This window comes from Bombina bombina, chromosome 8, assembly GCF_027579735.1.
Source record: "Bombina bombina isolate aBomBom1 chromosome 8, aBomBom1.pri, whole genome shotgun sequence".
Classification (NCBI taxonomy): Eukaryota; Metazoa; Chordata; class Amphibia; order Anura; family Bombinatoridae; genus Bombina; species Bombina bombina.
This window is the reverse complement of record NC_069506.1, coordinates 65,641,826-65,713,914: the sequence shown is the minus strand read 5'-3', so window position 1 is coordinate 65,713,914 and position 72,089 is coordinate 65,641,826. Positions and strand designations below refer to the sequence as shown.

The 72,089-nt window shown below is 37.2% G+C and overlaps 1 pseudogene; it reads right to left on the bottom strand.

Moving 5' to 3' along the window:
• Window positions 1–25,947: 25,947 nt before the first annotated feature.
• LOC128638814 (inositol hexakisphosphate kinase 1-like) lies at window positions 25,948–52,776 on the bottom strand (annotated as a pseudogene).
• Window positions 52,777–72,089: the final 19,313 nt, after the last annotated feature.

Genomic DNA, 72,089 nt, shown 5'->3' with positions numbered 1-72,089 from the left:
ACGCAATTGACGTAAAGGATCTGCGGTATAGAAAAGTTGGCTGGAAAGTGAGCGTTAGACCCTTTCCTGACTGGCTCCAAATACCAGAGGGCGGTAAAAACCAGCGTTAGGAGCCTTTAACACTGGTTTTGACGGCTACCGCCAAACTCTAAATCTAGGCCATTGTTAATTCCTAGATCTTTGAATACACAAACTTCTGGAGTATCAAATGATATATGCATTATTTTTGTTGATCATTATCTCTTTCTTGTTGTTTTTTCTTTTTGTACGTACTTTACCAAGTGTACTTTAAAAGTTCATATGTTTTGCTCAATACCTTAATAATAAACTTTGAAACAAAAAAATAATAATTATATACTGTATATATATATATATATTTAATAATAAAAATTAAAAACAAATCTGTGTGAAAAACATTGGAATGTAAAATATGAGTAGTGCGCATTGGGGATCACGCTACAGGTTTATGGCAGTGTCAGGTTAGCGCACATGAAGAATTATTAATTTAACATTGCGTTATTGAAATATTAAATATAAAGGGCCAGATTGCAAGTGGAGAGCTATTTAACGCTAACGCTCAAGCGTTAACTGCACTTGAAGTAAGCTTTTTGTTTCGCTTTGGGTTGCGCTCGTATTTACAAGTCAAAAATAAACTGTTTTTGCTTTCACGTTAACCCGGTGCGTGTAAAAAGCTAAACTTAGAATAACGCTTGTGCGATAACCTATTCCCCCATAGAAGTAAATGGAGCAAAAACCTAACACCCTACTCGAGCGCAAACACGATCTCATATTCTCAAGTGTGCTAACCCGACATGAAAATATGAATATTTTACTTTCCAATGTTCTTCACTTCGAAGAATAAGTTGTATTTATTCATAAACACATATTTCTACATATATATATATATGATGGTTTTTGCACAGATATATATATTTATACCTATATATAGATTATATATAGGAATATATATATATACAGATATATATATATATATATACTGTATATACATACTATATATATATATATGTATGCAGAACATTGGAATGTGAAATATGTACAGTAAATACATAGTTAAAACATTTATTAAATATGAATATTTCATAAATATGTTTTTTTTTATCTACTTAACTGCAAAGGGCTCCAATGCAATTATATATATATATATATATATATATATATATATATATATATTTATATATGTGTATATATGTGTGTGTAAATACATATATACACATATAAATACATAATTTCATCTGTGTACATATATTCCTTATATATAAGGAAAAAAGACAGTGTACGAATGTGATAATATTTAACAACCATTCATCTCTGGTGTAATGTAATAATAACACAGTATCCCACTTCCACTGCATCCGATAATAAAATTACAAGTCTAAGTCTATATCAGTTATGAGTGTAGAAAGTGCGCTTCCAGAAGTGAAATATAATTCCGACATAAATTGCAGTGTGAAGAAAAAGTGCCGAAGTAACCAAGTCCCCGTCAGGGTTCCTGCTTACACTCCTTGCCCCCAATCATACGAGGTGTCATTCAGTAAAGAGGAAAACCTGCGTCGGCCCCTGGCAATTCCAAGATGACTTGGAAATGGTAGAGCTCTCTCCCAATCACGTATAGGATATCTGGAATGAAAGCAGAAAACAGAGAAACCAATAGTTCAACGCTGTAACCTTTATTTACATATAAACAATGTAACACTCTTCTCCTATTCTGCTTACTATAAGAAACCTCAATCACATATGAGGTAATGGCAAAGTTCCACATAGCTCGTAATAAGACCTTGTAGTTACAAGGCTTAAACTGTCTTTTTTCCTTAACTATTTTGAATTGCTCATTGTACTTTTAATAGTTCATTTCACGCTTACTGATTTTTTTTATGAGAGATTGACTCTATCTTAGATCCATAGTATTTAACCCCTAGCGCTTTCCTTAACCTTTCTTCCTATTTTTTACTAAGTACTAGACTTTATTGTTTAGGGACACTAAGCACTTTGCTATTTAGGTATTGGCTGCAGGTTGTTTTTTTACTATCTGTATTAATTTTGAAGTGTGTAATTCTCGCTTTCCAGCGCTTTCTGCACCTCTCACTGATTGATCTTTTCATTTCCCATGGAAAGCTTGCAGGATTAGAGAATACTTTGATTACACACTGTTTATATTTTGATTATGTCTACATTAGAGTATGGGGACTACTTTAACCCCACTAATAAACAAAAGAATTTATCTATTAGCCAGAATTATTATACAACATTGGAGAAAGTGAATCTCACAAATCCAAAACAGTTATTAGAGAAATTAAGGCCTAGATTTGGAGTTTGGCGGTAGATGGGCTGTTAACGCTCCGCGGGCTTTTTTCTGGCCGCACCATAAAATTAACTCTGGTATCGAGAGTTCAAAAAAAGGCTGCGTTAGGCTCCAAAAAAGGAGCGTAGAGCATTTTTACCGCAAATGCAACTCTCGATACCAGAGTTGCTTACGGACGCGGCCAGCCTCAAAAACGTGCTCGTGCACGATTCTCCCATAGGAAACAATGGGGCTGTTTGAGCTGAAAAAAAACCTAACACCTGCAAAAAAGCAGCGTTCAGCTCCTAACGCAGCCCCATTGTTTTCTATGGGGAAACACTTCCTACGTCTGCACCTAACACTCTAACATGTACCCCGAGTCTAAACACCCCTAACCTTACACTTATTAACCCCTAATCTGCCGCCCCCGCTATCGCTGACCCCTGCATTATATTATTAACCCCTAATCTTCCGCTCCGTAAACCGCCGCTACCTACGTTATCCCTATGTACCCCTAATCTGCTGCCCCTAACACCGCCGACCCCTATATTATATTTATTAACCCCTAACCTGCCCCCCACAACGTCGCCGCCAGCTACCTACAATAATTAACCCCTAATCTTCCGACCGCAAAGCGCCGCCACCTACGTTATCCTTATGTACCCCTAATCTGCTGCCCCTAACACCGCCGACCCCTATATTATATTTATTAACCCCTAATCTGCCCCCCACAACGTCGCCGACACCTGCCTACACTTATTAACCCCTAATCTGCCGAGCGGACCTGAGCGCTACTATAATAAAGTTATTAACCCCTAATCCGCCTCACTAACCCTATAATAAATAGTATTAACCCCTAATCTGCCCTCCCTAACATCGCCGACACCTAACTTAAATTATTAACCCCTAATCTGACGACCGGAGCTCACCGCTATTCTAATAAATGTATTAACCCCTAAAGCTAATTCTAACCCTAACACTAACACCCCCGTAACTTAAATATAATTTTAATCTAACGAAATTAATTAACTCTTATTAAATAAATTATTCCTATTTAAAGCTAAATACTTACCTGTAAAATACATCCTAATATAGCTACAATATAAATTATAATTACATTGTAGCTATTTTAGGATTAATATTTATTTTACAGGCAACTTGGTAATTATTTTAACCAGGTACAATAGCTATTAAATAGTTAAGAACTATTTAATAGTTACCTAGTTCAAATAATAACAAAATTACCTGTAAAATAAATCCTAACCTAAGTTATAATTAAACCTAACACTACCCTATCAATAAATTAATTAAATAAAATACCTACAATTACCTACAATTAACCTAACACTACACTATCAATAAATTAATTAAATAAAATACCTACAATTACCTACAATTAACCTAACACTACACTATCAATAAATAAATTAAATACAATTCCTACAAATAACTACAATGAAATAAACTAACTAAAGTACAAAAAATAAAAAAGAACTAAGTTACAAAAAATAAAAAAATATTTACAAACATAAGAAAAATATTACAACAATTTTAAACTAATTACACCTACTCTAAGCCCCCTAATAAAATAACAAAGACCCCCAAAATAAAAAAATGCCCTACCCAATTCTAAATTAATACATTTAAAAGCTCTTTTACCTTACCAGCCCTGAACAGGGCCCTTTGCGGGGCATGCCCCAAGAAAATCAGCTCTTTTGCCTGTAAAAAAAACCATACAATACCCCCCCCCCAACATTACAACCCACCACCCACATACCCCTAATCTAACCCAAACCCCCCTTAAATAAACCTAACACTAAGCCCCTGAAGATCTTCCTACCTTGTCTTCACCATACCAGGTTCACCGATCAGTCCAGAAGAGCTCCTCCGATGTCCTGATCCAAGCCCAAGCGGGGGGCTGAAGAGGTCCATGATCCAGCTGAAGTCTTCATCCAAGCGGGGCAGAAGAGTTCTTCCATCCGATTGAAGTCTTCATCCAAGCGGCATCCATCCGGAGCGAAGCGGCAGCATCCTGAAGACCTCCACCGCGGAACATCCATCCTGGCCGACGACTGAACGACGAATGACGGTTCCTTTAAATGACGTCATCCAAGATGGCGTCCCTCGAATTCCGATTGGCTGATAGGAATCTATCAGCCAATCGGAATTAAGGTAGGAATATTCTGATTGGCTGATGGAATCAGCCAATCAGAATCAAGTTCAATCCGATTGGCTGATCCAATCAGCCAATCAGATTGAGCTCGCATTCTATTGGCTGATCGGAACAGCCAATAGAATGCGAGCTCAATCTGATTGGCTGATTGGATCAGCCAATAGGATTGAACTTGATTCTGATTGGCTGATTCCATCAGCCAATCAGAATATTCCTACCTTAATTCCGATTGGCTGATAGAATCCTATCAGCCAATCGGAATTCGAGGGACGCCATCTTGGATGACGTCCCTTAAAGGAACCGTCATTCGTCGGGAGACAACGGAAGAAGAGGATGGATCCGCGTCGGCTGCTTCAAGATGGACCCGCTCCGCACCGGATGGAAGAAGATCGAAGATGCCGCTTGGAGAAGATGTTTGCCGGTCCGGATGTCCTCTTCTTGCCGGATAGGAGGAAGACTTTGGAGCCTCTTCTGGACCTCTTCAGCACCGGATGCCAGGACGGATCGGTGATACCTGGATGGTGAAGACAAGGTAGGAAGATCTTCAGGGGCTTAGTGTTAGGTTTATTTAAGGGGGGTTTGGGTTAGATTAGGGGTATGTGGGTGGAGGGTTGTAATGTTGGAGGGGGTATTGTATGTTTTTTTTTACAGGCAAAAGAGCTGATTTTCTTGGGGCATGCCCCGCAAAGGGCCCTGTTCAGGGCTGGTAAGGTAAAAGAGCTTTTACATTTATTAATTTAGAATAGGGTAGGGAATTTTTTATTTTGGGGGTCTTTGTAATTTTATTAGGGGGCTTAGAGTAGGTGTAATTAGTTTAAAATTGTTGTAATATTTTTCTTATGTTGGTAAATATTTTTTTATTTTTTGTAACTTAGTTCTTTTTTATTTTTTGTACTTTAGTTAGTTTATGTAATTGTATTTATTTGTAGGAATTGTATTTAATTTATTTATTGATAGTGTAGTGTTAGGTTTAATTGTAGGTAATTGTAGGTAGTTTATTTAATTAATTTATTGATAGGGTAGTGTTAGGTTTAATTATAACTTGGGTTAGGACTTATTTTACAGGTAATTTTGTAATTATTTTAACTAGGTAACTATTAAATAGTTATTAACTATTTAATAGCTATTGTACCTGGTTAAAATAATTACCAAGTTGCCTGTAAAATAAATATTAATCCTAAAATAGCTACAATGTAATTATAATTTATATTGTAGCTATATTAGGGTTTATTTTACAGGTAAGTATTTAGCTTTAAATAGGAATAATTTATTTAATAAGAGTTAATTAATTTCGTTAGATGTAAATTATATTTAAGTTAGGGGGGTGTTAGTGTTAGACTTAGCTTTAGGGGTTAATCCATTTATTATAGTAGCGGTGAGCTCCGGTCGTCAGATTAGGGGTTAATAATTGAAGTTAGGTGTCGGCGATGTTAGGGAGGGCAGATTAGGGGTTAATACTATTTATGATAGGGTTAGTGAGGCGGGTTAGGGGTTAATAACTTTATTATAGTAGCGCTCAGGTCCGCTCGGCAGATTAGGGGTTAATAAGTGTAGGCAGGTGTCGGCGACGTTGAGGGGGGCAGATTAGGGGTTAATAAATATAATATAGGGGTCGGCGGTGTTAGGGGCAGCAGATTAGGGGTACATAAGGATAACGTAGGTGACGGCGCTTTGCGGTCGGCAGATTAGGGGTTAATTATTGTAAGTAGCTGGCGGCGACGTTGTGGGGGGCAGGTTAGGGGTTAATAAATGTAATACAGGGGTCGGCGGGGTTAGGGGCAGCAGATTAGGGGTACATAAGTATAACGTAGGTGGCGGTCGGAAGATTAGGGGTTAAAAAATTTTAATCGAGTGGCGGCGATGTGGGGGGACCTCGGTTTAGGGGTACATAGGTAGTTTATGGGTGTTAGTGTACTTTAGGGTACAGTAGTTAAGAGCTTTATGAACCGGCGTTAGCCCAGAAAGCTCTTAACTCCTGCTATTTTCCGGCGGCTGGAGTTTTGTCGTTAGAGCTTTAACGCTCACTTCAGCCACGACTCTAAATACCGGCGTTAGGAAGATCCCATTGAAAAGATAGGATACGCAATTGACGTAAGGGGATCTGCGGTATGGAAAAGTTGCGGCTGAAAAGTGAGCGTTAGACCCTTTAATCACTGACTGCAAATACCGGCGGTAGCCTAAAACCAGCGTTAGGAGCCTCTAACGCTGGTTTTCACGGCTACCGCCGAACTCTAAATCTAGCCGTAAGAAAGTTGAATCGAAAACAAATATTAAACTGGCACAATAGTAATATTCTGCAACGATATTGGAAATATAATATCATACCTAAAGGTTTATGTTTGGAAAAAAAAAACACATTATGGACTTCTAACAGAATGGGATTCAGCCTTGGAGGAGTGTTCTACTAAGTTCATTAATATACTGATTAAATATAGAAATAAGAAAGCTAAGAACTTGGGTGACCAATTTAAAGACATTAGGGAGAAACTTAATGATTTCAGGGGGGACGTTTATTACCAAGAACTTGATAGGGAGAACAAAAATAAACTAGACAGATTTGATAAAATGATAGAAAGTAAGAAATTGAACAAATTCCTGAGGGATTTCCACAAATAAAGGGAAGAAGCTCAGACTAACGAACCCGAGAATAAGTGGGAAGATATTCCAGATACACCGATACAGGATGCTAGTAATATTAATTAGTTACAAGTTAACTCACCAGAACACTCAGTAAATGCCACATATAGAGAATTGTATACATCTAATAGAGAAGATTCCACAAATTTCATGTGAGGAATTAAGGTGATTCAAACCAGAGGGTGTACAAAAACAATAAAGAAAAAAAAGATGAAAAGTTTAATGTCTGGAATAACAAAAAGGGGGGGGGGATAACAGATACGACCCCAACCAAAGGAGATAATATGGGGGTAGTAACCATAGAAGATTTTTCTCCAATCAAAACTATGAAAGGGGGAATGGCAATGGAGATACTAATTTGAGAAAACCTTATAATATGACCTATAATCATGTTAGAAATACAAGAGACAATAGAACAATGCCAACAAAAAAACATTCCTCTAATACCAATCATTTTTTAGGAGAGTGTTCAGACGTTGGAACCACAATGGCGAATGAGGGGTCAGAAAAGACCACATGAAAATGGAGAGATGGTAGAGGAGGAAAGAAATGTAGAAATAAAAAGGATAAAATAAGCTCAGACTTGGGAAACAAAGATGTGAATGTAAAAATAAAAATATTTAACCTCTCCAGTAGAAAATTGTCCCCTAAGGAAGAGAAGGTTTTAGAAAAGGGTTTATCCTTTGCACCAACAAAATGACCTAATTATTTCCAACTATTTGTAGATTTAAGTAAGTTCATATGCAAATTAACATTGAGTAGACATTTTGAAAAGAACAAAAGGAATAATTCAAATGGGTTGGAGATGAGAGTGGATTCCACAACTGGAAATAATAGTCTAGGAGAGGAAGATCTCGACACCCTTAACAGCTTAGAGGATTTAGAGAAACAAAGCACAGAGTATAGTGAATCAGAGGGGGGCGAGCTTTCAACCCACTATTTTTCCTTCACATACCATACTGAAACTGCCATCAACTTACTTCCCCATTCACTCTAAAGGTAACTGGATTCCAGTGTTTGGAAGTTTGGTACAAGATGATTTTAATAAATTGTGCAGCCGTTATAAAATTAAAAAAGATAACATGAGCAAGAAAAAGTTTAGAAGAAGACTGTAATATAGTGATTAGAGAGGCAGATAAAAGTGGAAGTATTGTGTTCCAGGACAGGATGGACTATTTATTAGAAGCTTCTAATCTTCTACAGGATACTAAAACTTATAAAAAGCTTAAAGATGATCCCACTCCCCTTTTTTGTCCAACAATATAAACACCTAATAGATGATGCCAAAGAAGCAGGGATTATTAATGAGTATGAAGAAGCTTTCCTAACTAATAATAATTCTCCCACGATTGCTATATTCTATCACCTCCCCAAGGTACATAAAAACTTAAGGATACCTCTGGGAGCCCGATTGTGGCTGGGATTAATTCCCTGATATCTAAATTGTCAGAATTCATAGTTACATATCTTCAGCCATTGGTTCCAAGATTAGAATCATATCTCAGGGATACTCCAGACACTATTGAGAAATTCACCAAGCTGAACTGGAAAAAATAATTTTTCTGGGTGACCGTGGATGTGAGTGCTCTTTATACTAATATCCCCCATGACAAGGGGATCTTAGCGATTGAATATTGGCTTATAATAGAGGCTATTAAATTCACTCTAGAAAAAAATGATTTTTTATTTAAAGATAAATTTTATTTGCAGCTCAATGGCACTGCTATCGGGACCCGTTTGCTCCTAGCTTTGCTAATTTATACATGGGCTGGTGGGAAGAATTGTGCATCTGGAACAACAACCAATATAGAGGGAATATAAAGAAATGGGGTTGGTATATAGATAATATTATCTTCATTTGGGAGGGCACTGAACCGGATTTGGACAAGTTCATCAAATTCTTGAACTTTAATGACTTCAATTTGTCAATTACAGGTAAAAGAAGTCAAGAAGAAATAGAATTTCTTGATGTAGTGCTCTTCTATGAAGATAATATTATACAGATAAAATTATATAAGAAGGATACGGATTGTAATATGTATCTACATGCCAAAAGTAATCACCATCAACAGTGGATATCCAACATTCCATTTGGACAATTCCAACGTCTAAGAAGAAACTGTTCCAAATTAGTGGACTATGATAAAGAATCATTGGAACTGAAAAAGAAATTTGTGGTGAGAGGATACAATCCAAATAAAGTGAACGCAGCCTTGGACAAAGCAAGAGCTTTGGATAGGAAGGATCTGTTAAAAACAGGTGGAAAATATAAAACCAATAAATGGAAATCAAGTAACAATAGACAGCATATAAATTTTATCACAACCTTTAATGAAGGTGCCAAAGAAATAAAGAATATTATAAAGAAACACTGGCACCTTCTGAAAAAGGATGATCTTCTGAAAGAGGTTACTATGAATGAACCAAAAATCATCTTCAGGAAGAATAAGAATTTGAAAAACATTTTAGCTCCTAGTCAGCTTAGATTAGTGATGTCCCGAACTGTTCGCCGCGAACGGTTCACAGCGAACATAGCTTGTTCGCATTTGTGGGCGAACACATGGCGATGTTCGATCCGCCCCTATGTGTCATCATTGTGGAAACTTTGACCCTTTATGTCACAGCCACCTGACACATTAGAGCCAATCAACAACAGACACTCCCTCACAAACCCTCCCAGCTACTCGGAATCCGCCATTTTAGACTCATAACGACCTTGCTTTCTTAATGAGAGGACGTGTTGTGTTTTTGCTCCTGACATTAATAGGAAAAACATAGCTAGGCTAGTGTATTTACAGTCCAGAAGGACTCCACTCATCTCTGCTGCAAGCACAGCACCCCAAAAAGCCCTTTTTAGGGCTATATTTCGTGCCGTTTTTTTTTTTTTTTTCCGTTTTTTTTTTATTAGCATTTGTCTGGCTTTCAGGCTGTGTGTTTAAGGCTCACAGCATATGCTGTGACTACTTCCACCACTTATATATCCCTAACAACATTAGTTTAAATTTAACTAACCAAAAAATGTAATTATTTTTCTAGTGTAATTTTTTTTCATTTTCTATCAGGCCAGTGTCACACAGCATATACTCTGGTTCATTGCTCTGTGCCAGCCACCAGTGTTAATATCCGTTTATAACATTATTTTAAATTTTAAAAAAAATAAAAAAATATTTTGCTAGTGTAATCTAATTACATTTACTATCAGGCCTGTGTCGGTCAGGCTCACTCAGCATTAATATACCTCATTTTTTTTCAGTCATTTGGTTAATTGGTCTGTGCCAGGCAGCCACCCAGCACTCATATCTATTCTTCTTCACCTTAATTTTAATATATAAAAAAAAAAAAGTTTAAATTTGTTTGCTAGTGTAATCTAATATAATTTTCTATCCGGCCTGTGTGTTTTGCTGACATACAGAGCCTACTGTGTTTACTTGCTGCCCTCCCTATTCTATGAGCCATGACTCATATGTGTTTAACCTTATTTTAATTCCCCCCCCCAAAAAAAATAATTTAAATCATTTTTCTAGTGTAATCTAATAGTATTTTCTATCAGGCGTGTGTGTATCTGACTTACAGAGCCTACTGTTTTTAATAGCTGCCCTTCCAAGGCTATCAGCCACGACTCATATGTATGTGCTTAACCTTTTTCTTTAAATTCCCCCAAAAAAGTCTTTAAATCATTATGCTAGTGTAATCTAATTTTATTTTCTATCAGGCCTGTGTCTAACTGTCTATCTGACTTACACAGCATACTGTTGTTAATTGCTGCCCTACGTAGCAGCCAGCCAGTGCGACCACTCATAGAGTCATATGTGCATTGCACTTCTTAACATAATTTTAATATTAAAATCTAAAATTTTAAAACATTTTGCTAGTGTAATCTAACTTAATTTTCTATCAGGCCTGTGTTTTTGTCACTTACACAGCATAATGTGTTAAATTGCTGCCCTACCTACCATCCACGACTCATATCTGCCAGCCTGTGTGCCAGGCCCAACTAGCCAATTAGTGGCACCAATCACAATTCTTGTAACAGTATATAAAAAAATAAAAATCATAATTTTTTGGACTGCAAATATTCAGTCTCCTAGTGCCATTGAATTGCATTTACCTCCTGCCTGCCACTGCCAGCCTTTTGTGCCAGGCCGTCTAGCCAACTATTTACACCAATCATAATTGTTGTCACAGACAGTATAGTTACTAATTAAAATTAAAAAAAAATTGACTGTTGATCTTAATCCTCAGTTTGCTCGTGCCCTAGAATTGCACTTTTCTACTGCCTTCCAAGCCTGTGTGCCAGGCCTACTTGAAAAATATTTACACCAATCATATTTGTTGTGACAGTATTCTTAATAATTAAAAATTAAAATTTTAAAAGGAAGTAAGCTTACTATGGTTCCCTGCACGCACGTATTGTTGTTATATTTTGGTAAGGGTAATCGTGATGGCCATGAAGACCACCACCACTGAGAGTCCTGGAAGTAACAGGGATGAGATGAAAGAGCTAAGAATAGTAGAACTTGAAACAACAGAGTTAGCCATGGGTGTTAGTGCAAGACCGCTTGGCTTTTTTTTGGCTTTGGGTGCGGCTATTCATGCAGGCCATATAGAGCTGCCACCATTCGGTGTCGTATCAGCTATTAAACTAATAAGAACAGTACTACCAAAATACAGCCAATGAAGGGCCTTATGAAGACTGAGCCAAGGTTGGATTGTAGTATTTGGTTAGGCTAATCATGATGGTCATGTATACCACCACCGAGAGTCCTGGAAGTAACAGGGATGATGAGATGAAAGTGCTAAGAATAGTACTACTTGAAACAACAGAGTTAGCCATGGGTGTTAATCCAAGACCACTTGGATTTATTTTTGTATTGGGTGCGGCTAATCATGCAGGCCATATAGAGCTGCCACCATTCGGTGTTGTATCAGCTATAAAAATAATAAGAACTGTACTATCAAAATACAGCCAATGAAGGGCCTATGAAGACGGAGCAAAGGTTGGATTGTAGTATTTTGTTCAGCTAATCATGATGGCCATGTAGACCACCCATAACAGGGATGAAAGTGCTAAGAATAGTACTAATTGAAACAACCGAGTTAGCCATGGGTGTTAGTCTAAGACCACTCTGCTTTTTTTGGGTTTGGGTGCAGCTAATCATGAAGGCCAGATAGACCTGCCACCATTTGGTGTTGTAACAGGTATTAAACTGCAAAGAACAGTACTACTTAACTCAACCTACTTACCATGGGTCCCAGAGCATATGTTTGGTTATTATATTTTGTAAGGGTAATCATGCAGGCCATATAGACCTCCACCGATAGGGTGAGTATGAGTAACAGCTATTAAAATGCGAAGGACATTACTAATTAACACAACATAGTTACCATGGGTCGCAGACCAAGAGCAGATGTCTTATTATTATATTTTGTATGGGTAATCATCCAGGCCGTATAGACCTCACCAAATAGGGGGAGTTACAGAGATTAAAGTGCTAAGAATGGTAGTACTTAAAACACAACCTAGTTAAAATGGGTACCAGACCGCATTTCTTATTATTATATTTTTTCAGGGTAATCAGGCAGGCCATATAGAACACCCCCGATAAGGGGGGGGGGGACAGGGATTAAAGTGCTAAGAAAAGTACTAATTAACACAAGCTAGTTGGGTCCAAGAACGCATGTTTAATTATTAGACTTTATTAGGGTAATTATATATCTAACAAATCTATCTATTTCTCTTCTATCGATTCTATCTAACTATCAATCTATGTATATCTATCTATCCTATCTATCAATCTATCTTCTGTCCGGGATGTTTTGAGACAGCTACTTTGGGAATGTTAGTTGATTTAGTCCCATTATGGCTTAAAAGCAGACTCTGCATAAACTATGTAATTTTCCATGGGAGTTTTGCCAGGGATCCCCCTCCAGCATGCGACAGTCCAGGTGTTAGTACCCTTGAAACAACTTTTCCATCACTATTGTGGCCAGAAAGAGTCCTTGTAGGTTTTAAAGTTTGCCTGCCTATTGAATACAATATCGGAAGTTCGAGTCTGCCGTTCGCGAACCGAAAATGTTAGGTTCGCGACATCACTACTTAAGATAAGTCTAGTCTAAATTGGCTAGGTAGAATGACAACTGGGTTCTATTGCTCGGCATGCTTACATCACTACAATAGAAACAAACCGACTAGGGAGATCATCTCCAGTTCTACCTTTAAGAAATTTGAAATTAAGACCTCTTGCAATTGCAAAACAGACCACGTGGTGTACCTCCTCCAATGTGGCTGCGGTCTACAATATATTGGTCGTACAACCAGGCCTTATAAAAAGAGGTTGGCTGAACATATTACCAATATTGAAGGTGGGGAAAAATCCCATTATCTGTCAGTCCATTATAAGGAGTTCCATAATAAAGGTCCCTCCTGTCTAAAAGGCACGATTTTAGAGTATATACCACGAAATAAGAGGGGTAGCAACAAAGAATTGTCTCTCCACAAAAGGGAGATTTTTTGGATTCATACTTAACAAAAATATAGATTTAGCTGTGTTCCTAATTTAATTGGGTCTCTTTCTTTTCAAATGGGGATTTTTTTTCTTGTACCAGTAATAGTCAGGACGAGTATAACTTCCCTGTATTTTATCTATTTATTTTTTCTGGTGCCCTGATTCTCTATACATTTTAAATTATTAACACAGAGTAGGGAAAGATACTATTCTATATAGATTTTTGTATATATCTTTTAGATATCAAGTTTATGGACGTTATCTAAATGTGCAATTTTGAATACTTGTTGAGACCTGTATTTATTAGTGTTATCATAGAATTTTTTTTTTTTTATTCAATATCCTAAACTCATGGATTATGCTCACTATGTGTGACTATTATTATTATTTCATTATATGATATATATCGCTGTCTTTTAGAGTCTTTACTTAATATCATGAATGAATAGATAGGATTGGTTTGTGCCAATTTAAGATTATCCATAATTAAAGGTCGCAATCTGGCAATATGTTCAATGAAAGTAAAGTCACACTCGTGTTTTTTTATCTTTTTTTTAAAAAAATTTTTATGTAGTATATATATAATAATTTTTTTAACTTACTATCCTGGGTATCTTAGGGGGTAGTGGTCTGTATCATCATGTGCCATAGGGCACATTATGGTTACTTTTATTCCTTGAGTGAGATTTTGCTTCCATATTCTTAATATGAATTGGATTCAGCTTTAATTTTAGGTGTTTTAGAAAATACGTACCTGTTTAGTATAGGATTGTTTTGATACATTCTGTACAACTATGAACTTTCTGTTATGATGAATGAAATTTCTCTTTCGGTATACCTCACTGAGTCATGTGACGGGTTTTGACATCCAATTAGATTAGTGGATTGTCGGGGCGTGCCTCCGCATCTTTTTAAATACCGTAGCATTCAAGTTCTGTTTATATTCCTCTGATGAAGAAGGCACCTTAGTTTCTGAGCCTTTGAAACGCTTAAGGAGTTATTACAGAATGCTGTTTTTCATAGACTTCTTGGGAGACGCCTTGTAACTTAGACTGGTTTGAATTGGAACATTCGGTTTTATTATGAGCTGTGTGGAGCTTTGCCATTACCTCATATGTAATTGAGGTTTCTTATAGTAAGCAGAATAGGAGAAGAGTGTTACATTGTTTATATGTAAAGGTTACAGTATTTCACTATTGGTTTCTCTGTTTTCTGCTTTCATTCCATGTTATATCCTATACGTGATTGGGAGAGAGCTCTAACATTTCCAAGACGCCTTGGAGTGAGAATTGCCTGGGGCCGATGCGGGTTTTCCTCTTTACTGAGTGGCACATACCTCATATGATTGGAGGTAAGGAGTGTAAGTAGGAACCCTGACAGGGATTTGGATACTTCGGCCCTTTTTCTTCGCACTGCAATTTATGTCTGAATTATATTTCACTTCTGTAAGCACACTTTCTACACCCATAACTGATATAGACTTATAAGACTTTTATTTTTATTATCGATGCAGCGGAAGTGGATACTGTTATGATTACATTACACCAGAGATGAATGGTTGTTGCTCATTGTACTTTGAATAGTTTATCCATAGTTAGATCCATAGTATTTAACCCCTAGCGTTTTCCTTAACCTTGTTTTCCTATTTTTTACTAGTACTAGAGCTTATTGTTTAGGGACACTAAGCACTTTACTATTTAGGAATTGGCTGCAGGTTGTTTTTTATTGTCTGTATTATTTTTGAAGTGTGTATTTCTCGTTATCCAGCGCTTTCTGCATCTTTCACAGATTGATATATATATATATATATATATATATATACACTGAGGATTAATTTAATTATTGAACAACTACAGTGCTCTTGGTCAATCCAAAATGTTAATAAACCTCAAACCTGAATATTTATAAATGTAAAAGTGAGGTTTTGGCTTTCTTAGGAGAATATCTATGTGTGCACAATTATTGGGCAACTATTAGTGTGCACAATTATTATGCAATTAAAAGAAAAATGAAAATTTGCCCATCTCACTTGTTTATTTCCATCTGTTAAAGTGAGAATAATAAACAAACAACTTAAAATTTACAAATAAATATTTCAGACATTTCCAAAAAAAAATTAAAAAAAATCAGTGACCAATATAGCCACCCTTCTTTTCAATAACAGTCATAAGCCTTCCATCCATGGAGTCTGTCAGTTTCTTGAACTGATGAGGTTCAACTTTTTGTGCAGCAGCAACCACAGTTGTTCAGAGAGCTGTACTGTTTTCCTTCACCGCAAATCTCCCGTTTAAGAAGGGCCCACAAGTTCTCAATAGGGTTTAGGTCAGGTGAGGAAGGGGGCCATGTCATTATTCGTTCATCTTTAAGGTCTTTACTGTCTAGCCACGCAGTGGAGTACTTCAATGCATGTGATGAAGCATTGTCTTGCATAAATATCATGGTCTTCTTGAAAGATGCAGACTTTTTCCTGTACCACTGCTTGAAGAAAGTGTCTTCTAAAAACTGGCAGTAGGTTTGGGAATTGATTTTAAATCCATCTTCAACCCGAAAATGTCCAACTAGCTCATCTGTAATAATACCAGTCCATACCAGTACCCCACCTCCACATAGCTGGCGTCTGAGTCGAAGTGGATCTCTGTGCCTGTTACTGATCCAGCCACGGGCCCATCTATCTCGTCCATCAAGAGTCACTCTCATCTCATCAGTCCATAAAACCTTTGAAAAAATCTGTCTTCAGATATTCTTGGCCCAGTCTTGACGTGTCAACTTATGTGTCTTGTTCAGTGGTAGTCGGGTTTCAGCCTCTCTTACTTAGGCCATGTCACTGAGCACTGAACACCTTGTACTTCTGGGCACTCCAGGTAGGTTGCAGTTCTGGAATATGACAGCACTGGAGGATAATGGGTTCCTGGTAGCTTCACGTTTGATTCTTCTCAAATCTTTGGCAGTTAATTGGCGTCTTTTTTCTCAACACATTTCTTGCGACCCTGTTGACTATTTGCAACAAATACTTGATGGTTCTGTGATCACGCTCCAATATTTTAGCAATTTCAACAGTCTACATCCCTTTGAAAGACTTTTTCAAATTTTTTACTTTTCTGAGTCTGTTAAATCTCTTTTTTTGTCCCATTTGCCTGAGGAATAAAAGCTGCCTAATAATTATGCAAACCTAAATATAAGGTGTTAATCTCCTAAGGCCACACCCTCCCTCATTACACAAATACACATCACCTGATATGCTTAAATACAATAAGCATTCAAATTTATACAGCTTGGAGTTGGACAATATGCATAAAATGATGATTTGGTCAAAATATGTACTTGCCTTATAATAGTGCACACAGTGTATATATATACACACATCTTTAGAGATGTATATGTTTGTATCTCTATGTTAAAACCCTTTGCCTGCCTTTCTTTTTTCTTAACACCTGAGACCTCAATATAAACCCTTACAACTTTTGTGTGTAATATTTAATATATATATATATATATATATATATATATATATATATATATATATATATATATATATATATATATATATATATATATACATATATATATTAATTAGATGGTGTTATTATCAATGCAATTATATTTATTTTGTAATGCGTTTTTGATATGTTTTGTGAACCAGAACTCTGAGGCCACACTAACCCAAAACGTGTTAACTTAAATTGCGATCAAGCGATCGCGTTTACTTTCAACTTGTCATAAGAGCGAAAATCCTGACACACGTAAACAGCCTCGATAAACTCCTTTTGCCTTGCTCGCAACTGTAAGTGCGCCACTCATAATCTAGCCCAAAATGTTTTAAAAAATTAATAATTATTAACAATTATATAAAAAAAAATATTATTAATAAATATATGTATATATATATATATATATATATAATGTTAATGTAAAATAGATATCTATACTATAGAAATATATATACAGGTTTAGGTATATACAGATATATATAGAAATATGTATTTACAATAAAAATATTATCCTGTATGTGAAGAACATTGGAATGTGAAATATGTAAATATACATAAATAAATACAAACACATAAATACATTATATATTTATATATATATTATACGTATATATATATATATATATATATATATATATATATATATATATATATATATATATACACACATACACACATATATACACCAGTGCTAAGTTTTCTGTGTGGTATACATACACATATATAGACATGTATATGCATGTATATATATATATACATTATAGCCTTTTGCAGTCAAGCACCTTGTCATTTATCATATACCATTTAATCCTTATAACTTTTCTAATATTTATATGAATAATTTGTATCATATAGATTTTATATGAGTGTAAATGTATTTATGTTGTGTTTAGTGCACCTTTTTTAATGCACTACCGTTTATGTAAAGGTTTCAGTATTGATAACTTGATAAGCATAAAATGCTATAAGGTTTACTTTGGACTTGTAATATAGAATGCAAGTTCAATCTGATTGACTGATTGGATCAGCCAATCGAATTGAACTTCAATCAGATTGACTGATTCAATCAGCCAATCAGATTTTTCCTACCTTAATTCCGATTGGCTGATAGAATCCTATCAGCCAATCAGAATTGAAGGGACGCCATCTTGGATGACGTCCCTTAAAGGAATATCCATTCGTTGTTAGTCGTCGGGAAGAAGAGGATGGTTCCACATCGGCTCGTCTGAAAATGGCTCTGCTCCGCTCCGGATGGATGAAGATTGAAGACGCCGCTTGGAAGATGACATCGCCCGGATGGAAGACTTCTTCAGCGCCGCCTGGATGATGACTTCATCGGATGGAAGATTTCTTCAGCGCGCCTTGGATGATGACTTCTTTCTTTTACAGGCAAAAGAGCTGAATTCTTTGGGGCATGCCCCGCAAAAGGCCCTTTTAAGGGCTGGTAAGGTAAAAGAGCTTTGAACTTTTTAATTTAGAATAGGGTAGGGAATTTCTTTATTTTGGGGGGGTTTGTTATTTTATTAGGGGGCTTAGATTAGGTGTAAGTAGCTTAAAATTGTTGTAATATTTTTTAAATGTTTGTAACTTATTTTTTTTATTTTTTGTAACTTAGCTTTTTTTATTTTTTGTAATTTAGTTATTTTATTTAATTGTATTTAATTGCAGTTATTAATTTATTTAATTAATTTAATGATAGTGTAGTGTTAGGTTTAATTGTAACTTAGGTTAGGATTTATTTTACAGGTAATATGGTATTTCTTTTAGCTAGGTAGTTATTAAATAGTTAATAACTATTTAATAACTATTCTAACTAGCTAAAATAAATACCAAGTTACCTGTAAAATAAATATAAATCCTAAAATAGCTACAATGTAATTATTAATTATATTGTAGCTATATTAGGGTTTATTTTACAGGTAAGTATTTAGTTTTAAATAGGAATAATTTATTAAAGTATAGTATAGTGTTAGGTGTAATTGTAACTTAGGTTAGTTTTTATTTTACAGGTTAATTTCTCTTTATTTTAGCTAGGTAGCTATTAAATAGCTAATAACTATTTAGTAGCTATTGTACCTAGTTAAAATAAATTGAAAGTTGCTTGTAAAATAAAAATAAATCCTAAGATAGCTACAATACAATTATTATTTATATTGTAGCTATATTAGGGTTTATTTTAAAGGTAAGTATTTAGTTTTAAATAGGATTAATTTATTTAATAAGATAAATATTATTTAGATTTATTTAATTAATAATTAAGTTAGTGGGGTGTTAGGGTTAGACTTAGGTTTAGGGGTTAATAATTTTATTACAGTGGCGGCGGTGTAGTGGGGGGCAGGATAGGGGTTAATAAATTTATTATAGGTGGCGACGGTATAGGGGGGTCAGGATAGGGGTTAATATGTATCATGTAGGTGGCGGCGGGTCTGGGAGCGGCGGTTTAGGGGTTAAACTATTTATTTAGTTGCGGCGAGGTCCGGGATCGGCAGGATAGGGGTTAATAACTTTATTATAGAGGGCAACGGTATAGGGGGGGCAGGATAGGGGTTAATAGGTATCATGTAGGTGGCGGTGGGGTCTGGGAGCGGTGGTTTACGGGTTAATACATATATTATAGTTACGGCGGGGACCGGGAGCGCCGGTTTAGGGGTTAACATATTTATTATAGTTGCGGCGGTTTAGGGGTTAATACATATATTATAGATGCGGCAGGGACTGGGAGCGGCGGTTTAAGGGTTAACATATTTATTATAGTTGCGGCGGGGACCGGGAGCGGCGGTTTAGGGGTTAATCAGTTTATTATAGTTGCGGTGGGCTCCGGGAGCGGCGGTTTAGGGGGTAACACATTTATTTAGTTGCGGCGGTGTAGGGGGGGGCAGATTAGAGGTGTTTAGACTCGGGGTACATGTTAGGGTGTTAGGTGTAGACATCTCCCATAGGAATCAATGGGATGTCGGGCAGCAGCGAACATGAACTTTCACTATGGTCAGACTCCCATTGATTCCTATGGGATCCGCCGCCTCCAGGGCGGCGGATTGAAAGCCAGGTACGCTTGGCCGGAAAAGTGCCGAGCGTACCTGCTAGTTTTTTGATAACTAGCAAAAGTAGTCAGATTGTGCCGCACTTGTGTGCGGAACATCTGGAGTGACGTAAGAATCGATCTGTGTCGGACTTTGCCCGGCGGATCGAAGCTTACGTCACTAAATTCTACTTGTGCCGGTATCTAGGGCTTGATAACTAAGGCGAATCAGCCTCGCCACAAATACGCTGCGCAATTCCAGCGTATTTAGGTTGACGGCTTGATAACTAGGCCCCAATGTATTCTGTTTAGTAGGGAGACTTATTTTACCAATAAAAACATATATATATATATATATATATATATATATATATATATATATATATATATATATATATATATATATATATATATATATACACACATTTCTACAAAACAACATTTTCTGCAGGTAGTTGATATCATGGTGGAGGATGGAGACCGGCAGAGCTTCAGACCTGTAAAGCTCCTGACTGGCAAAGCTTTATTTGCACACATGCGAGCACTCACACTCACACTACACATTTGCATTTATATCCCAGGGTTTTATGGCACTTTACGTCCTAGAATACATCCAGTACTTAGTTCAGGAAAAGTGACTGTAGGATAAATGTCTAATTACCACAAGAAGCCTACAGCATGTCACAGATCAATACTTTTTCCAGGCTACTCTTATTGCAAATACATAACATATGTAGTTGAATATCTGGTTTAAAATTAAACAGTTTATCATAAAACTAGCTTTCAGTATGAAGATACATATTACCAGACAAGGGGGGCATTTTTACAGAGGAAAGAGAGAGCGAGGGGCAATAAATATTATTATTGTAGGAGTTTTAATACTTTGGGGTGATATGAATTTTTTGCTACCAGAGCCGTCACAAGGAAACATTTGCACACCGCTACATACCTCTCTCTAGAATTAAATCCCTTGCAGAAACAAGATCAAAGGCATAGGAGGCAAAATAATGATGATGCATTAGAAAAAAACAACACTGCTGATGGAAAAATTAAGAAACCGTGCAGAGAATAACTGTGTGGATCTAAAAATAATCAAATAATACCAGAATACCCTTTTATCCCTTGTGAAGACAGAATACAGCAATACAAAGTATACAGTTTGCTTTTACAGGAAAACCTAGACATTGCATTTCTACAACTAATCCCTAAGAACATTACTGTACACCTATGCAGCTTATTCCTATATAAAAATGTGTATGTATGTATATATATATATATATATATATATATATATAATGATCTCTGATGAAGCGCATGTGAGCATGCGGGAAACGCGTCAGATCCAACCCTGCACACTGTGACTGTGTATTCTACTTGACTGTTCATTAAAATAACCACTTTGGAAACAGAGTCTGCAGTGCCTCGTTTTTCTCTTCAGTGGAGTTGTAAAATATAAAAATTAAAATTATTGATGATTTCCAAAAAGAGTTAAAAGAAAGAAGAGGCAGAAATTCAGTTGCGATGAGGATGACTACCAGCACAATCGAGTCTACCGATGTCCACATGAGGATAGACCGCGTGACGTCACACGCAGGCGACCTGAGAGAGTCCACACATGGAGGGGAGCATGGAACGCTCTGAAAAAATATCAAGCAAGGTAGTTCTGAATCCTCCTCATCTGAAGATTTTTTAAACTCAGGTTCAGATATTGATACCGAAGGGGCGGCAGGAAGCAAAAACAAAGGTGAAGAGCCTTTACAACAAAGTTGTACGCAAAGCAAACAAGTGTACCACAGCCAGGGGAATCAGAACACGGCAAGTTAAAATATTCTGCACTTATTACAGATTTATACAGTAAACCAACTGACCAGTAAAAAGTTTTGCACTACGAAAGTTTTCATACAGAAAGAGTTTTCAATTCGATCCCAAAAAGTCAATTTATCAGGACAATTCACAATATTAAAGATAAGGGTCTGCAGGACATCAGTAAATTTATTGAAAGAGGTTATCCTTCTAGATTTATTGCAGACTGTTGGGAGGAAGTTCTAGGCAATAGAGACAAGGGGCGCCATGTACTATGAGGTGGGCGGACAGCTTCTTAACTCGCGAAGCTGTCCGCCCGCCTCCACTACACACGGGCAGCGGATCTATTGATCCGCTTGCCCGTATGTACCATTACACACTCATCGGAGTGTGTAATGCCCGCTCCTTCAATCGCGCGACCAATCACGCGACTGAAGGGGCTGTCAATCACCGAGAGCGAGCGTGCTCTCTGTGATTTTGCTTCGCCACCTAAGAGGTGGCGTAGGGTGTAGGAAGCAGCGGTCTAATGACCGCTGCTTCTTACATTGCGGGAAGCAGGCTCGCATATGCGAACCTGGCCCGCAAAGGCTCCGGAGCAGCTTTCGCTGCTTCGTACATGGAACCCAAGGTCATTTTGAGACAGAAAAATAAAGGTGAGAATAAATTATTTTTTTCAACTGAATATAATAATTACAGTGATGAGATTTCTGCTATTTTGAGAAAACATTGGTATATTCTAAGCAAATTGAATCCTAATATTAGTGAATGTTTGAAACCACCTTTCTTTTCCTTTAAGAGGGTAAAAACATATTAAAGACATGTTAGTCAGGGCAGATGTAGGCAGTAATAAAGAAGATAAAATTAATTATTTGACTACACTAATGAAAGGCACATACCCATGCCTTCATTGTGCCCAATGTAACTCCATGATTACACATTTCACAAATACAGGATAGCAAAAAAAAGAGAAATTAATGGGGTTTTTACATGTGAAACTGAATATGTTGTATATCTTCTCAAATACCCATGTAGGCGTGGTTATGTTGGAGAGACCATACGCCCCATCAAGGATAGGATAAGTGCTCACAAAGCAAGTATAAAGAATAAGGATATGTCATTGCTAGTGTCTGCCCATTTCATCACGGCAGGACATGCAATTAGGCAATTGCGATATCAAGTTAAAGACCATATCCACAAATTGAGGAGAGGAGGGGATAGGAAGTTATTGTTACATAAAAGGAAAGTGTGATGGATCAAGCATCTAGGGACTTTACATCCAATGGGTCTAAACAAAGATTATGATTTGAATTTGCTTTTATGTAGAAGCCATTTCTGTATTTTTTGGTTCTTTGATGTATTCTGTTGTATTTTTATCTTAGTTAATGGTTTATCTTTAAGAAAAATACTTATTATAATCTGACTGGAATCCCAGTGATTATATTGACATTTCTATTTGTGTCCACTAGATGGAGATGTTCTGTAAAGAATGTGAATTTCATGTCAACTGTTATGAAAGAGTTATGAAAGAGTTAATATCTGAATTCAATAGCATGACTAAGGGCCTGAAACGTAGCTGTTTGTCTCTTTTGTCACTCCAATAAAAAGATTATTTCCATGAAGAAAAAGTGCTGGGACTACTCTGTTATTTTGGATTTATATATATAATATATATAACACACAACTTTGGTGAACTACGATACATGTAAAGTACGGAGTCCGCTCAGTGCTTTGTACAGTCAGACAGTTGTAAAGTAACAGAGTTTTAAAACACAGTCTGTGTGTTTCTTAGGAGATACAAAACCTTATTTTTATCATACACAGTTTGACCTTTGCTATTTTTTTCATCTTTTAGTACATAATTTGTCATTGAAATATTTATGTTTTGCTATTTGGCCCTAAAACAAAATTTTTAAGAAGTAGACTATCCCCAAACTTGAAAATCAGATTTCGGCGTTCAGCAGAATACATGACAAAACTCCCTTTTTAAGATAATCAATATATATTTATATGCCCAGTGTGACACATAAAATGTATCTACACAATTGTATAATGTTTTATGCAGTTTTCATGTTTCATGTTGGCATTGAAAGATGTTTGTTTAATTTCATTTGATTTATATGGTGCTTGTAATAATTTACTATGAAAATGCAGCTCTCTGTTGTGGGAATATGGAACTCTTATTTTGTAAAAATTTACTATGATAATGCAACTCTCTGTTGTTGGAGCATGGGACTCTTATTTTGTAAAATTTACTATAAAAATGCAACTCCCTGTTGTCGGAGCATTGGACTCTTATTTTGTAAAATTTACTATAAAAATGCAACTCTCTGTTGTCGGAGCGTTGGACTCTTATTTTGTAAAATTTACTATAAAAATACAACTCTCTGTTGTTGGAGCATGGTTCTTTTATTTTGTTATCATTTACTATGAAAATGCAACTCTGTTGTGGGAACATGGGACTCTCATTTTGTAAAATTTACTATAAAAATGCAACTCTCGGTTGTCGGAGCATGGTACTCTTATTTTGTAAAATTTACTATAAAAATGCAACTCTGTTGTGGGAGCATGGTACTCTTATTTTATAAAATTTACTATAAAAATGCAACTTTGACATAGACTTATGATCCTGAAGGATTGCGGGAGATCATGGGTGGAGCAATGAGACTGTTCCTGCCTTCCCTCATAACCACTTAGGAGTCTGTGGAGTGCACACCCATTCTTCATATTCTTTCCTAAAAAGAATATTATATATAAATATTTATATATATATATATATATATATATATATATATATATATATATATATATTTATATATATATATACCAAATAAATAAGAAAGGCACTCTCCGTATAGTAGTAATTCAATTTTACTTAGATATCTAAGTAAAATTGAATTGCTACTATACGGAGAGTGCCTTTCTTATTTATTTGGCATGTTACTGTTTTAAGTGCACCCCGGAGGCTGAGTTGAAGCAGTGAGTGTGGGATCCCTTTGGAAGTTTGTATATATATATATATATATATATATATATATATATATATATATATATATATATATATACGTATTTATATACAGTATGTATATTGGAAAATAAACATGTCAATTTAAGAGGAAGCTTATTTGGAGCCACAAATTCAGTCTGTCAATAAAAATTACAGATATATAATTCCTCTCTAAATGCAAAAAAAAGTATTTTCTCCCTGCAGCCACTGCAGGTTCAGGATAATTGGAAAAGGTACTTAAAAAAAGTTTGTATTGCCATGCCGTAATAGTGGCGGTAAAAACAAAATGGTTAGTGATTTTTTCATGTCAAAAGTCTTAAATGCCAATTTATTTGCAGTTATTTTGGCTTCAACATGCTTAATTCCACTATGAAGTTTTGTTTATTCTTTCCCCCTACATCTAACTGTAAGAGAAGGCAGCTACAAAAGTCTCATACAGATCATAAATGGTTGCACAAATAAATTACAGTGGACCCCATGTATTAAAAGGCGTGCGGACAGCTTCTTAACTTTAGAAGCTGTTTGTATGGCTTCGCTGCATACGGGCAGCGGATCTGTTTGGCATGTATGCAGCATTGCACACTCCACTGAGTGTGTAATGCCTGCCCCAACACTCGGGCAAGAGAAGGGACTGTCAATCTCAGAGAGCGAGCAACCTCTCAGTGATTTATCTTCACCACCTCGCTGCTTCGTACATGGAGTTTATTGTGTCTCTCTTTTGCAGACATGAGTGTAGGAGGGGGGAAATCCACCTCAAAGACTTTTATACGTTGACAACAATTCACGGGAAAATATAGTAAAGGAACAAGAAAAGACAAAAAGATAAAGGAAAAATAATTTTGTTTATATAGTGCCAACATGAGTAAATAGAACTTGTTCCATGTAGAGCCTGTTTTTTATGTCTTCATGCAGTCCTAGCATGTCTTCTAGATCACTGACCACAAAACAGGTTAAAAAGGGAAGAAGTTGGAATAGAGCACTGGAAAGTGCGTTGTACCACAATTTATTAATTCTCATCTCAAATAAGCTCCAAGATCCTGATCAGGTTGCGTAGGCCTAGTACATAGCCTTTATCAGGACAATTATGTACTATGGGTTCATCATGGAATCCTTTGTAAGTACTGTGGGCATGTCAGTCATGTGTACATCCACTTTTGGAGGCTGCTCCATGGCTTTTGGGTCCACAGGACTCAATATTGGATGGTCACAATGATCATAAATTATGAGAAGGGAGCTGGAGTAGAATTGGTAGGATGCCTGGCTCTCCAACACAGAAGACAAACATCTTGGTTTTGACGAGAATGGGCTCAGATGCTGATTCAAAGCCTGGTGAAAACTCTCTGTACTCATTCATCACCCGTGGTACTTGATCAGACACAGGTAGTGTCCAGTGGCCACTTGAAAACCCTGCATGGTTCACATACACACTGAGTGTGGCTGTTGTGCTCTGTTCACATTTCTTTATTTGTCTTGCCTTTTCCTTAAATGTATTGTTGCCGTGCTGCCTAGTGCCCATTGTAGCTGATCCTCTTAGAACTCACACTGCTATTACTGTCCAACATCTGGAATGGTACCTCTGACCACATCTGCAGCTCTAGTTTTGTGCGCTAGCAGTATTTTCCTCAGTCATTAGTGTTCTATCTTCCTTCTGTTCTGAGTTTGTTGCTGTGCTGTTTGTATGCTGTAGATCAAGACAGAAGTACTTGAGTTGCATGTGTTCCCTTTCAGGAATTTCTTCTTGGTCCATGGACTTATTTTCTTTGTAAGGGTATGCCACACGACTGATATAACTGTCACTGTCTCCTTCAAAGCAGACAGATGCAACACCTTTAAGAGTTTTGCAAAATAATAACTTATTGGTTATTAAACAGGTGGATAAGGGTAGTGTAGTAGTCTGATGAACACCAAAGACTACTTAGGGGAGGGAAACAAAATATTAAATGAGAAAAAAACTTATAAAAGACAACTATCAAATCCCACTGAAAAACACAAGAAGGAATTGGGTTTATTAATGATAACGAATATCAATAATTAATAATAAAAGTTACAAGAACATCTATCTTTTATTTTCTTCCTAACATACATAAATTGCTTAAGAATCCACCTGGTAGACCAGTTACTGTACCTCTGTTATAGATTCCCTATCTTCTAAACTTTCTGAATATATAGATAATTTTCTCCAAAAAAAAATCTTACCAACATATTTAAAAGATTCTACCCAATTTCAGAAACTCTTAGAAAATATAAAATAGCAGACAAACTATATATTGATCACCTATAATGTACTTGTGTACATGATTTTGTGAAGAAAGTTATGGAATTTTATCTTAAGAAGGATGAAAATATGACTGATGAACAAATGGTGTTTATTTTGGAGTGTATTAATTTTATTCTTAATAATAATTATTTCAGTTTTAATGGTCAGTTCTATTTACAAATACAATGGATGGTGATGGGCACTAAAATATGCCAACTTATTCATGGGTTATTTTGAACAGGAGTTCTTATGAGATACCCCATGGAGTGCGAATTTGGTACTGAATCACACTTATATAAATTATATATTCTCATGTGGAAGGGAGATTTAGATTTATTTTGGCATTTTATAAAGGACTTTAATATAAACTGAGACTACTAAGGAAATAATATATTAGTGAGCTAAAGGGCCCATTTATCAATGCCTGGACAATTCTCGGACAGAATGCCGAAGCACATTTGTCCATCAGACATATATCTCAGAGACTATATTCCAAATAGAGAAAGGACCGACAGTCACAATTGGCTGATATTTATTATTCTTAACTCGCAGGCCCACATACGCTACTCACTATCAGATAGTAAAACCTCATTATACAAGAATATTCGGCCGAGGGCAGATATGCTCCAGAGTTTTATGTTATAATCAGTGCCTTGGGTGCCGCACCCTATGCATCTTCTCTCCAGTCACTGAGAATGAATTTTGTTCTTTGCTATCTTCCTCACACCTCACTACCTGCTATTATTATTATCAGTTATTTCTAGAACACCAACAAATTCTACAGCCCTATTCATTCCCATATAATACCCTCTCTATCTTCTTCCATCCTCACATCTTTAACCTATCCCCTTCTACTAGTTCATTCCCATGTTCTTTCATACATGCAAAGGTCACTCCCATACTCCCCCAAAAAACTCCCTTGAACCTAATTCCCCTGCAAACTACTGCCCCATATCACTTCTTCCACTAACATCAAAACTCCTGGAAAAACTAGTTTACGACCACATAACGCACTTCCTGTTCTCCAACTCCTTGTTTGACCCCCTGCAACTTGGCTTCTGCCCCAAGCACTCAATTTAGACTGCCCTCACCAAGCTTACTAAAGATCTTCTTTCTGATAAAAGTAATGGCCACTACTTTATACGTATCTTACTTGACCTCCTACAGACCCTCAGCTCTCTTGATGTTTGTGGCAATGCTCTCTTTTGGATCCACTCTTCACAGGTCCTTTTCTGTGTAATTTGCTGGCGACTCCAACAGACAGAGGCATTGAAGAGAAGGAGTTATTCAAGGCCCTGTCCTGGGTCCTCTACTCTTCTTCATTTATTCTTCTTCACTGGGTAAACTTATCAACAGCTATGGCTTCAAATATAACCTCTATGCTGATGACACCCAGATCTACCTCTGCACCCCTGCTCTATCTCCCTCTGTTCTTTCTCACGTTAGCGGCTGCTTATCTGGCATTTCTTCCTGGATGGCCTCTCACCATCTAAATATTATCAAGACTGAGCTCCTTTTAATCTCCCCTCTAGCTCTACCCCAATTCCTGACTTTTCTATCCCCATCAACGGCATCACTATCTCCCTATCCCCATAATTCCGCTTCCTTGGAGTTAGACTTGATTCACATTTTTCCTTCATCCCCTAATCCAATTACTTCCTTCATCCTGCCACAACCACCTACGCAATATTTTCAAAATTAGCCTATTTCTGGGTGCTGACACCACAAAGCAAATAATCCACTCTACTTTAATTTATCAACTTGACTACTGCGATAACCTACTCAATGGCCTTCCTCTCTCCCACCACTTCCCACTTCAATACATCCTAAATGCCTCTGCCAGGCTAATCTACTTTTCATACTGCTGTGCATCTGCTGCACTACTCTGTAAGTCTTTTCATTGGTTTTTGATTCACAGAATTAAATTCAAAATTTTCACCATGACCTACAAAACCTTTACAAATGCCACTGCCCACTACCTACCTTCACTAATCAACAAGTATACTCCCCCCTACTAAAATCCAGCAATGACCTGCTCCTCGCCACTCAATTATCACCTCTTCCCAAGCTAGACTGCAGGACTTCTGTCATGCAGCACCTACCCTCTGGAATGCTCTCCCTCTCGCTGTCAGACTTGTCCCTAATATGCCTTATTTTAAACACTTCCTGAAGACATTTGTGTTCAGGGAAGCCTACCACCCAACTCAGTAACAAATTAATTCCACTTACCTAATAATTGCCCTCATCTAACTCTGTATTAACATCATTATTACTCTTGCAGTCCTTACCTCCTGTTTCTCACCCTCCTACTCTTCTAGATTGTTAGTTCCCTCAGGAAAAGGGCGCTCAATTCCTCCTGTATATGTTTATTAAATGTCTTGTCTCTTACAAGTTGTTTTTAACAAACTTTTTTTTAACAAACTTTTGCATTTTGTCAAAAAGCATCACATAAATACACCTATAAATATATTTCAGAAAAGCTAGCCATTAACGTTTGTTTATTCTGGGAGTCATTCCGGAAACATGAAGAACAGACTTGTGTAAGTTATAAATGTCAGTTTTGTCATACTGGGTAAGATTGTGATCAGTTTCTAAAAAAAACAAAAAACTAACTAAAATCAGAAGAATTTGAACCGATCCCATTATGATCTCATCACTTTGATTATTTTCACTTACTGATGTGACTGTGAATGATGGATCATCAGAAGGGGTCTGTTTTGTCTCTCCTCTAAAAAAGATGGTTTTATATTTAAAGCCCTAATGCCCATAGATATACCTTGTGGCTTTGGAAATAGCACAGGTCGGCAAGAACATGCTATATCTGCTTGCCTCCGGAAGTGAAGTTTGCAGTACTAATGCTGTTTTGCTGCAAAGCTAAGTTAGTAAACCCCTTAATGACCGCACGTCGTACAGGGTATGTCAGTCATTAGGGGGTTAAAAGAAAAAGCTAATACTTGCATAATTATGCTGACTAAAATAGTTTGGCATCTAGTGAGTAATTAACCCCTTGTGATATGTGTACCCTTTTCTGTGGCATTCACTTTTGCTTTTTTAAATGTACAGGAGTTCTATAATCATTTTTTATAGCCTTTAAAATTCAGAAACACACTCAGGTATAAAAAGATATAAGCAGGATTGATAGCTAATATGAAAAGGTCTACATTGAAATGACCTTTGTAGTTTTCAGGCTTATCATACTTTGCCAAATGGATTTACTAGAATCATGGTTTTTATAAAGAATATTATAATTGCATACAAGTGCTGCACAAAATATATCTAGATCTATCTATTGTCTATATTTCGAGTGGCGTGCTGACTGTAGTGTGCAAGCGATATGGGGAATTACCCAGCGTTTTGCGTGCATGAAAAATAGCGCCCGTATTACGAGTTGAAATTAAATGCATTCGCTTGAGCGCAATCTAATTTAACGGGCATCGGGTTAGAGCACTATTTAACTGTTACATTTGACAAAACAAAATGCACAAAACACATCAAAAATACATTTATCAGTAGCTACACTCATATTACCTGTCTGATAAAAATTATTTTAAGAAAGATATTGCATTCACATTTTATAAGGGCTCAAAGATATGGAGTTAGAAAAAAAAAGGCCTGCAAATGGCTTTAACAGAGATTCATACATATACATGTCTAAATATATGTGTGTGTGTGTGTATATATACACTGTGTGCAGAAGTATTAGGCAAATGAGTATTTTGACCACATCATCCTCTTTATGCATGTTGTCTTACTCCAAGCTGTATAGGCTCGAAAGTCTACTACCAATTAAGCATATTAGGTGATGTGCATCTCTGTAATGAGAAGGGGTGTGGTCTAATGACATCAACACCCTATATCAGGTGTGCATAATTATTAGGCAACTTCCTTTCCTTTGGCAAAATGGGTCAAAAGAAGGACTTGACAGGCTTAGAAAAGTCAAAAATAGTGAGATATCTTGCAGAGGGATGCAGCACTCTTAAAATTGCAAAGCTTCTGAAGCGTGATCATCGAACAATCAAGCGTTTCATTCAAAATAGTCAACAGAGTCGCAAGAAGCGTGTGGAAAAACCAAGGAGCAAAATAACTGCCCATGAACTGAGAAAAGTCAAGCGTGCAGTTGCCAAGATGCCACTTGCCACCAGTTTGGCCATATTTCAGAGCTGCAACATCACTGGAGTGCCCAAAAGCACAAGGTGTGCAATACTCAGAGACATGGCCAAGGTAAGAAAGGCTGAAAGATGACCACCACTGAACAAGACACACAAGCTGAAACGTCAAGACTGGGCCAAGAAATATCTCAAGACTGATTTTTCTAAGGTTTTATGGACTGATGAAATGAGAGTGAGTCTTGATGGGCCAGATGGATGGGCCCGTGGCTGGATTGGTAAAGGGCAGAGAGCTCCAGTCCGACTCAGACGCCAGCAAGGTGGAGGTGGAGTACTGGTTTGGGCTGGTATCATCAAAGATGAGCTTGTGGGGCCTTTTCGGGTTGAGGATGGAGTCAAGCTCAACTCCCAGTCCTACTGCCAGTTTCTGGAAGACACCTTCTTCAAGCAGTGGTACAGGAAGAAGTCTGCATCCTTCAAGAAAAACATGATTTTCATGCAGGACAATGCTCCATCACACGCTTCCAAGTACTCCACAGCGTGGCTGGCAAGAAAGGGTATAAAAGAAGAAAATCTAATGACATGGCCTCCTTGTTCACCTGATCTGAACCCCATTGAGAACCTGTGGTCCATCATCAAATGTGAGATTTACAAGGAGGAAAAACAGTACACCTCTCTGAACAGTGTCTGGGAGGCTGTGGTTGCTGCTGCACGCAATGTTGATGGTGAACAGATCAAAACACTGACAGAATCCATGGATGGCAGGCTTTTGAGTGTCCTTGCAAAGAAATGTGGCTATATTGGTCACTGATTTGTTTTTGCTTTGTTTTTGAATGTCAGAAATGTATATTTGTGAATGTTGAGATGTTATATTGGTTTCACTGGTAAAAATAAATAATTGAAATGGGTATATATTTGTTTTTTGTTAAGTTGCCTAATAATTATGCACAGTAATAGTCACCTGCACACACAGATATCCCCCTAAAATAGCTATAACTAAAAACAAACTAAAAACTACTTCCAAAACTATTCAGCTTTGATATTAATGAGTTTTTTGGGTTCATTGAGAACATGGTTGTTGTTCAATAATAAAATTAACCCTCAAAAATACAACTTGCCTACTTGCCTAATAATTCTGCACTCCCTGTATATATATATATATATATATATATATATATATATATATATATATATATATATATATATATATATATATATATATATATAAAAAGGGTGGGTGTGTACATATGTATTTATATGTGTATATATACACATATAAACACATAAATACATATGTATATAAAGAGCATTAGTGCCCTTTGCAGTCAAGTAGCTGAAAATAAAATGTTTACATATTCTTCTATATGAAGAACACTGGAATGTGAAATATTAATTTTTCATGTAGGGTTTAGCGCTCTTGAATAAATGCAGTTGGGTTAGCAGGCGAGTATGGGTATTAATGGGTGTTTTTTTGCAGTTTTCACACTCCGTTGAAGACTATGGGAGAATACATTGACACCGTCTAGCAAAGTAACCAGGATCACTAAATAATGCTTCACTTGTAATCTAGTCATATATGGGTCATTCAAGAAAAACAAAAAAAAACACTTATTTGTGAGAACATTTTATTAATAACTAAATGTTTAGTTCTATGTGCACAGAGGATTAATATAAAATAGTAAACTTGCATATAAGGCTAACTCCTGTATTGTGTTTAAGCTGCACATATTTGGTGCCTGTACACATGGGCCACTCCTGATTGGCTCAAAAGGTAGTGTTCTGCTTAGATGCAACCAGGGAGCAAAACTTTAACTGTGTATTTAATCCTTTTACAGGGGTTAAGCACACAGAAACAAATATATATTTAATAATGTAATGGTGTAATTCATTAGAAGTTACCTATAAAGTAACAAACTTAAAACAAAATAATATTCTCAAAGCAATCAGGGTACACACTCAAGCACAAACCTTATTTACAATATAACAGAAGTTATATCTTTTTTTTACTTATATTAGTGTGCACACTACAGAACAACAAGAGCATTAACAATGCATCTGTGCTGATTACACTCTCTAATTGATTAATGATTTATGTAAATTAGAAGAATGAACAAGACTTTGAAAACAAAAGAATTAAACAAAAAAATGCATGTTTTGAAAGAAATTATATTCAACCCTCTAGCTGCCAAAAAGAGATGTACTATATTGTTTAGCAACTAGTTCTATTGCTATCTGAAGAGCAAAAAGCATAGTATACATATATGTTTGCTAAATAAATAAATATATATATATATATATATATATATATATATATATATATATATATATATATATATATATATATATATACTGTATATATGGATTTGCTCAGATAGTTGTGTGTTGCAGTTTAACACTAATAAATCAGGCGCTGAATAACAAAAACTGCACAAGCTAGCTATATTGTATATATATATATATATATATATATATATATATATATATATATATATATATATATATATGTATATATATAAAAAGAAAGGGGCAGGGTGGCGCAGAAAACTCAAACTAAAAAATATATAATGAATAAATAAATAAAATATAATACAGTTTATAGTAAAATATTATAGCAATACGAAGTTATAAAAAAATATATATATAAAATAAATAGTATAATATATAGTGTATAGTGTTACAAATGTCCATAAGCTATAAGAAATCCTAAACGATCAGAGGTCACATCCTGCTCTGCTGATATATGGGATTTCCCCCCCCATATCGCCCAGCCCTGATTGATTGATATATATAAATATATATATAGAAGAGAAAACAATAGTCCAGCCCACACAAAGTTACTACTTACTAAAGAGAGCACAAGGACATTTGGAGGATTCTACTATCCATATTCCAAGATACAGAAGCCTGCACTCTGGGAGATCCAGTAGATCATTCAATCTTTTCTACAGGGAGTGCCTCACTCTTTTATGAAAGTGCTACATTCTTACCTCATGTGATTGAGGTTCATTCAAGTAAGTGCACATCTAATAGGGGACTAACATCTGAAGACTTTGCTCTCCGTATTTTGATGTGCTCCTGATTACCTCTGATCGTTTAGGATTTCTTATAGCTTATGGACATTTGTAACACTATACACTATATATTATACTATTTATTTTATATATATATTTTTTTATAACTTCGTATTGCTATAATATTTTACTATAAACTGTATTATATTTTATTTATTTATTCATTATATATTTTTTAGTTTGAGTTTTCTGCGCCACCCTGCCCCTTTCTTTTTATGTTCTTTATTGAGGAGTGATAGGTCTCCTCTGCTATTTTGGGTTTTGGCAGCTGGATACTTCTTACTGAAAATATATATACTTTTATGAGGTGCTGGGTATAGAGTATATACCTTGTGGCATAGCTTTTATTTGACTGTGAGCGCCCAGGAGTGATTCAGTGGATTCTTTCTACTGGTTCATTTATCTTTTGTCTTTATATGTATATATATGTATATGTATATATTTATTTTTAAAATAAAAAGAAATCAGGTTTGCCAAATGGGTAGACATCATGCACAAAACAGTTGGAAGGATATCACTATATGAAAACAATGTTTTTATGAATTACTCTAAAAACACCCCCTAATTTAATACTAAACTACCAATAGCTCTTAAAAGGGCCTTTGTAAGGTATTGTCCTAAGTTAAACAGCTTGTTTACCTAAACAAATTACCAATTACCTCCTAACAGTAAAACCCCCCACCCACCAAACCCCCCAAAATAAAAAAAAACTAAACTACCCATTGCCCTTAAGGGGCATTTATATGGGCATTGCCCTTAAGAGGGCATTCAGCTCTTTTACTGCACGTAAAAGGGCAATCAGCTCTTTTACAGCACATTATATACCTAATCTTAAAAAATAAAAAAAAGCCTAAGACTAAGCGCCAAATAGGTACTCACCGTTCCTGAAGTCCGGTGGAGAAGGTCTACTTCCAGGCAGCTCCTTCATCTTCTATCTTCATCCGGAACGAAGGCGGCGTGGAGCAGAGGTGCAGAGCTGTCTTCTCTGATGCGTGGATCCTCAGCGACGGTCCTCAATGGCGGCGTTCCTCAACAGCGGGTTCCTCGGCGGTGTGGAGGCTCCTCTTCATCCGATGTCCGTTGTACACTGAAGATTGAATGCAAGGTACCACATTCAATTTGGGGTACCTTGCATTCCTATTGGCTGAAATTTTGAAATCAGTCAATAGGATTAGAGCTACTGAAATCCTATTGGCTGTTCAAATCAGACAATAAGATTTCAGTAGCTCTCATCCTATTGGCTGAAATTTTGAAATCAATCAAATAAATATGGGGTACCTTGCATTTAATCTTTAGTGTGCGGCGGACGATCCTATGAAGAGGAGCTCCATGCCGCCGCTGAGGATCTGTGCATCGTGGAGGCCACCTCCGCTCCGCACCGCCTTTGCTCCGGATGAAGATAGAAGATGATAGAGCCGCCTGGAAGAAGACCTTCTCCGTCAGACTTCAGGAACGGTGAGTACCTATTTGGGGCTTAGTCTTAGGCTTTTTATTTTTAAGATTTGGGATTTAATGGGCTGTAAAAGAGCTGAATGCCCTTTAAAGGGCAGTGCCCATACAAATGCCCCTTTAGGGGCAATGGATAGTTTAGGTTTTTTTTAGTGTTAGGTTTTTTTTATTTTGGGGGGTTTGGTGGGTGGGGGTTTCTACTGTTAGGGGGGACTTAGTGTTTTTTAAACGTAAAAGAGCTGTTTAACTTAGGGCAATGCCCTACAAAAGGCCCTTTGAAGGGCTATTAGCAGTTTATATTAGATTAGGGGGTATTCTTATTTTGGGGGGCTTGTTTCCATAGGGATTAGGTTTAAAAAAAATAATTCTGTAATGTTAGACTTTTTTGTAATTTAATGTTAGGATTTATTTTAATTGTAATTTAGTAGCAATTGGGGTTCATTTATTGGGTGTTAGGTTAGGGGGCTTAGTAATTAAAAGTTATTTGCGTTGTAGGGGTTTGGCAGTTTAGGAGGTAATAGGTTAATTAGGTGTATTGCGATGTGGGGGTTTGACGGTTTATGGGTTAATAGGTTATTTAGGTTTATTGCGATGGTTGGCGGTTTAGGAGTAAATTAGTTAATCAGGTTTATTGCGATGTGATGGTTTGTCATTTTATGGGTTAATAAGTTGATTCAGTTTATTGCGATGGTGGGGGTTGGAGGTTTAGAGGTTAATATTTTAATTATGTTATTTGTGGATTAGGGGTTAATTACTTTATTATTTAACCATGTTGGCAGTTTCAGCGTTTGCTAATACTTTAAGCAGGAGGTTAGGGTTTTTTGTTATACTTCGTGCAGGCAGTTAGTTTTTTTTTGCGGGTGGTTACGTGTCTTTTCGTTGTTTCGTGAGGGCGGTTGCATGTTTTTGCTTTTTTAAGGCTTCGTTTGCCTATGCTGCATCGAGGTGAATTCCAAAAATGGCAGAGGGGTCTTTCACCACCATGCCATTTTTGGAATTCACCGGGATGCAGCTTCTCTGCATCCAGGTGGATTCTTTCGGCTGCGCGCACAGCCAACATTCTTTTGGCTGCCTAGCGCAGCCAACATTTCTTTTGAGGATGCGTGCGCAACTGGCGACACTGACGGACGCGTTACAAACGCGATTATAGTATAGATAACGTATCTTGGGATTTATGTGACTGATGACAATCTTTCTCTTCTTTTCTCCAACTCTCTGTTTCTCTCTTTTCCTTCATTCTTTGCAAAACTTCTTAAAATACAAAAACATTTGTTTTTATTATATTGGACATTCAATTAATAATTGTTATGTGTGTTTGAAATCAATATTGTAACTCTGTATTTGTTTTTACTTTTGTCCATACATTGTGTTTATATGATGTTCTATATCTTGATGCCTCAATAAAGAGATTTATTAATAATAATAAAAAAATAAAAAAATCAGGTTTAAAAAAGAAACAAAAAAATCCTTGATTTAGAAGTGGTTGTTTAAAACACTGTATAGGACACATTTTTATGTATTTTGTGTTTTTAAGTCTTGTCATAGCTCCTAAATTACCTCCTTTTATTTATTTCTGTAAAAATATAAAGAAGTATTTTCATAACTTACACAATAATATTGTACCCTGATTCCAATTTTTTTTAAAAATGTAAATTTGTGGTGGCATTTTACTTGCAGAAAATATCAATGGACATATTTTTTTAAGGAAAGTAATTGACAATTTTTATTATTAAAAGGGAAAAATATGTTTTTCCATGACTGTATACATTTAAATATATTACATGCCTTGTACTGAAACCCAGATAAACGGAATTTGAATACATCACATTCCTTTAAAGGGACAGTAAAGTCAAAATTAAACATATGGATTGGATAGAACAATGTTCCAATTTACCACTATTACCAATTTTGCTTAGTTCCTTTGGTATCCTTTGTTAAAGATTAATCATCTGGCAGCAGTGTGTGCAACAATATTTATAGCAATGTTATACTTAGGGCTAGAATTATCAAAGCTGAGGCGTACAGGGGCACGTATACGCGCCCCTGCACGCCTCAGCTCACCTGTGGCGCGGCGAAATTACCCACAGGTAATCAACATTGCACACAAGCGCAATTTTGCGCTCGCGTGCAATCCCGCCCCTTGCTCACGTACAGCCAATCACGCGTGGGCAGGAGCTGTCAATCTCTTCGATCGGACTCGACCACAGAGATTGAATTTCGCCACCTTAGAGGTGGCGAAGAGCTTAGGGAAGCAGCGGTCTGGTGACCGCTGCTTAATAAATTACGGCGAGCAAGTTCTTGTGAGAACTAGCAGCCGTAGGGGCTTGATAAATCGAGCCCCTAGTTGCAAACACAACTGCCATATAATGCTACAGACACTCAATGACAGCAGTGTTTGCAACTATGTACTACATTGCTATAAATATTGTTGTACACACTGCTGCCAGATGGCTAAAGACATGTGCACGCACCTGAGCTCTGCTAGGATGACTCTTTAACAAAGGATACCAAGAAAACTAAGCAAAATTGATAATAGAAGCAAAGTGGAAAGTTGTTTAAAATTGCATGCTCTATCTGAATCATGACAGTTTAATTTTTTACTTTACTGTCCCTTTAAGGAAACTAATTTACTTAAGAATTCTAAAAAAGTCTCAAGAACACATTTTGCATGAGGCATCCTGTTGTCAAGAAAAAAGTCAAGTTATTCAAGACAATGCGGTGAAGTTGGTTGAGTTGCTCACCTGGTTGAAGTTGAGCGAGGTTCATATACATCTAGTGTACAAAGAAAGTGATGGACTTGCTGGCTTGAGCAGAATACGAACAGAGTAGCATCACCAACAATAATTACAAAAAAATGTTTTCAAAGACACCATCAACAAATTGGGGCCAATTTAACAAAGTGCGCCGAACATCGCTAAATGCCGACAGCATACACTGTCTGCATTTATTATTGCACAAGCAGATCTAGTGAACTGCTTGTGCAATGCCGCCCCCTGCAGATTTGCGGCCAATCAGCCGCTGGCAGCGGTGTCAATCAGCCCGATCGTATAGGATCGGGCGGATTTAAGATCGAAGCCTCAGAGGCAGCGGACAAGTTACGGAGCAGCGGTCTTAAGACCGCTTCTTCATAACTGCTGTTTCCGCGGAAACAGGGGCATCAAGCTCCATTCTGAGTTTCTTAATTGGGCCCCATTGAGTCAGTATTACAGGCCTGCAGATTGTGTTTCAATTTTCACAACTTGGAAATTATTTCATAAAATCTGTCAAAGCATTTAATTTCAGACAGCTAACATGTTTGGCATTCAAAGACTTGGTAAAGTACATCCCAGGAATGGCAATAGGAGAGTCATGGGCTGCTGTTACAGTTTCCAGGGCAATGGCTGCACAGGTGCCCACAGTAAAACTATCACAGCTTGCTAGCATTTTTTTTAATTTATAGTAATATAATGTGGGAATAGGGTCTGTGAAATTTCCATGAATTTTAAAAAACCTGCCCGTGAAACGTACATAAATCTTTAAAAACCTGCCAGCGATACATCCATGAATTTTCAAAAACTTGCACATGAAATGTCCATAAGTTTTCTCCACTTATATTGGCTTATATGGTAGCAAATTGGCAGAGAAACTAAAACAGATTTATGAGTAGAAAGGGACATGTCCCTTATAAAACAGTTGGACTATGTTTGTTTGATTACTGGTTTTGAACTTGTAGAAACTACAGAGGCATGACACCTTCATCCAAAATAGGTGCTACCTTTTGATAAAATCAAACAACTTCAATGGGTACAGTTAAAGGACCATTAAACTTGACATTTCAACAATGTATAACATGTTTCATTATTGCATGTGAAACATTATTGTAATATGCTATTTATTTTGCTGCCTTTTGCTGTAAAATACATCTAAAAATTGTGCTTGTTTCACTTTCGCTCAGGGCGGTTTGTGTTAATACTTTTAGGCAATTTATGTGAGCTTTTGTTTACTTCACCCTCACCATAAGATTCTCAGCAGTCACATGTTTGTAAAAGGTTGATTATCAGTTTTGCATCAACAATCATGATAGGAAAATCATTCTTTGTAATAGTGACTAAGTTGAATCAATGCTATATCTGAATATTAGTTTTGTGATTGGTAAGCAATGATTCTTTTGTTTTAGGTCACATGGAAATCAGTGAAATAAATAAACATAAAACAATATACTCATTTGACAAAATAAAGCTGCAGTTTTCATTGCAAAATTACTCTCAGATATGAAGGTTCAAAATTATGTAGTTAACAATTTGTCTTTAGTGGTCCTTTAAATAGTCCTCCATAGTGGGATCAAGTTTAGTAGTACATTCAATAGACTGCAGAAATGTACGATGCACAAAAAATATAGATGAAGACAAACTGTTTGATTATGATTTTTGCAAAACATTTTTGAAGCAAACAGTAAAACTTGGAAGAATAAGGGCTAGATTGCGTGAAGCGATATTAGTGCTCCATTTTGTAATACCAGCGCTGGTTTTACAAGTAAATCGCAATGCGAATGCAAGCTTGAGTTCGCATTACTAGGAAGCATTGGGCTCATGAGAGTGCACTTCCATTGGCTTCTATGGGAGCCTCGATCTGATGCGGTCAGAGCATTTTTAAATATTTTGGAGTACAATAACCAATGGCACTACTTATTGTATATTACAGAGATATCCTTTTAATATCTGTTTAGTATTTTGAATGATAATATCAGGTGAAAGTGCTGTGTATTGGCTTCACAAGTTGAACTAATAGTGGATAAAGAATACACTAAAAAGAATCCAATAGTAGCATTCACTAGTCGGTTACAAACGGTGATTAAATTATCAAGTATATAAATGATATTCTCACATCAGGGGAATATGTCACACAAATAAAACTTAACTTTTATTAGGATCACAAAATATAAAAAAAATGGGGAGAAAGATTAAAACCACAACCAGGAGGAACTGGAATAACAGGATATATTAAAATCAAGAGCAGTTGTATCAAATACTAAAGCTGTATACAGGAAGGCAACCACGGCATGTATATGGTTGAATGAATCAGTATAGAGAAACGTGGGACATGGGAAATCTGCAGACAGGGCTCGTATACAAAAAGTGCAACACAGGGATCTGTATTACTTGTGAGTGATAATCCACAATAAGGTATCTTGCATAGGAGTAGTAACAGAAATGAAGATCTAACACTTGTTTTGCGTGTATTATGGGGGCCGATTTATCAATGTCTGGCGAAAATGATCCGCTGTAGCGGATCATGTCTGCCAGACATCGCTGAATGCCGACAGTATACACTGGGGCCCATTTATCCGGATGGAGCTTGAGGGCAGGCTCGCCAGAAACAGCAGTTATGAAGCAGCGGTCTAAAGCAGGCGGACAGACATTGCAATTCAACCCGATCGAGTACGATCGGGTTGATTGACACCCCCCCTGCTGGTGGCCGATTGGCCGCGAATCTGCAGGGGCGGCGTTGCACCAGCAGCTCACAAGAGCTGCTGGTGCAATGCTGAATACGGAGAGCGTATTGCTCTGCGCATTCAGCGAGGTCTGGCGGACCTTTGATAAATATCCCCCACTGTCTGCATTTAACATTGCACAAGCAGTTATGGTGAACTGCTTGTGCAATGCCGCGCCCTGCAGATTCGCGGCAAGTGGGTGTCAATAAACCCGATAGTACACAATCGGGCAAGTTGCAGACCGCAGCCTCAGAGGAGGCGTATGAGTTAAGGAGCAGCTGTCCCTTAGTCTAGATTATCCTGTATACCCCTAATGTAACATTGGTGTTTGAACATGATATAACACCTGCTGTTTATAAATGCCGGTTAATACAGCTCTTCTATTGTCCAAATGTATGCAAGTGCAGCACGCTAAGTGTAATATGAGTTAAATATCTTCATTATAATTTCCTATGTGAAATTAATTGCTAAATTTGTATTGCATAAACAGTATTTACAGAGTAATAGTAAGTGTAACTGAATCTGTTTACGCCTTTGCTTATTATAACCAAATGTTAGAATGTAATAAAGTATCAGGATAGAGTGTATCTAAAAAGCAAAATATACAAATATTAACACATACATATATACTGTATATGTATATAATCATATAATACAACACACATAAAGTCCAGTACTCACTCACAAGCTCTCATCTAGGATTAAAAGCAAAACTGGAAGAGTTAGTTACCACATTTGGCCAAATGGGACAAGCCCAGGTACCATGTCAAGGTCTCTTCCACATACCTGAGTCCCTAATACAGCCACACAACTGCAGCCATGCACACAAATGCAAGCTAATAATCAAACAAACTGGGAACAGGTCAGGGTTCACAGACTTATGTAATCACCCTGGGCATAAGCAAAATCAGGAGAAAGGAATGCACATCCAGACTGGACCGGGTACACATCCTATGACTCATAAACAGGACCAGCTTTGGTTGCTATCGCATTCATATAAAGCTCCACTATTTACAGAGTCACAGGCAGTTAACCCCGGGCCTGCCAGGGTGCAAGTCCTTAGGGAGAATTACAAAATCAGACAATACAACACACATAAAGTCCAGTACTCACTCACAAGCTCTCAAATAAATAATCATATATATATATACTGTATATTTACCTTGCGGTCTATGGGGGGACACAGTTCCCATAGACCGCAATGTAAAGGTACTTTTACTTTTCAGTGCTGTTTGTTTTCTAACACCCCACTCTCACCAACTTTAAAGCCCCAAAACTGCCTAGTGCAGCTATTTTTTTATTTTTTTTGAATGCTAATGGAAAATGTGCCCGTTTGTGGGCGCGTGATAATTTAGCACTCCACTTGTAATCTAGCGATAAAGATACTACAACCTAAGATAAGGGTTGAAATGTTAATGAAAATAGACAAAGACTGAGCTGGATATATTGAAATAAACAAGGCATTGTTTTTGATGTAGGAAAATAATGTGATGATATTTTCTTGTGTTTTAGAGAATGTTATATGAGAAAGTGTACATTTTTTAGGATAACATTGACTAGCCGAGTCTAATCATTAATCATTGGGTTTTGCATGCTGTTGAAATGTCCCATTTTTAAATTTCCAAAATCTGAAACCCTTTGCTATATAGTGACGGCCTCTTTATGCACCTCAAGCGACGGAGCTAAAATGATTTGCCCCTACAAGAAAGTATCATTTTTGGATGATGATTACTTTTCCCCTCGTTTGTACTTCTGTACTGTTCTATTTTAAGCATGTAAAAACATATTGCATATACAGTTTCACAAATTAAAGGGGCATGAAACCCCAAAATTTTCTTTCATGATTTAGGTAGAACATACCATTTTAAACAACTTTCCAATTTACTTATATTATTTAATTTGCTTCCTTCTCTTGCGATCCTTTGCTGAAAGGTTTATGTAGGAAAGCTCAGGAGCAGCAAAGAACCTAGGTTCTAGCTGCTGATTGGTGGCTGTATATGTATATAACGATTGTCATTGGCTCACCCATGTGTTCAATTAGAAACCAGTATTGCATTGATGCTCCTTCAACAAAGCATACCAAGGGAATAAAGCAAATTTGATAATCAAAGTAAATTGGAAAGTTGTTTACAATTGTATGTTCGACCTAAATCATGAAAGAACATTTTTGGGTTTCATGTCCCTTTAATTTGTGAAACTGCACATCCGTGACTAATCAGCCGCTAGCATCCTAATCGTATCTGATCTGGGGTGTAAATCAACCCGATCGTATTGGATTTCCGGCAATGTCTGTTCGCCGCCTCAGAGCAGGCGGACAGGTTATGGAGCAGTGGTCTGGCAGCAGGCTCGCCAGAAACACGGGGTTTGTGTATAAAAAGCTTAATACTTATAGAGAACACTTTTATTACTTAACTACTGTAAATTCTTCTGCTGGCTGTGTTTACTTAGGCTTATCAATAGCCTATACTCCGGTATAGAAACTTTCAGTATAGGTGGGGAAACCACAGGCTACATCAGCTATTTCAAATGCCAAAATAAGGGTAAACAAGCTACTTGTATACAAGTTAATACACTACCGCAGGTAAAATGGATCATTTGGAACAATTTAAAGAGTAGAACATGTTTGGGTAAAATGTCTCTTTAACTCTGGTATCCAATTCTGCAAACTAGAATTGCACACTGCAGTCTTCACACATGCAGCTTCCCATAATTGCCCACAACCGTGGTTATAACATGCTGCAAAACAGTGCATGTTTTGCTAACAAAAGTCTGGTCTGGCTCCTCCAAATAAGTAAAGTTGTCAGAGGAATTAGGCCATTGAATAAGTGCAGACAACTTCTTAATATGTTCCGGAACCTTTCACACTCAGCTGATATGTTAATCTACTGAAAAAGCAACAGAAAAGTCCTGTTGTTCAAGTTGTTTGATGTCTCTAAGTCACAGCCCAATGACATAAGTCATGACCAATGCTTAAAGGGACAGTCTAGTCCAAAAAAAACTTTCATGAATCAGATAGGGCATGTAATTTTAAACAATTTTCCAATTTACTTTTATCACCAATTTTTCTTTGTTCTCTTGGTATTCTTAGTTGAAAGCTTAACCTAGGAGGTTCATATGCTAATTCTTAGACCTTGAAGGCCGCCTCTTAAGAATGCATTTTAACAGGTTTTTCACCACTAGAGGGTGTTAGTTCATGTTTTTCATATAGATAACACTGTGCTCATGCACGTGAAGTTACCTGTGAGCCATCACTGATTGGCTAAACTGCAAGTCTGTCAAAAGAACTGAAATAAAGGGGGCAGATTGCAGAGGCTTAGATACAAGATAATCACAGAGGTAAAAAATATATAAATATAACTGTATTGGTCATGCAAAACTGGGGAAAGGGTAAAAAGGGATTATCTATCTTTTAAAACAATAACAATTCTGGTGTAGACTATCCCTTTAAAGGATTACTAACTTTATGTTTTCAGTGTAAAATGGAACAAACAATTTACCTTTAAAATATAATAGCAATGTAATGTAGCTTGCTATTCTTTGAAACAAAGCTCCCTTTTGCATTAAAATCATATTTAATTTTATCCCCATAATGTCACGTCATCCAGCCCTCAAATGTGGGCCGTCTAAGGGCTAAGAAACTAGCCAATCGGATGTGTTGTTTTTGCATATCATTAAAATATATTATTTGTATTCAACGCATGCGCAAAAACATTTCATTCCTCTCGCATGCGCATATTAAGGCACTTAAGCCGACATGATAGCTAACAGCAAATAAAACAAAGCATGCACATTTAAAATTCAAATCGATTACATCGGTATTCAAGCCATTCCACTCTACAATATACTTCAATGCTAGTGCTCCTCTTTTGCATCTCTAAATGCAATATCGTCTTGCAAACAGTTATACAATATATATATTCAGTGATTCTGCCATGTAATTGTACATTGGATTTAAATTTAATAGATGCATTTTTGTTAACATTATCAAAAACAATTATAGATTATCCGCTAGATTTGGAGTTTTGTCGGTAACGACCCGAAAAACTAACGCTGGCTTTTTTCTGGCCGCACCATAAAAATAACTCTGGTATTGAGAGTCCACATAAAGGCTGCGTTAGGCTCCAAAAAAGGAGCGTAGAGCATTTTTAACGCAGCTTCAACTCTCGATACCAGAGTTGCTTACGGACGCGGCCAGCCTCAAAAACGTGCTCGTGCACGATTCCCCCATAGGAAACAATGGGGCTGTTTGAGCTGAAAAAAAACAAACACCTGCAAAAAAGCCGCGTTCAGCTCCTAACGCAGCCCCATTGTTTGCTATGCGGTAACCCTTCCTACGTCTGCACTTAACACTCTAACATGTACCCCGAGTCTAAACACCCCTAACCTTACACTTATTAACCCCTAATCTGCCGCCCCCGCTATCGCTGACCCCTATATTATATTTATTAACCCCTAATCTGCCCCCCACAACGTCGCCTCCACCTGCCTACACTTATTAACCCCTAATCTGCCGACCGGACCTGAGCGCTACTATAATAAAGTTATTAACCCCTAATCCGCATCACTAACCCTATCATAAATAGTATTAACCCCTAATCTGCCCTCCCTAACATCGCCGACACCTAACTTCAATTATTAACCCCTAATCTGCCGACCGAATCTCGCCGCTATTCTAATAAATGTATTAACCCCTAAAGCTAAGTCTAACCCTAATACTAACACCCCCCTAAGTTAAATATAATTTAAATCTAACTAAATTAATTAACTCTCATTAAATAAATTATTCCTATTTAAAGCTAAATACTTACCTGTAAAATAAATCCTAATATAGCTACAATATAAATTATAATTATATTATAGCTATTTTAGGATTAATATTTATTTTACAGGTAACCTAACACTAGACTATCAATAAATTAATTAAATAAACTACCTACAATTACCTACAATTAACCTAACACTACACTATCAATAAATTAATTAAATACAATTGCTACAAATAAATACAATTAAATAAACTAGCTAAAGTACAAAAAATAAAAAAGAACTAAGTTACAAAAAATAAAAAAATATTTACAAACGTAAGAAAAATATTACAAAAAATTTAAACTAATTACACCTACTCTAAGCCCCCTAATAAAATAACAAAGCCCCCCAAAATAAAAAAATGCCCTACCCTATTCTAAATTACTAAAGTTCAAAGCTCTTTTACCTTACCAGCCCTGAACAGGGCCCTTTGCGGGGCATGCCCAAAGAAATACAGCTCTTTTGCCTGTAAAAAAAAACATACAATACCCCCCCCAACATTACAACCCACCACCCACATACCCCTAATCTAACCCAAACCCCCCTTAAATAAACCTAACACTAAACCCCTGAAGATCTTCCTACCTTATCTTCACCATACCAGGTTCACCGATCCGTCCTGAAGAGCTCCTCCAATGTCCTGATCCAAGCCCAAGCGGGGGGCTGAAGAGGTCCATGATCCGGCTGAAGTCTTCATCCAAGCGGGGCAGAAGAGGTCTTCCATCCGATTGAAGTCTTCATCCAAGCGGCATCCATCCGGAGCGAAGCGGCAGCATCCTGAAGACCTCCACCGCGGAACATCCATCATGGCCGACGACTGAACGACATTGGAGGAGCTCTTCAGGACGGATCGGTGAACCTGGTATGGTGAAGATAAGGTAGGAAGATCTTCAGGGGCTTAGTGTTAGGTTTATTTAAGGGGGGTTTGGGTTAGATTAGGGGTATGTGGGTGGTGGGTTGTAATGTTGGGGGGGTATTGTATGTTTTTTTTTACAGGCAAAAGAGCTGTATTTCTTGGGGCATGCCCCGCAAAGGGCCCTGTTCAGGGCTGGTAAGGTAAAAGAGCTTTGAACTTTAGTAATTTAGAATAGGGTAGGGCATTTTTTTATTTTGGGGGGCTTTGTTATTTTATTAGGGGGCTTAGAGTAGGTGTAATTAGTTTAAAATTGTTGTAATATTTTTCTTATGTTTGTAAATATTTTTTATTTTTTGTAACTTAGTTCTTTTTTATTTTTTGTACTTTAGCTAGTTTATTTAATTGTATTTATTTGTAGCAATTGTATTTAATTAATTTATTGATAGTGTAGTGTTAAGTTAATTGTAGGTAGTTTATTTAATTAATTTATTGATAGTCTAGTGTTAGGTTTATTTGTAACTTAGGTTAGGATTTCTTTTACAGGTAAATTTGTAATTATTTTAACTATTTTAGCTATTAAATAGTTCTTAACTATTTAATAACTATTGTACCTGGTTAAAATAAATACAAAGTTACCTGTAAAATAAATATAAATTCTAAAATAGCTATAATATAATTATAATTTATATTGTAGCTATATTAGGATTTATTTTACAGGTAAGTATTTAGCTTTAAATAGGAATAATTTATTTAATAAGAGTTAATTAATTTCGTTAGATTTAAATTATATTTAACTTAGGGGGGTGTTAGTATTAGGGTTAGAATTAGCTTTAGGGGTTAATACATTTATTAGAATAGCGGCGAGATTCGGTCGGCAGATTAGGGGTTAATAATTGAAGTTAGGTGTCGGCGATGTTAGGGAGGGCAGATTAGGGGTTAATACTATTTATGATAGGGTTAGTGAGGCGGATTAGGGGTTAATAACTTTATTATAGTAGCGCTCAGGTCCGGTCGGCAGATTAGGGGTTAATAAGTGTAGGCAGGTGGAGGCGACGTTGAGGGGGGCAGATTAGGGGTTAATAAATATAATATAGGGGTCGGCGGTGTTAGGGGCAGCAGATTAGGGGTACATAAGCATAACGTAGGTGGCGGTCGGCAGATTAGGGGTTAAACATTTTTTTTCGAGTGTCGGCGATGTGGGGGGACCTCGGTTTAGGGGTACATAGGTAGTTTATGGGTGTTAGTGTACTTTAGAGTACAGTAGTTAAGAGCTTTATAAACCGGCGTTAGCCCAGAAAGCTCTTAACTACTGACTTTTTTCCTGCGGCTGGAGTTTTGTCGTTAGATGTCTAACGCTCACTTCAGAAACGACTCTAAATACCGGAGTTATAAAAATCCCATTGAAAAGAAAGGATACGCAATTTACGTAAGGGGATCTGCGGTATGGAAAAGTCGCGGCTGAAAAGTGAGCGTTAGACCCTATTTTGAGTGACTCCAAATACCGGCGGTAGCCTAAAACCAGCGTTAGGAGATACTATAAACATTCTAAGAAACAGAAGGAGTTTACATCTAATATAACAGGAAAGTCTTTTAAGATCAAAGATACTATAAGATGCTCTGACAGATATGTGGTTTACCTAATACAATGCCGATGTGGCAAACAATATATAGGTGAATCGGAAAGACCATTACGTGACCGTATACGGGAGCACATATGGTCTATAGAAAAATATGATTTAGACAGGAACAAAGACCTCCCTGTACCAAAGCATTTTGCTGCATGTAACAATGGGAATTTAGCCCATTTCTCATATATAGGAATAGAGAAGGTTAAACCACATTGGAGGGGTAGCAACATTCAATCTGATTTAATCAAAAAAGAAACAAAATGGATCTTTGAACTAAAGACATTACAACCCAATGGTTTAAATATTGACTTTGATATAGGCTGCTTTCTCAGAGATTAGAATTAATTATGTCCAGTAATTTTAATTTTGATTTTTAATTTTAAATTTATTTTTATTCCACGTTTATATACTCTTTTCGTTTTAATATCAAACAATTTTTTGAAAATCAAGCAATTGTTCGTAAATATTTGAGCACATGTATATGTGGACAAAGGAAAGATATGCACAACTACTGTTTGGTTATTGTGCTTAGTATATCCCTTTAAGTAACATTATATATGTGTATATGTCGTGATATATGCAAACATATATTATATAATATTGCGATTGGTATAATTCCCCCTATTTTTAATATAATTACTTTTATACGTATAGGTCTATTTAGTGTTTTTAAAGATGTTTTTATAAAGATTTTTTATATATATATAGGTTATTTTTATAAATAGTTTTTTAACGAGTAATTTGATGCACTGTGATTTATTTATTTATTTATTTGTTCTTTTTAGTATAGCTCTTTGGTCTTGGTGATAACAAATTATGTATCGCTTCAGAATCATGATCATACAACACTACATATTTTTGTTTTAATTTTTTACTTTTTGCAGCTGTCCTTTTCAAATTGATCGCTACTAGTGTATATAAATACTAATTGAGACAGATAAGGTAATATGCTGTATAGCAACAAATTTGCATTTATGTACTATGTACCATTATTTTGTTATTTTGTTACTGTTTGATCGCACACTGCCATTACTAACTTTGTCTTTAAATTGCAAGACACCCCTACTTATGGCATTCAACCAATCAACATAAAAGCTATAGGTATAAAAGGACCTACTACACTCTCTTCTGGAGCTTGACAAAGGCCCTGAACGGGCTGAAACGCGTTGCTCCGCCCACTCTGACGTTACGTGACGTAGTCATTACAGACCGGCTTCGATACTGTGAGAATCCCTGAGTGGAGCAGTTATTCGACATCGGCTTTTATATTAAAGAAACATCCGCTTCCACTGTTGTCTGACCGCTGCTGCAGAGACCAAAACACGGTCTCCCTTCCAGCTACAATAGGCACTCGACATTCTCAGCTGTTGAAGGAGTCTCTGATTTCGTTCCGATCTGGATCTAATCCATATTAACCCTTGAAGGCTTATGAACTCTCTTTGGATCAAGTCCTATTGTATATTTCTGTTGTGTTTATTTTATTTTTATTATTTTTTGGTACTGCACTTATTTATTTTTAATCGTACTAGCTGATCAGCTATATATTTTTTTTATTTGCATATACATATTTTTTATATTTTTTATTTTCATTCTTATTTTGTCCATTTATTTTATGTAATAAAAACACATTTTTTGCACATAAAGCATACGTTGTTTAAGTTGTCACTAAGACCAAAGGATATTTTAATTTTTGTTTTTCAACCAAGTAGGTCATATCACATTCATCCATTTTTTCTATTTTCCAATTTTAGCAACAAAAAACTTTTTTTGTAGCGCCAGAGGTTTTAAAATTTCTTATCTTTTTTAAGGTAGTTATTTTTATTTTTTCTATTTCACTTGTGGAGACAGGGGTTCTCCATTACCTACTGGCATATTGGTATTTTAGAAAATCCTGCGCAGGGTTACACACAATTTTATCTAACCTTTTCACGGCTACCGCCAAACTCCAAATCTAGGCCTATGTGTTTTATATATTTATTCAATCAAAGTATTGTGCTTTTTCATTATTAGGAATTACTTATATAGATCAGTATGCTATTTTATTCGCTTTATTGTTTATGCATTATAAAGAATACATTTGTTTTAAATAATTTGTTATTTTGCTCGTCCATCCTAGGGAGATTCTATTTTGACAAAGATAATTAATGATTATTAAAGTTATATGGCCACAAAATTATTGTATTTTCTAATGTAGCAAAGTATATATTTTTTGCTCGTTTATTCTAGGGCGATTCTTGAAGTACTTATGTCTACTTCGCAACTCAGTCTTCTGGTGCAGTATCGATTGTCCGTGTCTTCTTACACATAAGATGGTGACGTATCCGATGACGTTGCGCTAACTCGCACATGCGCATTGCGCCTCGGATTCGCCATCTTACAACTGCAGTTGTCAGCCTGGATTGGGAATCCGTAACAGCAGACAAAATAGTGGGTTTGGAAAAAGTAATTATTTTAAAATTATATATTGTGAAAACGGCACATATTTCATACAGCATCCACATTTCAAAAAGCTTATTTAACATGTATACAAGTGTGAGATAAGCATTAAAATTCTGACTACAGTGTCCCTTTAAGTCCAACACCATCAACAATCCCTATATAAGGGGTTATACAATACAGGTGGCCCTCGTTTTACAACGATTCAATTTACACCGTTTCAGAATAACAACCTTTTTTTCCAGTCATGTGACTGCTATTGAAAAGCATTGAGAAGCAGTGCATTTATTAAAATAGCCAGTCGATGGAGCTGTCTGCTTGTGTTGCAGCAAAGCCAAGCAAGCTGAAATTAATCAGTTTAACCAGACCTGAGCTATAGAGCAGATTTCAAAGGAACAAGATCTTTCCGTCTATAAATTAGTCCAGATTGGAATGCATAGAAAGAACTGTTTGCAGAAAAATGCAAGTGAAGTCTGTGTTGTGTGATTATTTTATTAGGTTTATAATGCTGTTTAGCAAATGTTTTTGTTCATTTAACTCAGTTTAATTATATATTCTGTGTTGTGTGATTATTTTATTAGGTTTATAATGCTGTTTAGCATTTAAAGTCTTCATTTCAAAGCTTTAAAAATAATGTATTAGGTGTTACTTATGACAATTTTGAGAAGGGCCTGGAACCTATCTCCCTCACTTCCCATCGACTTACATTATAAACTGGGTTTCAATTTACAACGGTTTCAATTTACAACCATTCCTTCTCGAACCTAACCCCGGCGTAAACTGAGGGCTACCTGTAATTCCTAAAACTAGAAACACTTCCCTTTATCTTGAGCTCTAATCTAACATGACATTACTTGTCTTTGGTATGTTCTTCGCAAACCTCTCATGCTTTAACAAATCCATATTTAGCTCCTTTATAATGGTGCAGCTCCATCCAAGCCCACAATTAAAGGGCCATTAAACCCCAAATTTTTCTTTCATGATTCAGATAGAGAATACAATTTTAAACAACATTCCAACTTACTTCTATTATCTAATTTGCTGCAATCTTTAGATATCCTTTGTTAAAGAAATAGCAATGCACATTGGTGAGCCCATCACATGAGGTATCTATGTGCAGCCACCAATCAGAAGCTACAGAGCCTATCTAGATATGCTTTTCAGGAGAGAATATCAAGAGAACGAAGCAAATTAGATAATAGAAGTAAATTAGAAAGTTGTTTAAAATGGTATTCTCTATCTGAATCATGAAAGAAAAAATGTGGGTTTAATGTCCCTTTAACTGAGGGATTCTAAGGGGTAGATTTATCAAATGTCAGACGGACATTTCTGCCCAACGTCGATAAATGCCGACAGCATATGCTGTCTGCATTTATCATTGCGCAACATTTTCTGGTGAAATGCTTGTGCAATGCCACCCCCTGCACATTCGCGACTAATCGGCCGCTAGCCTCCTAATCATATCTGTTCAGGATGATTGCAGTCCACCACCTCAGAGGCGGCAGACGAGTTAATGAGCAGCGGTCTTACGGCCGACATCATTCCCACATTTATTAGTAATTCACTACATTTATTAGTAAACTACTCACAAGCCACACTTTCCCCACAGAAAGAGGGGGCACACATACAAGCTGAGAAAACATGATGTCCTTTAATGCACTAGCTTTCTCATTTACTAAGGTGCCCATCTTGGCCACACCTTTCTTGGCATACCTCTCAGCAAGTATGGTCTATGCTCTGTGTAAATGTACAACCAATCCGCCTTCATCTTGTCACTTTTGCATTTTGTATCTTGTCAGCATTTCTTAGCTAACACTGAACTTTTGTTATTCTCAACCTTAGTATACTAACATTTGTTCTTGCTTGTTAGTATCAACATGGTCTCACTATATTTCCTGTTATTGTATATTAAGGCTGAATGTCTACAGTTTTCTGGACTTTTACATAAACAATTATTTGTCTCAAGTTTTGTTATTTGTAATATATATAATATATATATTGTAATAAGGGGGCGTGTATGAAGCCCCTCTGTGTCAATTGACAATGTATGTGGCGTAAACTATATAACCGCATTGTGGGCGGGCAATAAACAGAACAGCTGTTATACTTTCATTTGTGTGGGCTGACAGTCTGTTCCCGAGATCTCATATCAGGTGTGTAATTCTGCTCCAGCTAAGGTTAGAATACTTGTTGGTGATATGTTGTATCCAGCCTTGGTAAGTTCCCACAGCTGTAGACTTTAGAATTTACATGTATTATCAAATTAACTGTTTTCATGATATCCTTTGTAGAAAACCACAGCAATGTAGTCTCAAAAGAAACAATGCACTACTGGGAGCTAGCTGGTGAATGGTGGATATATACATATGTCATTAGGTACCAAGATGTGTTCGGCTAGGTCCAGTGTCCATTCATTGTTGCTCTGGAGCTAACTTTGTGTAAATCACAAAGTATTGTCTTTATGTCCTTTTTATTCAAAATTCATATCAACTTCAGAAAATCTGCAATAAAATATTTATCCCATCCCTTCAAGGAAATACTCTATGGAATTGTATCCTTATCTTTCATTTATTTTATAAGCTTTTTGTTGTTTTCTTTTTTCCATTCTTCTTTCTATATTATAAAATCACAAAGATCCTCACAACCGCTAGGCTATAAATGTTTATAGAATACTGCTCGTAAACCACTCTGCACTGTCTATTGTATTGGTTGTTATTATTTTGCAAAATGGCCCAAGGAAATTTGCGAGACAAATGGCTTTAGCAGTATCGCTATAACAATGTGGCAGCTGTTACTGTATATGAAACAATTTCATTTTATTATATGCTGTCGGTGGCTATTGCAGGAGTATGATTAGTAATAGCCATACGTCTTTTTAATTAAGAGAAAGTTTGCTTTTATAGTTATAACAGTTCCTAAATTATTTTATTGGAAAGATTTCTGTGCTCTTGACAGGTAATCCTACTTTATAGCTATTAGATTATTTTTATTTGATCGTTGTAAAAATGATCTAGTCATTTGTGTGGACCATGTGAATGACAAACATTTAAAAGGAAAAAAACTGTTAACGGAGTCGTTTCTAGATTATAACTTGTTTTCTGGGACAATGATATTTAATGTAAATCAGTAAAAAGGAATCTAAAGAGTGTAGCTACATTAGCTGTGGGATTAAAATACAAAACAATATTGTTTACATGCATATGTCATTCTGAAGCTTTCAGAAGGAGTTAAAGAGATAAAAGGCTATAATAAAATGCATTTCCAAAAAGAGATAGAAACTTAGTTAAAGGGCCAGTCAAGTCAAAATTAAACTTTCATGATTCAGATAAAGCATGCAAATTTTAAACAACTTTCCAATTTACTTTTATCATCAAATTTGCTTTGTTCTCTTGGTATTCTTTGGTGAAAGCTAAACCTAGTTAGGCTCACATGTTAATTTCTAAGCCCTTGATGGCCGCCTCTTATCTCAGGACATTTTGACAGTTTTTCACAGCTAGACAGCGCTTGTTCATGTGTGCCACAAAGATAACATTGTGCTCACTCCCGTGGCAGCAACCATGTTTGGAGGGAGATGCATGTTTTTAGGGCCTGATCACGAATGGCATATTAATAGTTACACACAAGCAAAAAGGAGATAATCATGTCTGTTTTCGTGCGTCAGATATATCGCTCGTATTACAAGTTGAAAGGCGATCACTTGAGCTCAATTGAATTTAAAGCGCATCCTCAGAGCTCTGGTTAACTGTTTTGCAAAGCAAAAGTGTGACAAAACACATCAAAAATACATTTAAAAGTACAGTTACACCCATAATAACAATAATAAAAAATATTTTTTTTAAAATTGCACAAAAAAGTTATAAGGACTCAAAGATATGAGGTCTCTAACATTGAGATACATACTGTACATACACGTGTGTGTGTATATATATATATATATAATCCTACTATGTTAGAAAGCACTCCTTTTTCTATGGCTGCTGTTAAGCACTGTTCCATCTGCCCAGGGTGCATACCGAGTATTCCTAATATTCCAAAGTGAATGGGAGCACTCCCTGGGTCTTAGCAAATAAAATGTATTAACGTATAAGTAACGTTTCGGGGTTGCCCCCAGTGACAGACACCAGCTACCCCGACTGGGTAGCTCCGCCAGAAGGGTCCTTCCTATACCTGAAACCAGGCACTATGTAGCGGGGAAAAGTGATTATAGCGGAGCCCACCCAAATAACCAGACAGAACCAGTATTCAGGTGGAACAAAAGAACAACTTTATTGTGGAAACGCACTACTTTTATACACAAACTCATCTTGATAAGGAGTCTTATCAGACCCCCAGATCTCCCGCCATTCTCGCCCCACCAGACAGGCTGGCGCCCCCCATAGTATCCATTGTCTCATAGAGTACCAGTGGTACAGATGTGGTTGTTACGGTGTAATCCCGGGGGAGCGGTGGCACTTCCAGGGTGTCGTTGTAAAGCCCTCGGTCCCCAGATGCCACAGCCCATCCGGCTGGGGGCCGGAGCTACGGGTGATCAAACGTACACTGGGAAGGCCAGAAGGAAGTAGGAGTTGTAGGGGGGTCAGAAACCATCAGTTCCGAAGGGAGCTCCCATCCGGCAATCACCCCACCTCTTGCCCTCCCTAGGGGGTACCAATAGCGGAGCTCTGGGGTGAAGGGCCACTGGAGCGACCTGGTGTAAATGTCAGTGGGTATTTGGGGAGGCGCGGCCGGCTGGTAGTTCCAGGAGCCCGGCCAGACGGAGAGTGGTTGGACGGTCAGAGATCAGCTCTTCAATGAGGATGTACAGATCATAAAACAAGCAAAACCAAGAGTCTGGGAGATTGTGAATGCCCTGAAAAGGTCAAATCTGGTAAGAAATTGGAGGGAGCTGGGTAGTAGGGGGTGGGGGTTTAGCCTTGACGGCCTGGTATCCGTGAGAGTACTCCCCCCTGAAAAGTCCGGCAGACCCAGCTAAATACACACACGGGTTGGCCTGGGCTTGTCCGAGGAGCTATCCCAACTCAGTTTGCCAAGAAAGTCCGTCAGCATTCCCATTGCTTTTTCCTGGCCGATATTGGATAGTGAAGTTGAAGGGCTGTAAGGCTAAACTCCACCGCAACAGGCGTCCATTGTCCCCAGAGACTCGGTTGAGCCAAACCAGGGGGTTGTGGTCCATGAGAACGGTTGTAGTTTTTTAAGGGCCCACACCAGGGCCAGGCATTCTTTTTCCACTGCTGCGTAGCCTACCTCTCGGGGCAACAGCTTCCTACTGATGTAGGCTACGGGGTGGTCATGTCCTTTTTCGTCCACCTGGCTCAGAACTAGAGGCACCTGTATGGACACAAAAATGTTTGGTTGGGTTAGGAGCAGCCAGGATAGGGGCAGAAATCAAGGCTGTCTTAAGACTTTGGAAGGTGGCCTCACACTCAAAGGACCACAGGACCTGTTGGGGCAACTGTTTCTGGGTTAGGTCGGTCAGGGGTTTGGTCAGGGCACTGTAGTTGGGGACAAAATTGCGGTAGTACCCGGCAGTCCCTAGGAAAGCTAAGACCTGGGTCTTGGTCCTGGGGTTTGGGCAGTTCGCGAATGCCTCAATCTTGGCTGGCTCTGGCCGCTGCTTCACACAGCCTACCCGGTGTCCAAGGTACTGGACCTCCAAGCATCCTATCATACATTTGTCGGGCTTAAGGGTCAGACCGGCGGCCCTGATGCGGTCTAGAACGATCCAGAGTCCAGGGGGATCTGCCAGTATCCCTTGCCACGGGCAATGCGGCCTAGAAGGTCATCGACCCGGGGCATAGAGTAGGCATCGGTGGTGGTTCTGTCATTAAGCCTACGGCAGTCTATGCAGAACTGGGTGGTCCCATCCCGTTTGGGTACCAGTACCACCGGGGATGCCCAGGGGCTGTTGGACGGTTCAATGACACCCATGTCCAGCATTTCTCTGAGCTTGCTGCGCATATTTTCCATAACTGCCTCGGAGACAAAACATGTTTATTTCATTATGAATTGAAATTTGCAAAATGTAAATTGTAAGCATAAGCACAATCGAAAGTGGCCAATAGCAGAGGAGGTGTGTTTTTATGTTGGACCAATAGGATCAGTAAAACTATTTTAAATCAAAGACAGGGCAGCAGAATCCTTGTGCTATGATTACGGCTAATGCCGAAACGCGTTACCAAAACCTGCACCTTTCTTCTCATGTAATATGGCGCTATTTGACAACTGTTTTAACTTGCAGTAACAAAATAAAAGTTACGTTGTACCTGTGATCAACTTTGGGGAAAGTGAGCACAGCAGACCGCCAAGGGATCTTATTTCAAAGAGTGAGTCACATCACCGGGTGCAGGCAACCCAGTGGAGGAGACGGCATGTGACGTCAGTGGTATGAGCCGGAGAGTCGATAGAGGGAGAGTGACCAACCTGCTGGCAGCAGGGCAGAGAGTGAAGGAGCTGGATAGCCTGAATTGACAGCTGCTCTAAACGGGAGCCTCCTGTGGACCAATCTCCAGTAAGCGAGACAAAAGGTGAGCCAACACACTCCACAGATTGGGACAGCACCCGGTAAGAAGATTCTTCATTTGTTCCCCAAAATTGGAGCTTCGTTGGCAGACATTTTTTCACATTGTGACTATTCTAATATACACAGACTGTCAGTGTCTGCAAACTATTGGCTAAGATTGTGACCTTCAGGTGCAGAGACTTTTTCTGTTTGCTTATATTAATATGGAAGCCTTCTTAATCAGAATGATAAGGAATAGGAAAAAAGCCATGTGTGAAGATCTGTTTCATAGATGTCACATTTTTATAACTGTATGAAGATCACGTTTTGTCTGCTAGCTAGCACACCTGTCACTTGCTAGTCAGGCCCAGGGCTATATAATAGCTCTGAGAAAGCAGGAAAAGGTCTCAGTATCAAGCTGCACTGGGAGGGTGCACTTGGAGACCTGTAATGTACCTGTCTGCATGCAAGTTAAAGGTCTGGTGATAAAACTGTTTATTTTTGTAAACTGTGAATATCTGTTTGTTTTTCAATGGAGCCAGAGTAGCTGGACCAGCAATACTAGTTAGGGAAACTATTGTTAGTTAGACTCCTAACAGGAGTAGGCCTTTTTGTTTATGTATTTTCTGTTTAATGCTGAAAAGCATTTTTCACTTAAAGGGGCAGTGTACCCTGACTCTGGAAAGAGACTTGGTTTTACAACAGAAAGAGAGATGATAAACATACCAAGGCTATTTTAAGTAAGTTTTAAAATGTACTTTCTATGCAGATAGTTTGCTATACAGTGCTTAATTACTGACACAGACTTTGTATATAAAAAAAACATTAATATCCCTTGAATTTATTGACAAGAATTTGTTCCATTGTATGTATGCAGATTACGCTACGAAAATTTGAATGCAATTAATTGTATCAATTAATAACTTTTTTTTTAAAATAAATGACAGCAGTGATTGGCATGAATATGTCATGTTTGCACAGGTATATGATGTGTCATTATTTCCAAATGAAGCATTTTGCAGCTACATTCATAAAAATAATTGCGACATTCAGCAAAAAACTGTGTTTTAAATTAATATGATTCATTTCATGAGAATTCCAAAACACAATTGCTCCCTTTGAGCTTAGCTCTGTGTAATAACCCTGGTAACTAAGTGTAGTAATTAGCTTTACACATTTCTCTGGAGTTTTAAATAATGCTGTCTATAAATGTACTGTAAAAGTTATAGGTTTCTATTCCTATTATGAGTTGTATAAAAAATTTTGATAAATGCTTTTTTTTTTGTCTGGCAAATATTTCATAGGATTTTTTCATCTAATGTAGGTCTTGCAGTGAGCTCAAACAATTAGGGTTGTTCAAATGTTGGAATTGTGACATACAAATCGTAGAGAAATTATTCCCCTTGGCTTTTATCCTTACATTTAAATATTTCAATAGAACAAATGTTATCATTCAAATATTACATTTGAATATAGATTGATATACAAATAAATTGAATTTTATGAGAATAAAATGTATCTGGATGTTTAATTTAAAATAAATAAAAATATTGTTGAATGATAAACAACTATTCTCTTATTTACAGTGGACAAATGTGTCCAAAATAGCTTCAATCATAAATTATTCATTAACAAAAACATTAAGCGCTAGATCACAATTTGAGCACTAATTTATTGCACGCCGTTTGCGGGTGTGCAATAAATAACCAGCCATTACAAAAGTGGCTGGTTATTGCTACTGCGAGCTCGCAGTAGAAATTAGCACTTATAAAATTAGCCATAAATTATATATATATATATATATATATATGTGTGTGTGTGTGTGTGTGTGTGTGTGTGTGTGTGCCCTAAATGCCCACAAAATCAAGTGCTAGTTTTCTTTTTTTAAAGAAAAAATTAGCTTTTTTTTAAAAAACAAACAAACTGCTCTTAGCAGTTTTTGGGGGCTAAAATCGGTGGCTGTGAAAACTGAACTGAAAAGTGCCTTTACATTGCAGTCTATGTAGGGTGACCATATTGCCGCTTTACATATGTCAGGGTTCTTATACAAAACATTTCTTTAAACAGCCCTGACATATGTATTTTTCATATGTGTCCCTTTTAAAGTGGTAATATGGTCACCCTATGTCTATGGGAACTGTGTGTTCCCAGTAAATATATATGCTTATATACATATATATATTTATGTGTATATATATTAACACATAAATATATGTTTATAATCATATACATATACTGTATATTCACACTTTTCTGCCATCGCTGCGCTACTTACCCCATTCACAGCACGAGGTTCTAATGCCGTATCTCACGGCATGAGAACAGTGCACTCTTGTAACCGCAATGCTTCCCAGCAATGAGAACAAAACTTGCGTTCGCATTGCTATCAACTTGTAATACCAGCGTAAATTAGCGTGTGTTAGTATTACTTAGTGGAATGCTAATATTAATTTAGCAAAAGCGATATTTAGCGCTCCACTTGTAATCTGGCACTTAGTTGCAATCAGTTTCAGTTATATTATTTATAAAATGAGTCTCCCTATCTGAAAATATCTATACATATTTTGAGTAAAGTGTTCTGAGGAATTTGCTATTTCAAAAAATACAGAATATTTTCTTTTTTCTCTTTTACCTCAGAATAATTTTCTGAAAATGTATAAAAGAGTTAGGAAAGCTAGCTAAACTGACATTATCCCTGTTCAGAGTCTTTGTATTTTCATATATAGTTAAAATATTGTTTGAGAATAGTTGCAGAGACCAACAGGTGATATGAATATTGCCTCTGGGCTGTTTTTAGATATCTCATAAAATGTAGATTTGGTTATATATTTTTTTAGAGAAATACTGCAGGCTTTCAAAATGATCTTTGAAATATCTTATTCTCTCAGGTAAATGACACCTTTAAGATATTTGGCAACTATACATTTAAATTCTCTAAATACATTTTTCTTGACATATTTAGGCTGTTAGCCATCTCACAAATGTAGATGACAGAAGTCTCTTTTGGAAAAAAGTCTACTACCTATATACTGATGTTCAAATAATTGTATATTTATTGCTGGAAATGTGTGTGTGTGTGTGGAACAAAGCAAGCACAAAAAAAACAAAATCAAATTAGCCAAAATTGAAAGATTAATTGCAAATGATTTTAAGTCAAACCCTAAAAGCTTTTTTAAGTATATGGCAAAAAACCTAAGGACGACAATATAAGTACATTAAAATGTGAGAAGGGTAATATGATTAACAGTGACAGGGAGAAGGGTGAAGTACTGAACCAGTTCTTTTTTTTTCAGAAGAATTAATGGGAGATACATTGAATTAAACTAGAACATACAAGCCCATGCCCATACCATTAACTGTGTTATCTCCAGAGGCTATCAGGAAAAATAGTATAATACTGAGGTAAATAAAACTCCAGGTCCAAATGGAATACACCCAAGGGTTTTACGAGATTTTAGCACTGTTTAAGCCAAACCTCTATTCAAGACTGATTATCCTCAGGTATAGTACCCCAGGACTGAAGAAAATCTGATGAGATACCACTTTTTAAAAAAGGAAACAGGGCTGATCCAGGAAGCTATAGACTAGTTAGTCTGACATCGGTAGTGGCCAAGATACTTAAAGGTATTACAAAGGATTATATTGCTTTGTTTATTTGTGTAAACAAGATTGTAAGTTTAAACCCACATGGTTTTATGAGAAATAGATCATATCATCAAACTAATCTAATTAGATTCTATGAGTAAGTAAAAATATAGATAAAGGGGAATCAGTTGATGTGATATACTTCGATTTTGCAAAGATTTTTGATACAGTGCCACACAAGAGATTAATGAAGAAAATTAAGGGACTGGGAATATCTGAAAATGTTAGCTCATGGATAAAAGACAGGGAGCAACAAGTAGTAGAAAATGGATCATACTCAGATTGAACAAAGGTTCTCAGTGGAGTCCCCCAGGGATCAATAATGAGCTGTTATTTTCAATATTTGTATTAATGACAGAGCAATGGTTAAAGTGACAGTCTAGTCCAAAATAAACTTTCATGATTCAGATAGGGCGTGTAATTTTAAACAATTTTCCAATTTACTTTTATCACCAATTTTGCTTTCTTAGACCTTGAAGGCCGCCTCTTTTCTGAATGCATTTTGACAGCGCACATTGATACCAAGGCTTGTTCCTGGATCCAAAACGATAGTGAATGATGAACAGGAGACTCCAGTGGTAAAAAGTTTCTTTATAATCCAAGAGTAAAAAACAGTTTCACAGATAAAATATAAAACAATGTCATCAGTAAAACAAGCTACGTGTTTCTCAGCGCTAACCACGCTGTTTCCTCAGGCAGGTAATACTGATATGTGACTGGAGTCTCCTATTTATGATACTACTAACTAATGTTGTGAAGGCCAACGGCCTAGTTACACTCTATTACATAGGTGTCATAACAATTAGTTGTATTGTGCATTTTTTTAAAACATAATAAATCACCAGTATTTTGCTCATATCCACATCATAGATAGAAATATATCAAACAGCAGTTGGTACAAGACCCATTTAAAGCTCTGGATAGGTCTGGTGCAGAGAGGCAGATTTGGGTGTCATCGGCATACAAATGACATTGAAACCCACGGGACTTTATTAAGGAACCTAATGATGACGTGTAGATTGAGAAAAGAAGGGGACAGAGCCTTGCGGTACCCCAAGAAAAAGTAGAAACAGGGCAGGGGATGCCCCAGAGAATGCTACACTAAAGGTACAGTTAGACAGGTAGGAAAAGAACCACGAGAGAGCTGTGTCGCAAATGCCGAAGTATTGGAAGGTTTGAAGCAAAAAAGGGTGGTCAACAGTATCAAAGGCTGCAGACAGATCAAGGAGGATAAGCAGAAAGAAGTGGTCTTTCTATGTTGCTGTAAGTAGGTGGTTGGTAACCTTAACAATTGCTGTCTCTGTGGAGTGATGGGGCTGAATCCAGATTGCAGTGGGTCAAGGGGGGAGTTTATTGTAAGGAAATGGGATAGACGTGCATATACTAGCTTTTCAAGAAGCTTTGAGTCAAAAATGAGTAGGGAAATAGAGCGGTAGTTGGATGGGGAGGTTAGATCGAGAGAAGGTTTTATGAGGATAGGTGTGACCAGTGCATGTGTTAGAGATGAGAGAAATATACTGGTGCTGAGGGAGAGGTTGAAAATGTGTGTGAGTATAGGGGTAAGGGTAGAAGAGAGGGAGGGTAAGGGTAGAAGAGAGGGAGGGTAAGGGTAGAAGAGAGGGAGGGGAGTGGCTGTGAGGGGATGGGTTTGAGGGAACAGGTAGTGAGGTAAGAGGACAGTATAAGGTCAGAAACTTCTTCCTCAGTAACAGGGGCGAAAGAGCTAAATTTATGGCTATGTGGTTTTAGATGATGGCAAGCTTTTGAGGGGGTAGGAAACTGTTAGTATGTTGAGAGCTGATTTAGTTTCTGATGGAGTCTATGTTGTTATTGAAGTGCCTGGCACCTGCTTGATTTGAGGGAAAAGGTGAACATACGCAGGTACAAGGTAAGTATGCTTGACTTTCAGAAACAAGATGAGCATACACAGATACAAGTTAAGAAAACATGGCTTTCTGGAACAAGATGAGCATATGCAAGTACAAGGTAAGCATGCTTGACTTTCAGGAACCAGGAACTTCATTAAATTCAGGAACAGAGTTGCTTCCACAATAACTCAACCCAGAGTGATGGGCTGAGTGAGCTTTTATAGGGACTCCCATACATAAGACCTCCAGGTGGGAGTTCCAGTAATTAGTATATGACCTCTTTAAATCTAGGTAGCGTGCAGACGGAGACAGCAAGGAAAAGACAACAACAGCAGGAACCAAGCCTTGGGAGACCGAGGCCTGGAAGGCAAGCTTCAGCGGGTCTACAGAACCAGGAGGTCAACCAAACTTGCTCTATTTTCTCTAGAAAAAAAGGCACTTGAGAGGTGACATGATTACTTTATATAAATATATTCATGGCCCATAAATATATATATATATATATATATATATCACGCCCTCTATGGCACTGCATAACAAGACATAAAAAATCATTATCATGTTTACTTGATAATGCATGGTGAAATAGTTATATGGAAAAAAAGTGCAGCAAAGGTAAAAAAATATTTAGGTTTCATATCCCTTTAATTCAGTTTTCAATTTCCCAGAAGCCCCAAAAATGTGTCTGATGCATAAATATTAGGGTTCAGTGAAGCCCCTGATATTTTTTTACCCTGAGACTGCTAAACAACCCGCATTCCGATTAAGGGCCAGATTACAAGTGGAGTGTAAATGTTTGCGCCCAAGCAATAAGGAGTTTATCGCAGGTGTTTGCGATCCCTGGGCTTACCACTGGTATTACGAGTTGAAAATAAACGCGATTGCTTGGGCGCAATCACGATTTACGTTAGAATGGTTACTGTCACTTCAGAGCTTTGGTTAACAGTTTTGGAAAATTTTAAAGTTAGGTTACACTCATAATAACACCAACTAATAAAAAGTATTCAAAAAAATATTGCACACAAAAGTTATAAAGGCTTAAAGATATGAGATCTCAGGTGTTAAAAAAAAAAGGCAGGCAAAGGGCTTTAACATAGAGATGCATACATATACATCTTAAAAAATGTATATTTGTATATATATATATATATATATATATATATATATATATGTGTGTGTGTGTGTGTGTGTGTGTGTGTTTATATATGTGTACATAGGTATTTATGTATTTACAGACATATATACACATAAATACATATGAAAATACATATGAAAAAATTATATATTTATTTATTTATATATATGTGAATTGGAGCCCTTTGCAGTTAAGTTCATGAAAACATGAAAACAAACATTTATTCAATATTAATTTTTAATGCCCTTAAGGACCCGTTGCTGCAGTCCTGGGCTTTTCTCTGCCGCAATCTTGCTCAAAATACCAAGATTGCGCTATTTCTGCATGACCCACGAGTGGGGCAATGCAGAAATAGATTTGCAGAGTTACCGATGCAGAGAGAGCTGTTTGGGGGGGGGGGGGTTAGGGAGGTTGGGAGGTAAAGGGGGATACTACCCTGCAGAAAAAATATATAATTTAAAAAAACAACTTATTTTTATACTGGCAGACTTTCTGCCAGTACTTACAGTAAGATGGGGGTGACCTTTGGAGGGTGGTGGAGGGAAGATAGCTGTTTGAGAGGGGTCAGGGACGATCAAGAGGTGGGATGTGTCAGGTGGGAGACTGATCTCTACACTAAAGCTAAAATTAACCCTACAAGCTACCCAATTAACCCCTTCACTGCTGGGCATAATACAAGTGTGTGGCGCACAGTGGCATTTAGCGGCCTTCTAATTCAAAAAAGCAATGCCAAAGCCATATATGTCTGATATTTCTGAAAAAACGGGATCCCAGAGAAGTATTTACAACCATTTGTGCCATGATTGCACAAGCTGTTTGTAAATAATTTCAGTGAGAAACCTAAAATTGTGAAAAAGTTAACGTTTTTTAATTTGATCGCATTTGGCGGTGAAATGGTGACATGAAATATACCAAGATGGGCCTAGATCAATACTTTGGGTTGTCTACTAAAAAATATATATATAGTTTTAATAGGTTAATATAAAAGGCTCTATTTCTGTTTAAATGTAGTGATGGCAAAAATGCTAAAAATGCTCTGGTCTTTTGGGGAAGTTTTTTTGTCTGAAATGCCCAGTCCTTAAGGGGTTAATAAAGTGTTATAGTGTATCTCTACTGCAAATATTTCACATTCCAATGTTCTGCACATAGCAAAATATGTTCTATGCATTTATAAATAGACTAGGCGCTAAGCCTGCCCAGAGGGCAGTCTATGTTTAAAAAATACAAACCCTCAAGCTAAAGTTACAAAAAATAAAAAAATAAAATTACAGAAAAAATAAACAAAGCTATCCAAAATAAAAAAAATGAAACCTAAACTAATACCCCTATAAAAATAAAAAATTCCCCCCAAAATAAAAACAACTCCTAATCTAATACTAAACTATCAATAGCCCTTAAAAGGGCCTTTTGTAGGGCATTGCCCTAACTTAAACAGCTCTTTTACTTAAAAAAAAAATACCAATTACCCACTAACAGTAAACCCCCCACCGAACCAACCCCTCCAAAATAAAAAACCTAAGACTCAAAAAAACCTAAGCTTTCAATTGCCCCAAAAGGGGCATTTGTATGGGCATTGCCCTTAAAAGGGCATTCAGCTCCTCTACTGCCCTTAAAAGGGCAATACAGCCCATTAAATCCCTAATCTTAAAAATATATATATTTATTTTTAAAAATCCTAAAACTAAGCCCCATATAGGTACTCACCGTTCCTGAAGTCCGGTAGTGAAGGTCTTCTTCCAGGCAGCTCCATCATCTTCTATCTTCATCCAGAGCGAAGGCGGCGTGGCGCAGATTGGTCTTCCCCGATGCATGGATCTGGAGCGGCGGTCCTCAGTGGCAGCGATCCTCAGCGGCGTGGAGGCTCCTCTTCATCCGATCTCCGGTGTACACTGAAAATGTAATGCAAGCTACCGCATTCAATTCGGGGTAACTTACATTCCTATTGGCTGAAATTTTGAAATCAGCCAATAGGATTAGAGCTACTGAAATCCTATTGGCTGTTCAGATCAGCCATTAAGATTTCAGTAGCTCTCATCCTATTGGCTGATTTCAAAATTTCAGCCAATAGGAATGCAAGGTACCCCAATAAATATGGGGTACCTTGCATTCAATCTTCAGTGTGTGACGGACAATCGCATGAAGAGGAGCCTCGACCCCGCTGAGGACTACCACAGAGGATCCGTGTATCGGGGAAGCCAGCTCAGCGCCTTCTTCGCTCTGGATGAAGATAGAACATGATTGATCCGCCTGGAAGAAGACCTTCTCCGCCGGACTTCAGGAACGGTGAGTACCTATTTGGGGCTTAGTTTTAGGATTTTTTTTTAAAAAAATTTTAAGATTAAAATATGCAATCGGTTTTGTGCAAGAGTAAGGTGTTTTTTTTACTTTTTTTGCTCCATTGACTTCTATGGGGGAACATGTGAAAACGCATGCAATATCGTAAATATTGATATTTGCACTCCACAGGTTAGCGTGCAAGTGAAAACAGTTTACTTTCAACTCATAATACAAACACAACCAAACCAGCACATAAAGTTTACTAATAGCACAATTAATGCTAGAGCGGGAGCGTTAATTAGCTCTCCATTTGTAATCTGGCATGTGTGTCAGCTGTAGTGCGCTCAGCTTCTGACTAAGGAGATGGAGAGTTTGCAGAGATACTGTAGAAGCGCACACAAAAAGCCATCTTAGCCACTGCTGCAGCTTTTATTACAGGGCATGGAGTAATCAGAGGCAGCATGTAACCCCAGTAACTCCGGCTGACTGACTAACAGGAAGGAGGAAAGCTGCTTCACATAGCACAATACATTGTTTTGTCTTTGCTTCTCTCCATACAATTAAGCAAAGGGTTAATGGTCAGGCCTTTAATAAGTTAAACTGCAATAAGTGTCCTTCCTCCCCTTCCCCTTCCCTTTACTCTCAGGCGGCACTTGGACTGTGAGTCTCTCAGACAGAGCACTGTACGCCAAGCCTTAACAATGGAAACAAAAGTTAAAATAATTGATAGATTGGACCGAGGTAAAAAAATGATAGATGTTGCTTGTTCTTATTCTTTAGACTTGTGCCAATGGTTGAACGATTCATGCTATAAGGACAAGATCATGGAACATGTGAAGTCTGCTGTGCCAATGATGTCAATAATAATATCAAAAACGGTGGAAAAGTGATAGAGGAGATGGAGAAACTTCTCAGTGTGTGGATGCAGAATCAGCATCAGAGTTGAGTCCCACTTAGCTTAATGCTGATCCAAGAAAAAACTAAAAGCCTGTATGAAGACTTGAAGAAGAAACGCAGAGAATTAGAAGGTGCATCTGAGAAATTAGAGGGTGCATCTTTTAATGCCAGTCATGGATGGTTTCATAGGTTCAAAGCCAAGCTTCACAACGTAAAAGTTGCGAGGCAGTGAGTGCAAATACCGTAGCTGCCCAGGAATTTCCTGTAATGCTTCGAGAAATTATTGATGAAGGTGCTTATTTACCTGAGCAGGTTTTTAATGTAGATGAGACAGGTCTGTACTGGAAGAGGATGTCAGACCGAAGTTACATCAGTATGGAGGAAAAGGTGATGCCAGGCTATAAAGCAGCAAAGGACAGGCTAACTCTGTTGTTTGGTGGCAATGCTTCCAGCAATATGAAGCTGAAAACCTCTCTTAGTTTATCATGCAAAGAACCCAAGAGCCCTTAAAAACATCGCCAAGGGCACTCTTCCTGTTGTATCGAACTCCAAAGCCTGGGTTACACAGGCCATTTTCCAGGACTGTTTTTTCCACCACTTTATCCCAGAGATAAGAGAAATTTTGCATGGAGAAAAATGTCAACATTCTTTTGCTGCTCGACAATGCTCCGGGCTACCCCAGCTCATGGATGACTTTCATCCCAACGTTAAAGTAGTGCATTTGACTCCGACTACTATGGCGCTCATCCAACCTATGGACCAAGGAGTTATTGCGAATTTCAAAAAATATTATTTACATCACACTTTTCCTCAACCAGTAAAGGCAATGGACAAAACAGCAATAACCTTGCGACAATTTTGGAAGGACTATAACATCTACAAGGCCATAAAAAACATTGACTTTGTTTCGCGTGAGGTTACAGTTGTCACCATGAATGGGGTTTGGAAGAACCTTTGCCCGCAGTATGTGCACGAATCTCATGGATTTGAGAAAGAGGGTAAGGAGTCCAAAGAGGTACTCAGCAACTTAGTGACCCTCAGCGAGAAGCTGGAGCTAGATCTGAAAGAGGATGAACTCCTTGATGTACAACATGAGGAGCTTACTGATAAGGATCTGATAGAATTGGAGGCCCAGCGAAAAGACGAAGAAAGCCAAGAGGGAGAAGAAGTAACTGAAGAACTAAAAAGATTCCTAACACAGGAAATGGCAAGGGGGCTTTCTTTATTTGAGGAGGCAGTGTTAGTTTTTGAGGCACAGGACCCAAACGTAGAACGGTACACAAAGGTTGCATCAGCCGTTTAGAATGCCATCCAGTGTTACCGTGTCATCTATGACGAGAGAAAAAAAGCTACTACCCAGACATCACTGGATCGTTTTTTCAAGAGGGTAGATAGAATTGAATCCAGCAATCCAGAACATGTGCCATCAACATCAGGTGTGAGTGAAATTGCAGCTCGACCTCCATCTCCTATTACTGATGATCCTTCAGCTCCCCCATCTCCCACCTCCAGTCAGTAACTTGCCTGTTCACTCCATGCCAGCCCCTGTATGCCAGCTGTTGTACTATACAGGGTACAAGGCAAGATTAAAAATGTTTTATTTATAGTATTGTTTATTTTTCATTTACAATATCTACTGTACAGTACAATAAAAATGTTTTCTTTACAGTACAGGTACAGTACAGGTATTGTTTGTTTATTATGTACAGGTACTACTGTACATTAAAAATGCTTTCTTTACAGTACATTACCCCTCAGGTAGCCTTCAGTGTACGCTGGGGTTAGGATCCAGAAGGAATGGTTGTAAATCGAAACCATTGTAAATTGAAACCCAGTTTATAATGTAAGTAAATGGGAAGTGAGGGAGTTAGGTTCCAGGCCCCTCTCAAAATTGTCATAAGTAACACCTAATACATTAATTTTAAAGCTTTGAAATGAAGACTCTAAATGCTAAACAGCATTATAAACCTAATAAAATAGATTGTATCATCATCAAACTAAGTATAATGAACAAAAACATTTGCTAACAGCACCTAATAAAATTATCACAGAAACACAGACTGTATCATCATCAAACTAAGTTTAATGAACAAAAACATTTGCTAACAGCACCTAATAAAATTATCACACAAACACAGACTGTATCATCATCAATCTAAGTTTATTGAACAAAAACATTTGCTAAACAGCACCTAATAACATAATTACACAACAGGCTGTATTATCATCAAACTAAGTTTAATGAACAAAAACGTTTTTTTACTTGTCTTTTTCTGCAAACAGTTCTCTGCATTGAGTCTGCAGCTAAGGGAAGTGGCTGCTAGATCTTGTTCCTTTGAAAGCTGATCCATTGATCACGTCTGGCTTGCTTGGCTTTGCATCTCTTTGCTGCAACACAAGCGGATAGCTCCACCTACTGGCTATTTTAATGAATGCACTGCTTCTCAATGCTTTTCAATAGCAGTCATATGACTGGAAAAAAAGGGCGTTATTCTGAAACAGTGCAAATTGAACCGTTGTAAACTGAGGGCCACCTGTATAGTATTATTTGTTTTTTTATGTACTACTTAAACATTAACAATGTTTTCTTTACAGTACAGGTACAATATTGTTTGTTTTGTATGTACTACTGTATAAAATACTTTCTTTACAGTACAGTACTATTTTTTTATCTACTACTTAAACATTAAAACTGTTTTCTTTACAGTATTGTTTTTTTTTTATTTACTACTGTACATTAACAATGTTTTCTTTACAGTATTGTTTGTTTTTTATGTACTACTGTACTGTAATTTGTGTCACAGGTATTAAAAAAAATGTGAGGTTTATAATACTTTTCACATAAATTACAATACAGTTGGACTTACGAACAAAGTGGACTTATAAATGTGCTCCCGGAACAGAACTCGCTCGTAAGTAGGGGACTTACTGTAGTTACACAAAACAAGGTGTATTGGCGGATATTATATATATATATATATATATTTAACAACAGATGTACCAGCTGTAGTTGGGAAATAATAATCAAATTGAGTATCAGAGATGCAAAAAAGTATCTATTGCAAATCCAGTGCAAGGGGGTAATAATGGAGATTATTAGCGAACAAAAGAAGACATATAGAAATACCCTTATTCCAGCACAAACTCATATATATCAAGTTTCTATTTCCACAAGTGAGAGGCGCAAAACAGAAATAAATGCAGATGAAACTGGTTTGCACAAAAAATCAAAATCAACTTTAATAAAGCTAATGTGTCAAGGTTTAACACAAACAACTATAATAAGGCTGATGTATCAATATTTGACACTAAGTAGATTCAAGCAATAATCTTAAATGGCAACTAGTTATCTGTTGTAGTCCATACAATATGAAGAAGCCGGCTTCAGTTTCTTTGCATGCAAAATCAAAGTCAATGATACCCATGCAGATGTAAATCAATGTTAGTAATGCAGTTTAAGCTTATAGATAAGTAGCCAAGCGGTTAATAGGCAAGCAGAAAATTCAAACAGAGCCGTCAGTCCTTGTTCAACAAATGAGAAACAGAAAACATAGTCGTTGGTGGTGGAGCGGTACTTCCCCTTACCTTCACAGTGGTGCTAACGATAGCGGCTCACCTCAATATATATAAATCCACAAATTCACCAGCTCCACATTCAAAGCAGAATTAAATTTAAAAATTCTCACCCTAACATACAAAGCCCTTACCAACACCGCTCCCCACTACCTGTCCACTAATCAACAAATATACTCCAGCCCATCCACCTTCAATTCAACAATGAGTTTCTCCTTGCATCTGCTATTATCATCTTTTTCCACGCTAGACTGCAGGACTACTCTTGTGTGCCACCAACCCACCGGAATGCACTGTCAGACTTCCCCTTATCTGTCTTCTTTTAAACACTTCCTAAACACATTTTTGTTCATGGAAACCTACCGTCTAACTCAATAACTAATAGTCCTCATCTAAGTCTGCATAAACACAATTCTCACCCTTGCAGTCCTCACCTCCTGTTTCTCCCCCTCCTACCCTTCTACATTGTAACTTCCTAAGGAAATAAGGTCCTCAATCCCTCCTGTATTTGTTTGACAAATGTCTTGTTTCTTACCATTGTTGTATTACTGTTTTACTTTAATAAAGTTTGTACCCATGGACAGCACTGTGAACTTTGTTTGCTCTTTATGAGAGAGGAGAGAGAGAGAGGAGAGAGGGAGAGAGAGAAATGTATAAGTTGAAAGTAAATATGTTCACGTCATCTAAGTGTTGTTTTAATCTATTGTATACTGGACACACTAAACAAAATATACATTAAGTACACGTTGTAATGAGCATCTTAATAATAATACAAATAAGTTCCATAAGCATACTGTGTCTAATCACTTTAGATCATTCCATAACAGTGATCCAAAAGGGCTAAAAATTCAAATTGTAGACTGGATACCACTAATAATAGAGAATAGATTATTACAATTAAGAAGAAAGGAAACTTATAGGATCTATAAATTGAATATCTTGGAGCTAAATGTCTGAATATTGATTTTTATCTGTTAGCATTTTCATAAACGTGTGTGTCATCACAGGGATTTAGGAAGAAGTTTTAACCCCTTCACCCAAACAGACGTATATATACATCTTGTAGTACTTTGCCGATCGTACTGCAAGACGTATATATACACGTCTGAGCTTCAGGAGGCTCCAGCACTCTTAGCTGTTAAATTACAGCAGAGAGCTGGAGTTCCTGAAGCTCCAGGCATCAGCCG